Source organism: Drosophila kikkawai, chromosome 2R (assembly GCF_030179895.1).
Source record: "Drosophila kikkawai strain 14028-0561.14 chromosome 2R, DkikHiC1v2, whole genome shotgun sequence".
Lineage (NCBI taxonomy): Eukaryota > Metazoa > Arthropoda > Insecta > Diptera > Drosophilidae > Drosophila > Drosophila kikkawai.
The window spans coordinates 24,684,481-24,740,226 of NC_091729.1; the positions used below are offsets into that span (position 1 = coordinate 24,684,481).

A 55,746-nucleotide genomic window follows, 5' to 3' on the forward strand; every position below is an offset into this window, starting at 1 on the left:
TATTTAACAACCCATCTTCTTAGACCTTCAAGCTTTTTCTAGCTTTTCCCTAGTAATTTTACAAGTAGAAATCAAGCAACGAAAATACACTTGAAAAATATAAATCAAATTCAAATAACCCCTTTACATATATTTAAATTTCCTCTCGTTTTTGTTAGCCACCAAAATGAACCCATGTTAACCTTATAAATCTCCCATATTATTAGTATTATTATGAACCAAAATGGCTTACCATATATACGTATGCACTTACCCCATTTTCAGGTTAAATATGGTTCACAACTTAAGGCGCTTATCTGGAACCAGGACCTGCAGACACATAGAGAGAGAAGCCACCGAAAAAAAAAGAAACCAGAAAGGGCTTTAATACCTCAATTGACATGACACACAATAAACTTGGCAATCAGGTTACCGGATTATGGTTCCGAGGCGATACCAAAAACGACCAATTGAATTAAGCGCATTAAATCTGTGCCAGTCATGGAAAGTCAAGGGAAAGGAATCAACCAGTCATCGAGAGATTTTTTACCAAAAAAGAGAGACTTGACTTATCCTTTTAATTTGTCACATCAAGTTTATTGTTTATTGAAATACCGAATATGGCTTTATGCTTTAGTTGTATAACTACATATTATATATAATATATAATACATACAGTATATATAGTCTTGATAACATTAAGTTAAAACATTTAAAAACGTTTAATAGGTTCTGGCTTAAGTTATGGCCTGGCTAAAATATGTATCCATCTAAACACATATAAAACTTATACACTTATTATCATAGAATGCTTACATCAAAGATAGAATGAAGCTCAAGTCTTTATAGTTTTTTTTTTTTTTTTTAATTTTTTTGTTTTGTTATCGGGGAAGCAAATATACACATATCATGGTTCTATATACAAGCAGGATATTTTGGAAATTTACACAGTATATAGTTAATTATTTGTTTTTCCTTTTTTGGTAGCCAACTAACCGAAATCAAGCCCTCAACCAGACTGGTATTGAGCCAGTTTGCCTCTCGCTTGGAATCACAATTACTCTTAGCCGAAATGTCGCCAGGAGGGGTCTCACTTTAGAAGTGCCGCCCCTGTCGTCCATTCGTTATAATGTAGCACACGATTGTCGATTATCTTAGGTAGTAATTAGGATAATCTAGGTTTAATTCACACTGCCCACCGACTAGGTGGGGTGAACAGCTTAAAATTCTACAAATCTGTTGAATCCCCGTTTGAAATGTCCTAGAAATATCTAGATATATCAGGGCTGCCACTTAAATCTCTGGTAATAAGAAATCTCTTAAAAATCATATCCAGAAGTAGGCTAAGAAAATTCTTTCACCCATTAAACTTGGCCTACTTTAAGACGCCTTTGTATTACCTTACTTTCCAAGGCAACCCTAATTATTCAAGATATTTCCCTGATCAAATTTATATGGTTTCTATATCTCTTAAAAATTTCTGACTGATTCAACTTAACAAACATTTCACCATTACTTCAAAATGTGTCAATGATTTGCTGATATTTTTTGTTGCTGAGCAAGAAACACGCAATTATTTATATTGTAATCGGAGGTCTCTTAGCTTTGTACTGCCGCCTATGACACATGTTGTTGGCCGATCGATTAGGAAAATATATATTTATATAGTATGTATATGTATTTACTTTAATCTCATTACCGATTCCCGCTGCGGCTTACAAAAATAAATTTCTGTGTGCTTCGCCGGATATTCTCAGCGTCTCTGATATGCTTTTACAAATATGTATGCGTGTGATGTGTAGGTAGGAGAGGAATTCTCAGGATACATCTTGGGGATAACAGATGAACAACCGAACGTGTATGTATGTGTGTATCTTAGAGATATTAACTGTACAAGCGTCTTTGTGTTTCAGTATTAATTAGGGCATAAATCACGCACGGCGCTTCTCCTTTTACTTGCCGGAACTCGGATCCCGGAGTGAGCGCGTGGAGGGCAGACCCCTCAGACCCTTCTCAAGTTTGTCGGCATCGCCAGCCGAAAAGCGGAAATTCATAGCCTGTCCCTGGCCCTGTCCCTGGCTCACGCCCAGCAGGATGGGTCGCGAGTTCCGTCGCGGTCCCAGCAGCTCCACGCTCTCCTCCTCCTCGTCGGCGCCGTAGGTCACAGCCGTCAGTCCCGCCACCGGCACTGGGGTCTTGGCCGGCGGCGAATACTCGGCGGTGGCCTCTGACAATCTACGATATTCGCCACTCCGCGAATTCTGTAGCTTCCAGGAGGCCCTCCGGGTGGTGGCCACACTCTGGCTACTCTGGCTGCAGTGCACCGAGGCATTCGTCGTGGTCAGATTGCCAGTGCTCTGGGACACTAGGCAGCTGTTCGAGCTGGAACTGCTGCTGGACAGGCTGGAGTTGCTGCCGCTGGTGCTCTTTCGTATGCTTCTCTTTGAGGAGCGCTCCGGGACAGCCGCTGGGGGCGGAGTGACCTCCGCTGGAAGCACAGGAACTGAACTCTGCTCCTCTGTGGGACTCAGCAGGGCATCTGTGCTCTTGCAGCAACTGTGATGGCTGGCCGAGTGCTTCATTGTCCACCGAAAATCATTGGAATTCTCATCATCCAGAGGAGGGTAAACGCGACCTGCAGGCGGTGCCCCACTCGCCGAGGTTATCAAACGCTCCTTGGAGCTGGCCAAGTTGGTATCCGCCGGCGAGGCGCACTCGTCTATCGTGTTGAGTGGTGAGATTTGCAGGGTTTGCTTTTGCTGCAGGAGATCCATTTCGTTTTTGATGGCGGGTTCGATGCCCAGAAGACCCAGGACCAGGCGGGGATTGGCCAAGACAAAGCGTTCGAAGGTGGGAAAGTCAATGCGATAGAAATCTGTTTGACAACTCCGGCTGGTGGTGCTCTTGCTGGGCTCCACTGGCGAAGGAGAAGGAGCCTTGGAACTTGCCGTATTGCTGGTGGGCAGCTGCACATCTCGACCCCACACCTCAGGAGGATGCGATGAGCTCCTCTGCATGGCCGCCATTTCGGCAGCACCCAAAACACCCATGTGTCCCAGAAGGCCATGCTCTACGGCATCACCCACCCTGGTGGCCGGCATGGCACTAATATTGGGTATGGATCTGGCCGGCGGGAACTTCAAGCTGCTGTGCGAGGTCATGGCGTTCGAGGTGAAGGTCATCTCCTGCAGGGCACTAATGGCATTCCGCACCTCGGCACTCAGCTGGGCCACATCCTGATGCAACGTGGAGACTTGGGAGTCCAGGCGCTCCAAGGAAGGCCTCTTGCCCTGCGACTGCTGCTCCTCTTCGAGGGGTTCGGGTTCCTCAAAGGATCCTCTGTCCAGACTGCAGGCTGCATTAAGTGTCCGATGCCGCTTATTCGTTTCCCTCAGGGTTATCAGGGACCTGCCACGCTGATGTAACCTCTGATTCCTGGGACTTCCCATGCCCAGAAGAGGCGAACGAGCTGCATGAAGCGGGGAGTTGGTTAGATTGTGCAAAGGAGAGGCACCACTTCCTGCTCCTCCCAAGACATCCTTATCGCCCTTGCCATTCTCCTCGGCCTCCTCGCGATTCTCATCATCCTCCGAGATGCTTGGCAGGGGAAATGAGGGCCCAATGTCCGAGTCCTGGTTCTCGTAGCCCTCCCTCAGGTTGAAGGTGAGATCATGCTGGATGTCATTGGCGAACTGCTGCTGGTACTCCGGATACAGGCGTAGCACCTCCACCAGACCGCCCATGTGGATGCACTTTAGATCGCAGTAGGTGAGCGCCTGCGAGAGAGTGGGAGAAAGGAAAATGGAAAAACATGTGAGAATGGGAAATGAAAACTCGTGGCAAGTAAGTCAAAAGCCGTTTTCACGTTAAACGATTATGCACTTGGGTTGGAGGAGAGCGGAGGGGGCGTGGCAGCTGTTGTTTGTACGCCCATAAACAAGATGGAAAAAGCTTAAACAGCGTGTAAACGCGGCAGGGTAGCTCAAGGATAATGAGGCTAGGAGGGTGGTTTGTTCCTTAATTCTTTCTTAATTTTCACAATGAATAGATTTTTTAATTGGAAGTATTTTAAACTATTTTTAATAATCCTTGAACTTGGGAACAGCAATAATTCTTGTACTTTAATTTCCTGATAGATTTTCTCAGGATTAATTAAATAATATCCCAGTTAAACCATATTTTCCTAGATATACCTTATATAAACAAGGGAAATTCCTAAAAAAAAACTACCCTTAATGAAGTATTTCCTCGCTCGAAGGACCCTTAGGGTATTCCCTATTCGACTTTCCCCCTTATTATGTCCTTTTCTCTTGGTAATGTTGACGCCTTGGCGTCTTCTTTACAAAACTCGAGTGCGCCATCTTGGCGTTTACACACTCTCTCCACATACACACTTCCCGCACAGCCCCCCCTACACCCTTCGAGGCAAACAAACACCCTTGCTGGCGCCTCAAGTATCACTCATACGACCCGTTCGCCGTGTTGTTTGCACGAAGTGGCGGAAGATGGCAGATGCTGCTCGCCAGTGTCTGCACTTTATTCCGCCAAGGCAGACATGCAAATAAACACGAGATAAAAGCAAAAGGTAAATGAAGAAAATACAGAAAACAAAGGCAGTAACAAAGAGGGTATTTCCTAAGGAAGAAATAGATGGCGGGGGCAACTATGCATAAATTAAGCACATTCCTCAGCTAATTAAGCTACAATCAAGTTTTAAATTCTTCGCTTAATTATTGCCACCCCGCCAGAAACCTGCCAGACAATTAATTAGGCGTGAAGCTTTTGAAACCTGAACCGCCCCGAGATTATTGCCATAATTAGTAAGAGTAAACGAGTAATCGTAGACGAGAGAGAGAGAAAGGGAAACCAAACCCAAGCCTCAGACACTCAAGCCCCATTGACTTTGAGCCAAAAAAAAAAAGAATGTAACAAAAAAGAAAACAGCCAGGAATGCCAGGCGAAATTCAAACTGCTGTGCACTCATCTTGAAACCTCTCAGAACTTCTAACTCAGTCCCTCTGTTTGGGCCAAGATAAAGTTTACGACAAGCAACAACGGGCTTAAACTGCAGCTAGCCTAATCTTTAAAGAGCCTCGGAGACCTCGATAAAAATATAATTAAAGTTAAGAGAGAACTAGCAGACAGGACTCACATGTGTAGTCCATTTGCTGGCTTAAATGGTCAGTGTTCAGCGCATTCACTGGATAAAAATAAGGTACCTTTTGTATATTAAATTAAACAGGATATTTCTAGGAAGGACCTCCTTTAATTTCCCTCTTTTTTTTAATACCTTAAGCTTGTATATTAAACCAGGCCTTCCTTTCATAGAAAATATTAAAATAAACTCGTGTCTCTCATTGAAAATTAAAATCCTCTTTCCCACAATGAATTCCGGTTGCTGGATGTTCGACTATCATACGAATGCATTCCATTCACGTTCACATTCACGTTCACCCTTGAGCCAGGTATAAAAATAAATTCTATTTAATTACTGCACCCACAGCCCCACCCCGCCCTGGGAAGACCCAACTTCATCCTACCTTAATATCGCTGCTGCTGCGAACGACAACATCCTGGCCAGCACTGTTGGTGGTGGCGGTCATCTGGCCATTGCTGGTGGCCACCAGATGCACGTTGATGTCGGAGCCCACCAGGTCGCCCTTACCTGTTGAGAGAGTATAGAGAAAATGGTAAGCAGAAAGGTCAGTGGTCAAGAGACTGGGGGAGCGTGGGAATCAATGAGCATAAAAATAGAGCCTGGCATTTGTCTGGAGGGGAACCAAGTTGTAGTAGACCAACTTGATGGCGGTGCTCGAGTTGATGACACTGCCTGCCATGAATGAATAAACAAGCTGAGATGACTGCCTTACTGTAATGGCCAAAGTGTAAATGGAATTCTGGCAGCCGAAACCCAGAAGCGAATGAACTGACAGGGTTCAACAGACGGTGAAATATAAACAAAATGAAAATTTTCGTTGGCCACTACAAACAATCGATAATGGAAAATCAAAAGGAAAATAATGAGAAATGGGAATTATTTTTGTAATATTTAATTTTGTATTTTTTTTGGGAAATACAAAAAAATAATATGCAAATGGGAAATTAATAAATAATATTTGTTGAACGAAAAGCAAATATATTTTGTTTAATAAGAAAATATATTTCAAAGAAAAGAAGAAAGGGTAATTTTGTAGTATGTTTAAACCGAGGGTCTTATTTTTAATTAAAAAAACTTAAATAAAATAAATAAAAAATGAAATAATAAAAATTAAATACATTTAAAGCCAGAAAGCACAAATAAAACATTCTTAAAAAATCAAAGGATATATTTCTATTGTTTTAAAGGAACTTCTAAGAAAAATATATACTTAAAATCAAAAAATGTATATATATCTATTTTTTTAATATTTTTAAATATATTTCCCCCTAAAATCTTACCCAATATAGCCACCACCATATCGTCTTTGATCACCTCCATCGATCCATTACACAGATAGTAGATATAGTTGAGGGCATCGCCTTTGTGTATCAAATACTCGCCCGGCGCACAAAAGTTTGTCTTAATGTGCAGCGACAAGAGTTTCAGACAGCCCTGCAAGGAAATATATATATAAATATATATTATATATAGTTATAGATATATATAGAGTACAAATTCTGGTTTAGTCAGGAATTGTGTTGTGTTCGCGGTCAGAAGCATTTAGCATTTAGCTCAGCCTGCTCTGCCTGGGGTCGCTGAGTTTTATTTGCGCAATGAAACAAAACGGCAACAGCTGTGTGTCCTTGCCCCGGAATATGTCCTGTGGTTTCACAGCCACCCCTTTCACCCATCCCCCTTGTGAGCCACATCTCCACGAAAAGTGGCTTAAAGCGCGCTTATAACTGTTGAGTGGTTTTTGTTTGCGTTACTTTGCCTTTCTGAATAAGCTTTATTAATGTTTGCAGTCCGCCTTTGTCGTTGCTGCGTTTTTTTCTCTCTGTGCTTTTTTTTCATTCTGTGTTTTTTGTCCGGTCATTCGGTGGTTCAATTCGTTCCGTTTTGTTTGTTTTCTAACTTGGGCCAAGCTGCATTTCATTAGGTGGTAAACTGTCCTGCTCTTTGGCCCTTGATCCCTTTAACAAAGTTAACCGCAATCGCATTAGGGTCTCGTATAGAAATTACTGAAATAGAGGGTCTTCGAAGGAGAAGGAATTCAGGGAAATTTTGGGGAAAAAGGAAATAAAATTTCAGACAAGAAAAGTTTATCTTAAATCTATGAATATCTAAGAATAAAATATCACAAATCTTCCATTAAATAAGCAATTCAAAACCTTTGTTTTAAACTCCATTGAAATTCCCCAATATATTTCTTTATGGTTACCACAGAAACTCTGAAGAATTTAATGCTTTGATCTCACTGGCTAGCATTCCTATAGCATTCCCGCTTTGTATATTTCCTCCCCTTTATTTTTATTCAATCAAAATATTTGCAAGCCATAGAAATCAATTGAAGCCCATCTTAAGGGGCCATTGTCTATGGAAGATAGAATCAATTTTGAAATCATCGAACTCATCTGCAATTGTTTTCACTTTGGGTCACAGAACGAACCAAGGAACGAACTCTTGGCAGCAGTTGAACCGTGGATGAGAAATCAATTACTGTACAATCTCTAGCCTAAGCCTGGTCTGCTTTTACCCAAATGATTTCCATTCCCCCAACAAGCACACCATTAAAGCTTTTGGCGGTTGACAAGGGTATTGACATTGGGGCATTGGAAAACTACTCGACTCGACCACACTTTGTTGCCGCTGCACCCGGTGGATTTTTGCGTACAAACTGGCTTGGTTGCTGGGATGCTCGTGTGCTCTGAAACTGCTGCTGCTGCTGCTGGCCAAAAACCTTTTTCATGCTTCGCTTCAGTCAAACGAATATGGAAGGAACCCGAGGCCCACAAGAGGCCAAAGCCAGAGCACAAGCATCAATTCGATGGCTCGGAAACTTCACCTGTAACCAGAGGCGTAGCCAGAGGAAACCCAACGAAAAGGGGGGATGGAAAATTATATTTCCCGGTTACAGTTTTTTCTTTAATTTAAACATTTTTTGGGGTAGGAAAATATTTTTATATATTTTATAGGAATTTTTCCAGAACCCTTGATAATTATATTTTAAAAAGTACTAGTTTTGTATTAATAATTTAATATATTGAATAATATTCCTCTTCAAGCTCTCTTGACTCTCTTTAAAAATCTTTAAAAATCCCTTAATAAATCTATTTAAACTTTTTTGCACTTAAACCCTTTTAAGTAAGTCATCTACACCCCTGACCATCGACCATAAGACGCTCTAAGTGTTGGTTGTGTGTGTGTGTCTGTGCTCGTGTTTGCTTGTGGTTGTGTTTTGTGTGTTCTGATGTGTATGTGTGTGCGTTAGAGCTTGAGTGCGACAAAGGACCAAACCGTTGGAAGCCCAAAAACGTTTCAGTTAAGCCCGCAGTTAACTTTTGACTGCTCGCATGGCCTTCATCGCCTCCTTTTACCTGACCCCCACCTGTTGTTGGGGTGGCCCTTCTTTATGCTTTTTACCCCTCCCCCAACTGCTATTCCCTGTCCCATTGCTGCTGATTATTTTGCCATCGCTGCCATTTCGTTCCATTTGTCTGAAGGTGAATCGCTTTCAAAGCGACATATACTTCGACCTTTGGAAAAAGAGCAGTCACGGTGGTGCACTGAGGGAAATATGTGCTTAGAATAAGCTTAATATATATTTTTTAAATAATAAAAATAGTTTTTTGATAGTTTAAGTGTAATTATCGTTTATGTTTCGACTTGTAAAATATTTAAAATATACTTTTTACGGATAATTAAGAGGTACCAAAAGGTCTCTGTCCAAAACAATTGAGAAATTTTAAGCAAGCCTTTTAGAAAGGATTTAAGACAGTAAAATCTATTTTATAAATTTATAATTTGTAGATTTCTGAACTTTAAATTTATTTCAAAAGTATTTAAAGCATTTCAATAAGTTTTCTTCAAAATCCAGACATTTTTAAATCAATCTAACACCTCTATTTCTTAAATATAAATATAAATAAATTTTTGTATATCTTCCATTTATCAATATTCATGACCCCAAGTATTTTCTTTCAGTGTCGGCTCAAACTCACCTGGGAGGCCGCCTCGAATATCGGCAGCTGTAATATTTCACGATGTAGGTGCATGGAGACATCGCCACGCAGCTCCTCGGGAAACTCGCGTAGCGTCTGGAATGAGAAAGAAAAGCAAGGAAAAAATGTGAGTTAAAGGTGAGTGGAGAGGCAAACATAAGCAGCACAAGCACACACACTCGGCTCTAAAGCCCTCAAGAGTGACGGAGATAGACAGAGATGGAGAGATGGAGAGCGAGCGAAAATATACACGTGAAAATTGAATCGCATGAAAATTAGAAGGGAAATGCTTGGCATTATTTTACTCTGGCACAAGGGAAATGCTTCAGCTTATCTGGTTTTGCTTGTTATTCATCTGCAATATGTAATACAAGAGGAAAGTAATGACAAATATGTGGGAAACGAATAAGGGGATACCCTAAGTTATGTGTTTTATAAAAGAAAAAGATAAACTTTTGATGGATAAACGTTTAAAAATATTTATAAATTTAATTAATTAATATAAACTTTTAATTAGAATTTTCTTTCATTTTGTTTTTTGTTTTATAAGCTTACTTTTTGGCTTAGTGTGACCGTTTTTTCTTTTACAGAAAGAAAATAAAATCCCGTAACTATCCCTTATTTAAGCTATAATATAATAATTTTATTTAAGTACCAAAAAATATTTATCTTCTAAAAAAAAAAAAACTTTTTTGCAAATTCCCTGCTACCCTCTCTCAGGCAGGGTATAATTATATTTTTCCTTTTTCTGCGCTCGCACTACCATCTCTCGTTACTTCCTTTTTTCTTTGGCTCAGTCCAAGTGTATTGGATGGGAATTGTCGGTGTTTCGGGATTAACATGAAAATTGAGAGAGAATTTGCATCTTGCTTGTTTACATACCCGCTTTTCCATTTCCCCCTTTCAGTGTTCCCATTTGTTTTCTTCTTTTCCTTGCTAACTTTTGTCTCTGCTCTTATCCATATGTATAAACAGATATACATTGCTATGGAAACTCTACTCTGATTACTCTGGAATATTATGCATACGTATGAAAAATGCATAATTTGTGCCCACAAATCCATGCGGTTGCCCAATTTACTAGAATATGACTCTATATGTGTGGGGATTACCACAAAATATTTAGTAATAGCAAATCAGATTGCACTTAATTGCTTAAATAGTTCAGCAAACTAACGCGTGTGTTTGTGTGTGTGTTTGCACATTAATTAAGGCCAAAAATGAACTAAATCAATTTCGAAACTCTGGCTGGGTCATTTTCTGTTTTGTAATTAAAAATTCACAACGCAAGCCAAAACACTAGATGCAAATAAACATACATAGTTGTCATGGCATTTCGAATTCCCTTCGTATGGCAAATGTATATATTTTTTTAAGAGGGTTTGAGTGTCCTGAAATAAAAGGGAACTTTTGGCTAACCAAGCGTAGCTAAACATGGAAAATATGTTGAAAGTTTTCCCCGGACTTTTGTTGGTTTTATTGTGAGCTCTTGCCTTTCCCTTTTTTTTTTTTTTCTGACTCCCCAAAGGGCAATTTCCAAAGAATTGTTATTTATGCTCCATGCTGTTCTGTGTGCAGAGAAGTGTAAAATATTTTACATTAATTGCGCACACACAGACACACTCGTTCTTAAAGTGTGGCCGGCCCAAAATTCAACATCATTTGGCTCTTACTTTTGGCAACAAACGCCAACATTTTCGCCAGTTAATTTTCGTGCGCAATAAATTAACAATTTAATTTAGTGCCACATCCCCGTCAAACTCTCATCCCAACCATTTTCCACCAATTTTCGGGCCATTTTCATCCGTACTCTCCCCCCTTTTCGGCGCCATAATTTGTGTGGCATCGACAGGTCTGGGTCTCTGGCGTGTGTGTCTATGTGTTTTGAGCATATTTCATGTTTTGGCTTCGTAATTAAATTAAATTCCATTTAAGCGATGTCAGTCAGAATTCCTCAATGGCTTTACTCCGTCGAGAGGCGAAAATCTGTTTTTAATTGCTGCTCAAATGCTAAATGCCCGCTAAGACGAGTGTTTAGCATTTCTGCCATCATCATATCGCCGACTAACTGACATTTAGCCTTATGGACTGACAGCCGACAGCCGTCAGCCGACTTCAAAGGCTATATAGTGCGGGGAAAAAAGGAGAAGTTTGCCAGAGTGAAAACGCTAATTAATTTGCAGCCTCAAGCCCCCCAAAAAAAAAGGAAACAGAAAAACATAATTTCACTGCACGTGCTGGAATAATAAGGTAAATACATATACATATCAGAGAGGGAAAACCAGGAAGAGCAGGGAGTTGTATATATTTTGAAGGCTTACAAAATTAATACAATAAACCTTTACAAATCGTATAGAAGTTGAGTGAAAATATATCTACATTTAATAAATATTTTAAAAAGTAATATTATAATACCCTTTGCAAAAGTTGTAGATGAAAATAGGTTGAAAAACTTAATTTTCTCACAGCCTTAGCTTAAGCACAGAGCTTCGATTTTTTATGTATATTTTAAAAGAACTTCACTAAGATTTAATCTTTTGTATAAGCCTAAAATCAGCCTTAAAGGATTATCTATATTATATTTTAAGAGGACACCAGCTGCAAAAAACCTGACTTTATGGCCTGACCATAAACTAATATCAACAAGGCAGCTGGCTTCCCCCTAAGCAAGTAAGCAAGGTCGCAAAGATAAAAGTGGAAATTATTTGAAGAGGTTTTAATTAACACTATTAAAAGAGAGAAAGAGGGATAGAGACATAGAGAGAGAGAAAGTTTGGCATTGCTCTGTGCTAATAGCAATTAGCGGGTGAAAACTCAGCTCTTTCGCCTGAAACTGCACTTTTGCAGCTTCACAGTTGGCCTTTTATTGGAGCAAAGTTTGAGTTTTGGAGGGGAAAATGCAAGTTTTCCTCGTTCACCTGGCCGGTGGCAGTGGAAAAGTTTCAACGAGCTTAAGTTTACAACCAGTCCCGATGATTGATTCCGCTCTTGACCAAAGAATCAGCTATTTCCATGCAAAAGTTTAAGTTTTCTCCCCACCAAAGCCTTAAATATATAAACAAAACATAAACACAAACAGCTGTATGCGATCAAAATAACAAAAGACAACCGAGAACAACTAAATTAGTAAAAAAAGAAGCAGGAAAAACTAGGTTGGAGGCAGAAGCTTCTCGCTTAATGCTCTTGACAGCTTTCAGCCAGAAGATAAGGCCAGGCACAAAAACAAACAAACACAAATGACTTGTCTTCCCTTCTGCAAAAGTTAATGTAATTGTAAAAATTTTTAATTAAAATGTAGATACCGCCCCGAGGGCCACACACGATGAGGCAAAACAATGGGGAAAGCCACAGGAAATGCCACTCTCTCTCTCTCTCGTTCCCTTCCCGCATACAATTTCGATATTTAATTTGAACTTTTCTGCAGTGGCACTTCCACCTGGTCAACATGGATGACCAATCAAAGCCGGCATTTGACCCGCAGCCAATCAATAAGTCACACACATGTCCAGGCCGAAGCTCTATATGTTAACCCCACGGTCATTTGCTTAATTAAAGGCTCCGACATTTATCGGAGAGGAAAGCCAGCCGGCGGCAGTCCTCCAGAAACAAACCGAAGACACAACTGAAACTGAAACTGATTGTGAAGTTTGAGTGAAGTCAGTCAAGTCGAAGCCACCGATAGACTGCTGTGTTGGCAACTTTGCCAATCATTTTTTGGGGAAAAAAAAAACTAAACTGAGAAAATAGGATATATTCCTAAAGGGAAAAGTTTTGCTGAGAGGAAAATATATGGAAAATCAGCAAGGTAAGGTCTATATATTTTTACTTTTAGTTTCAGTTTTCCCTTATTATTATTAATTTTACATTAAGTGATTTCCCCCAGTGTATTTCTCTGCATGATTTATGACACACACACTCAATCGAAGCGAAATGGACGTGTCTCCTGAGGGCATAAGGATACAGGCTACAGGATACGCACTGCTTACCTCGTATATGTCAATGCCATGACTAAGGGACCAGGAGGTCTGAAAGTAGTCCTCGATGCGCTGCTTCAGCTCCTTGGGCATCTGTAATGAAGAGATCATAAATTATAATTGCATTCGCTTTCGTTTTGCCGTTTCCGTTCCCCGTTTCCCCCTTTTCCGTTTCCGTTTTCCTTTATTTTTTTTTTCTGAACATCTTAGCGTTTAATGAGCTGCTATGCGCGCTACTTTTCACTTCATTTGCATGCATTTCGCGGTTGAGAGACGCACAAATGCGCTTAATTGTGCAGCGCATACGCGGCGTATACGCGACGGCGTGTGCTGCTTGAACGGCGCATTGCGTATACGACGCGTGGGCTGCCTAATGGAGCGACATGCAAGTTTGCCCCCCAACAAGGACATCAACAGGTGGGTTGCTCCTCCTATACGATGATATTCCAATGGAATCAGCAATTCATGGCCTTGGGCGAACCCCTAAGCAACACCATTTCCATTTCCATTTCCTGCCCATCGTTGCATGGCATATGGAAAATGTGCACTGCATTCTAATAAAATCCATCGAGTGGCACTCCCGTGGGGTGTCCTTTTTCTGCCGCTACCCTCTCCTGCGGTCTCAATTGTAATACTCACATTGTGCAGGGCCACAAAGTCCTTTAGGTCGCGCCATTTGCTCTCGTAGAGCGAGCGGCGCGAATACATCCTTTGGATGATGGCAGTCACGTTACCGAAGACCACGGCGTGCATCAGGGCTGTTTAATGAAACGGATGGAGGGATATATATCATTAAATCTGAAGGAGTCGGCCCAAAAAAAAAAAGGAAAAGTAATGACTGTTATTAAGGCCGAACGTTCTGTGATTTCTGGGATCTCCAGGGTGGAGTATTTGGCTTTTATGAGGTAATTTGTATTATCTAGAACTCTGAAGTCATGGTATGTTATTATTTTGATAAAGAATATAGCCCAAAATTGAGCTTCAGACTTACAAAAAGGAGTTTTGTGTGTGTAGAATAACTCCAAATTACATAGAAGATATGGATATTTTGGATATATAATTATATCTATATTACTAAAGTTCAAATCATATAATTTCAAGGGTAATCAGTGCTTATAGTTTGTTATCATGTGGATTATCTCAAAACCATAATTATAATGTCTCACTCCCCAGCAAAACCTGACCTTTCCAAACGAAAACTTCCCCCTACTTAAGCCATGATTTACCTGAAACTGTCAAGCTTAAAAAGAAAACGATATCCTTAAATTTACCCTCAGCAAAAAGACCCTTTTCTCCGCTTAACTTTAAGCATTCCTTCACCAAAAATATTTGACAGTTTTGGGACCCTAAAAATTCATATTGATATGGAGTACCCACCGCCAATGAGCATCATGATGATGGTGAAGACCTTTTCGGCTGTGGTATTAGCCGAAACATTGCCAAATCCCACGGATGTCAGGCTGGTGAAGGTAAAGTACAGGGCCGTGGAGTAGGTTTCCGCTGTGGTCAAAATGGCCACAGAGGCGTTCTTCCGCTCCGCCAGAAGCTGCAGCCAACCTGTGAAGAATACTTGAGGCATTTAATACGACGAGAAGAAGGGAGGGGAAAAAAAAGAAAGGAAACAGAGAAGAAAACTTGTTTAGTACGGCGTTTAATTACAATTTGCGGCCCAAAACAAATTGGGCTTATCAAATTGACAATGACTGCGTGCGCATTGAGCCTTAACTTTTCGGCCCAAAGGCAGGGCCCACAACGTCTCTTAGACATCTCTTCCAGTTTGTCCATCAAAGTTGGCAAAACTCGTGCCAAAAATCCGGCAAGAAGCAGTTGTAGCTACGGACCGGAAACGTCAAACGGAACTAACTTTTCGTGTCTGTCGACTGACAAGTTGGCAAGATTTTTCCACCCACTGATTAAGTGTCAGAAATAAGTATATAAACGAGTACAGTTAAGGTTAAGATAATAGCAGTAAAGAGGGATATATTGTGAGGGGTTTTGAAATATTTTTTAAACTTGGAAAATGCTTAAATTAATTTTAAAAAGATAATGTAACTTTATAAAATATTTTTCCTTTTAAAAAGATAAATTTGGTACTTGGAAACATTTAATTCGGATTTTATATATTTTTAAATACCTAAAATATGATTAACATGATTAATGCTGATCAAGAATATATATGATTTATAGGGTCGGAAATGAGCCCTTCCCTGATTTTTGGGCTTCGGACTGAAATTATTACACTTCTTAAGGTGTATTAATTTTAAATATTTATTCATAATTTTATATGATCATTTTTGGGCTTAAAAATTCAATTACTAAGCCAAAAATGCATTAAATTCAATTTGGAAAGCTGTTCTGAGTTAGTTTTTTTATGGTTAATAAATCTGCATAAAAAGATTACAAATTTAACCAATTTAAAATTTTTCGATTTTTCTTTACCTCCTTAAACAATAAAATTAAACATAAAATTAAAAAAAAAAATTAAAATTTTTAATTTTCTTGCAAACATGTCTAGATCGATTCTGTTTTTAATGCTGATCAAGAATATATATGATTTATAGGGTCGGAAATGAGTCCTTCACTGATTTTTGGGCTTCGGACTGAAATTATTACACTTCTTAAGGTGTATTAATTTTAAATATTTATTCATAATTTTATATGATCATTTTTGGGCTTAAAAATTCAATAGCTAAGCCAAAAATGCATTAAATTCAATTTGGAAAGCTGTTCTGAGTTAGTTTTTTTATGGTTAATAAATCTGTATAAAAAGATTACAAATTTAACCAATTTAAAATTTTTCGATATTTCTTTACCTCCTTAAACAATAAAATTAAACATAAAATTAAAAAAAAAAAATTAAAATTTTTAATTTTCTTGCAAACATGTCTAGATCGATTCTGTTTTTAATGCTGATCAAGAATATATATGATTTATAGGGTCGGAAATGAGTCCTTCACTGATTTTTGGGCTTCGGACTGAAATTATTACACTTCTTAAGGTGTATTAATTTTAAATATTTATTCATAATTTTATATGATCATTTTTGGGCTTAAAAATTCAATAACTAAGCCAAAAATGTATTAAATTCAATTTGGAAAGCTGTTCTGAGTTAGTTTTTTTATGGTTAATAAATCTTCATAAAAAGATTACAAATTTAACCAATTTAAAATTTTTCGATTTTTCTTTACCTCCTTAAACAATAAAATTAAACATAAAATTAAAAAAAAAAATTAAAATTTTTAATTTTCTTGCAAACATGTTAGATCGATTCTGTTTTTAATGCTGATCAAGAATATGTATGATTTATAGGGTCGGAAATGAGCCCTTCCCTGATTTTTGGGCTTCGGACTGAAATTATTATACCCCTTAAGGTGTATTAATTTTAAATATTTATTCATAATTTTATATGATCATTTTTGGGCTTAAAAATTCAATAGCTAAGCCAAAAATGCATTAAATTCAATTTGGAAAGCTGTTCTGAGTTAGTTTTTTTATGGTTAATAAATCTGCATATAAAGATTACAAATTTAACCATAAAAAGGCTTGAAATATATGAAAATTTAACGTGTAGAAAAAGGTGTTTTTAAAAATATTTACTTTTATAAACACTAAACAATCCCTAAAATCATAGAAAAATATTTCTGTTTTTCTTTTATTTCCTAGGATATTTTCTCTTCCGTTTACTATTATTTTCACCTCAACTGTACATCATAAGTGCTCCCCATTTTCCACCAATTTGAGGCCCCCTGGTGATTTGATTCGATTTGAAGCGATGTGCGCTAATCCGTAACCAAACTTTAAACCCGGCTAACACAATATACATTAACCACTCGTGTGTAGTGGTGCCTGGTTGAGGTGTATTTACCACCCCAGGGAGGAGGAAAATTCAGTTAGGTTTCCACGATGTGCGGGGGTAGATAAAAGGGAGATGGGAGTCCTGCCCTTTACTGTTGACTAACCAACTAACCAAATTACCGTTGGCACAAACACACACACAGGTTACGCTTGTGGTTAAGATAATAGGAGAGCAATCAGGATTTTAAAGGCTCAATTTAAAGTAATTTCCGGTAGTTTAGTTAACTAATTTATTAAAAATTTATAAAGGTAAATATAACTACAAAAATATTTATATTAATTAATTTAAATTCAAAGAAATCCCTGAGCAGTCTCTTCCACTATTCTTTTGACCACATCTGTTGCAGGACCTGCACCTGCCGTAAACCTGTAACTGTATCCCAAGGACCCTCGCACACACACACTCATATGTTACTCACCGATGTTGCTCTCGGGGAACCACTCGTACTCCTTGACCGCTATCACATACCAGATGCAGGCCAGCCAATGGGCGGCCAGCGTGAAGGAGAACATCAGCAATGTCAGTATCATGGCCGTGTGCTGCGAGTATCGATCAATTTTTTGCAACAGGCGAGCGAGCCGCAGCAGACGCGTCAATTTCACAAGATGGATGTGCGATTCCTGCGGCGAAAAAAAATATGCAAAAATAAAATCAAGAAAGAAACGAAAAACTATGTATAGGCGGTAGCTGCATTTCAAGGTTGTTAAATTGTAAGCGAACAATGATGAACTGCGAATGGCACGCCCCTTTCGCGTTACGCGCCGACCATTTGTTTGGTTCGGTTTCAGTTTTTTTTCGGTACTATTTTTTACCATTATATCCAATATTTTCCCCAACTTTTCTTACACGTTCTTCCCCTCTTTTGTGCCTACTTGTGGGTGACCCCTTTTTTGTAGCCTACTTTCCCGGGCATCTCAATTTTTTGTTATGTGCATTTGACCTGCCAAAGGGTCCACTAAAAAACGCACAAAAATTTGACAACTTCCCCAAAAATAGAGCCCGCATGCCAAAGAGAAAAAGAAAAGGGACCAAAAGGATGTCATCAAAATATATATATAAAAAGATGAAGTGGAGCTAAGAAGGTGGAGGAGCCTTAAGAGTCTAATGCAAACATAAACAAGCTTATCGAAGAAGGAAGAGCCCTGACCCCGGCGCGGAACTTGAGTAAATTGAAGGCTAATGCCATCGTTTAACCTTAGATGGAAATTTTTATTTCTCTTTTGTGATTGCCGCTGACGAAGCGTTGGCTTTAAAAAAATACAGAGAAAAAACCTGGCTTAAATAATAGCAAATAATAAGAAAACTATATTTTTGAAGGCTTTTTGTATATATTAAAAGTCTTTGGTTTATTATTTTCTTATAAAAAATTTATTTTAAATATTAGTTTTTAATTTACACCTATTTTTATTATTCTTCCAGCTCATTAGGTCAATTTTATGATCTGGAAATGGGTTGTCTCATCCTTATCTTCCCCTCAAACTCAATAAGCTTGAGAAGCCCAAGAGGAAAAGTGATGAAAAGGTAACACAAAAGTGGTAGAAAACCCAAGGTGGGCGTCGTCTAACAAACAGTTTAAGCCTCGGCATTTAGCCAGAGCTTCAATAGAGAGACAGACAGCTAGCAATGGCCTCGCTTTTTCTCTTTCATTTGCAGTCCTTACGCACTATTGCACACACAGTGCGTTTCAAAAATATAAGACATCAAGTCTACAGTCGTAAAAAAGAAATGCTCGTAAAAATACATATAACAAAAGCTTGGCTTGGAAAATCCCATAAAATAAAAGCCTTTTCATGGAAATTATATTTTAAGAAAATTTTAAAGTTAAATTAAAAATTCCCAAAAATAAATAAAAGAATCTTTAAAATAAGCTACAAACTTCTGCAAATAAAAGTCAAGCTAAAACCCAAGTTTATGACGAAAATTAGTCTACAATTATTCAGCAGTCTCTGTATACGCTTAGCTTTTTATTTCTAAATTTTAAAAGCACTTTCAGCACTTAATAAATGATGTTTATAAATGATTAATTTCCCTTAAAGCTTCCCCAATGACAGTCTTTTCTAACAACTCACTGTACAAATTGCGTGGGGAAAAACAAAAACGAGAAAAGGAAAAACAACATCAAGGCGACTTGTAATTCACATTGCAATTTATGCTGCGCTTTCACTTTCTGTCTGAGTTTTCCGCGCGCCTGCTTTTCCATTTCTCTCCCCTCTAAACACCTCCCTCCCTCCCTCTCTGGCTAAAGTTTCCGCTGCCTCACGCTTTTCTTTGTTTACTTTTCACTTTGTAGCAGCAGCAACAGCAGCAACAGCTTGAATATCACCAAGGAAACTTCCTCCTCCAACTCGTCAGTCGAATATTTCCCAGTGACTTACTGCCTTTTTGAGATCCCAAGGATAATTAAAACTTCGGCATAAACTAAATATGCGCAAAAGTTTCAAGTGCATTAGCAAGCGAAAAATAAATATCAAGAGTGTATAAAAATGTAAAAGTTTAAGCCCCCAAAAACACATTCATAAATGACTTTTGGCTGAACTTTTTCTAGTCGTGCGGCAGCGGGACGTGTCACAAATTTTTACAATTAGAGAACATTAAAGTTTTATTGAAACTTTCTGTGTGTCAGCAGCTTAGCACACGCCCCTGATTTTGCCCCCAAAAACTTTTCTCTCTCTCTCTCTCTCTCTCTCTCTCTCTCTCTCTGTATATATGTATAAGAATTTATATATAATTCTTCAAGCGGAAGTCGCTGAAAGCAGACTGGGCAGGGGGTTAAGTCTCTTTTTATTTGATCAGTGTATCCATCGGAAGTTGGCAAAGAAACAGCAAAGAAAAAACCGCAGAAAATCAATGGAACATGAGTTCGAACGAAAATTTAGCGCAAAAGATAATCCCACAACAAGGATGATTTGGTACAGAGGAAAGTCCTTGAATGGAACAAGGAATAAGGTAAAAATTACTAATTGAAGAGTTCCCTGATACTATATACTTTTTGAAATAAAATAACTAAAGTTTATAAGGCGGAACAACCTTAAAAAACATCTTTAAAGCTAGGATTAATAGTTAAAAACTTTTGAAAATTTTAAAAATATTGTAAGTTTAGAATATCCTTGAAAAAATATTACTTACACAATTCTTAGATTAATATAATCCTTCTTAAACTTTCCTCCACTCAAGAAACCTTTCTTTTGTACCTCAAAAATATTATCTTCTTCGCCAACAAACTTAATAGAAAGCTCTACTGTAATGGCATTTGGCCAGGATATCCTTGGACTGTCAATGAAGGCGACGACAGCGTTCTTCACTTGCCGCAATCAGAGCGCTGACCACTTCACAGGAGGAGAACCAGCCAGCCCGGGATAACATAAGCCCGATTCAAGAACTGCGCCATTGTCCTGCAACGACCGCTCGAGGGTCTGGCCACTCGGAACTACCGGACTCTGTGGACATCGGCCAATGTCATTATAATTGCACTCTGGGCTTTAAGCTTCCGCCAGCTTCCTGACACACTTTTTCCAAGAGACTCTGATTTAAAAATATATATATATAAATTCGCGCTAACTTTGCTGCACATTTGGGTCACAACCTTGTTGTGACAACTTTGGCTTGTAATTAAAACGCGAACCAGCCGGAACAGCCGGAACAGCCAGTGGGGGGGGAGGCTTTGGCCAATGTAAGCGGCTTAATGAGCGTCAACTAGCGGCTCCAAAGTGGTCAAGTGCTGAGCTGAGCTCTGGCCCTTTTTGTGTCATCTAAAAGGGGGTTAAAGAGTTGGCTAAAAAAATGTTTGAAATAGGACTTAAATCAGTGGAAAATGGTAAGAAAATAAAAGGGTTTTAAAGGGTTAAGAAAATAATAACTAAGAAGCTGAAACTGTTTAAGGAAATAATATTCAAGTTTAATTATATATTGGAAAAAAATTTTGTAGGTGTATTCAAGTTCAACAATTCGTAGGAAATATTAAAGACAGAAAACTGTGTTGTATAAAAAAATAATAAAAGAGAATGAAATGCTTTAACAAATAACTTATTTGCTATCTAAAATTCAAGCAACATTTAAATTGTATTTAATTTATAAATATTTAAAAAGCCGTCTCTGTTCTCCCCATTTAAGCCATATTAAAAGAAACAGTTGAAATGCTTTATTTCTAAGCTCTTTACAAATGAATACTGGAATATTAGGGCCACAAAAGGCAACAATTAAATGTATAAATTTATAATTCCTTCACATTTATTTCCCCTTCAAAGACAAACTTTTCTATGAGAACTTTAACTTGTACTAACTTCTAACCTAATTGCCACAACAAAATCAAATAAATTGTAAAATTTTCTGCCCCAACTGCTTACTTTTTCGCATATAATCCGATTAAGTTACCCTCCAACCCAAAACTGTAAACTTTGGTAGTATATATGCATAATGCATGCCGAGGCCAAAAACAGTTTTATGCAAATCTCTTAAGGACATTTAGCACTTGAAATTTGTGGCATAAATGATTAATGTGAGTAGGAAAAAAGGAGGGGATTTCGTCAATTTGTTGGGGAGTAGTAAAACTATGTATCATACCAAAGTTTTTCTCATACATCGAAAAAAAAAAAACTATATACAGCCCATCAGGTAGGTGGAATGCAAATCTGGCATAAATAATTCAAAGCTTGTTTGGGGCGGCTTAAATTTATGCAACTCTCTGGTAACGACGATTACTCACCTCTCCATCGTACAGGTCGGAGGCGTACAGGTGGTCAAAGGGCAATGCCGCCAGCAGGTCCAGGGCAAACCAGCCTCGGAAGTAATTGATGGCAATCTGCTTCGAATTGGAGACCACCTCGCCCTTGCGCGACACGAAGGTGGTGCGGAAGTTGAGCAGAATATCTGCAATAAAATGGCAATAAACGTAAGCGGTGAAACAATGTTTACAATGTTCCTCCCCCAAACGAGACAGATTCAATTCCCATCCTAAGCCCCCAACCCATTCATTCCTCCCCCCCCCCCCCCCCCCCCCCCCCCCATTGATGATGATGATGATGATGATGATGATTGGAGCTCTGGGTTCCACAGGTGGCCCATAAAGGGGACACCAATTGATGTCCGATTTGCGGAGGCGAATGGGTTAAACTCACTCGCACGTTGGCTATTCTAGTTGGGGATTTACTGGGAATAGTTTTTAGATTACCAATGAAATTGAAATTTAAAGTGTAGTTTCATTGGCATTAAACTATAGTAGTTTTGAGATTTAAGACAATTGATTTTAAAAATAATTAAATATATTATTTGTATTATTTATTAAAGTTTAATATTATAAAATTATCTAGATCCTTTAGCTTCCAAGTAAAAATCTGAGGGTAAACTCTAATCCAGTTTTATTGGATTAAATTATAAACCTTACCTTCTTTTAAACACATTTTTAAGTGCTTTCAAATCTTCCGCTTAAAATACAAAACTTTTTCACAACAAAACCGTATAATACCCATTATGTTCCACAAAAAAATAAAAGAAAACGTTTCTCAAAAAGCAATCCACTCACCTACAATAAAGAGCGCCTCCACAATCACATCGGAGACCATCGTCTGGCGATCGGCCTTTGCAAAGGCCGCATTGTATGGAACCATCAGTGCCACATAGAAGGTGGCCACCAGTATGACCCAATCCCAGATGCCCTTGAACACCCCGTAGTGAGGCAGAATCAAGCGTGACTTTTTTATCGACTGCGTTTTGTATTCCGGAAACGGTGCTTCCGTTGAGTGCATAAAGTTCTGTGAAAAAAAGAAAGAAAAGAAATCAAATCAAATCAAAATCCGGTAAAAACATGAAAAGTGAATTAAATTAATTGAAACCTTTAGAGCGATTAGTGGCCAAAACGGTTTCATTCTTTTTTTCATTCGATCATACTAATTGAAATTGGTAAAAGTCACTTGAAGTTTCATCACTTCACCTGGAATTTCATTAAAAGTAAAGGTATAGAGAGGAAAATGTCACTGAATTGGGCTTAAATTGATAAAATAAAATGTAATATAGGATGGTTTTTAATATTAAGTATACGTAAATCAAGAATAAATCAAAAAAGTAAGTCAATATAATATTTAAAAATTATAACATGTTATAATTAATACCTTTAATAGTTGCCTTGTTTTATTATTTTTAAATATATTTAATTTTTAATGAAATATAAAACCCACACATTTTTCTCCGTGCATCCAAAGCACTTTAAAAAGAACACGTTTACATTTTAATTCATTTTGACGTGGGGCCAGTTCATTGTTGTGGTTGCCATCATGGCCACATACTTTCCTAGCTCATCTCACAACCAGCTGCCATCCCCACCTCCTTCTCTTCCTCCTCCCGCCCCGGATATACTCACATTTCCCAGCTTCAACTTGGTCTTGACACCGCCCTTCTCCGGCTTGTAGTGCCCGGACAGTTGATAGAGGACCGCTCTACTGCGTCGTCGGCCCATGTTGCAGCCAGCGGGTACATCCAGGTTATTGCCCTCGCCGGCCTCCGCATCACCATCGCTGGACGGCGGACCGCCCAGGCCGGGCAGGCCGCCGAGACCCAGCATGCCGGCATTGGAGCCAGCCCGGAACCGCGCGCCCAGCAGAGCAGCTGTAAGGGCAAAAACTTACAGAGTCGCAACAAAAAAAAAGCGCAAAACCAAATCGGGAAACAGGAACATTCGCAGAAGGATCGGATTTCGGGTTCGGTTTGGGTGGGTGGGGTTTTTATTATTAATAGAAAGAACAAAGAGCACAAAGAGAGAGAACACATAGAATTGTACACATAAGACATTAATTTTAAGGTTTTTCATACAATTTAAGCTGTTTTTAGTTAAGGTACCAACGAAATGCATATTTTAAAACTTTTATTTTAAAGCAAAGCCAAGTGTACTTGAGTGTGTGTGTGTGTGTGTGTATATGCATTCCCTCAGATGCTTGTCTCGACTTTTCGACAAGTTAAATAAAGCTTTTGGTCCTTAAATGCCTGGCCCTGACTCCTGGGCGCTTTTATGATTATTTTTGCTGACTTTTATTTGAGGAGCTTAGTTTTGGGGAAAACTCAGAGAAAATTTCAGCTTTTCAGGCAGATGGTGTTGGCTTTGGCACATTAGTTAATCAAAGTTTTCTTGATTATTTTTAGCTGAGATTTTAGTAATTTATGAGACACTGTTTTCTCTGATATCCTGCTCCTTGGGTGTTCGAACAATTAATAATTGCCTGACAAATATTTGGAGAGAGTGTCTACTAAATCAGGCGAATAAACATCATAAATTCACAGTGAAGAAAAGGCAAACAAAAATTCGATAAGATGTAACCGCAATAGCCCATTAAACAGTACCTAATTTTATATGTCCTCAAAAAGGACAGGTCCTGCTATAAATAACAATTAGCTAGATTGTGAAAAACTGACCCAAACTGAATTTGATACGTTTCCCAAAGCGGAGTATACTAATTACAAACGCAACAAAATATCTATAAAAAGGCAAGCAAAATTATGCAAATAAGCACCCAAAGGTACTCCCTCTTCTCTTTAGGCTTTTCTTGATTTTCTTTTATTTTCCTTTGGGTTGTTGACCAAAATATGATTTCAATTTTAAGACCCGCAAAAAGTCCAGTCAGACTTTGGTGCTGTCATATCAAAATGCCAATTAAGCTGGGCCCCGGCACCTCCCAAAACCGTAACCCAGCGACCAACCAATAGGACAAAAAAGGTCAAAGTGAAAATTTAAAAAATATATATATATATATGGTAAGGGTATGCATACAATTTTTTTATGTATGGCGGCACAACATAAAAAAGGTGGAATACGAAAATATGCACAGAACCAAAGGGGAAAAGCGTGTAAAATTCACTGACAGGCCTAATGATGTGTGAAACGATGGCTACCATCATCATCATCATCATCATCATACAACTGTCACGATTATGGCGATAATTTCATTTTGAAATCCGCTTCATCAAAACTCACTTTATTATCAACAAATATTTTTGGCCCGCCTAATTACCTTTCCTCTACCAATTTTCCTTTAGGCTGCCTTTTGTCAGGGCATTAATTTCCAACCCCGTCGTGGATTGGCACTTGAATTTTCCCCAAAGCTGTGGAAATTGGTTTTGCCAAGCCTGGTTGGTTGCCTCTCGGACTTAATTTCATTCGCATAAATTAACGAAAAATTGAATCAGGCTCGGCCGGTGCTTTGGTTTGGTTTCTCTATAGATTAATTCGATATAAACAGCATTTCACTTGGCAACTAAATGGACAATTTAATGGAATTTATTACCGAATGTTGCCCAAATGTCGTCATGTAAATGTAAATCTCTCGGTGTGTGTGTGTGTATCTAATACAATTACACAGGAGACAGGACATCAGGCAGGACTTTGGTGCTTTGAGCACGTGTTGCAAGTGCCATATCTACGTGCAACTTGCCACATCTGTCATTGCATTGAGTGTGAATGGGTGAGAACCTTTAATTTTGTGAAATTTTGGGGTATATTGAGCTGAGGTATTAGGAGTTGAAGCGTTAAAAATAATAGTTAATGACAAAAATGTGACTTTAAAAATTTAAAAACAACTATTTTACTTCTTAAAGTATTTTTTGGGAAGTTTAAAAGGTTTAAAGTTGTATAAAATTTTTACATAAAATGAATTCAAAGCTGTTTTAAAATTCTTTAAAATTTTTAAGCTAAGATAATACTAATAAAAATACTTCCTTTCTTAAAAACCCTTCTAAAAAATCTAAAACACACCAAATTCCTTTCCAAATCCTCGTTCCCTGCACTCCCAAAATTTCCATCCCATCAATGCCAAAGCGTTGACATCAGCTCTAAATAACTTAAAGCCTCAATGACAGGTAGTTCTTACAATACAGACAAGAAGGACATTGCCAGTGCAGCAAGCAAATCCTCTCAGGACTCTTCACTGACTCTATATCTCTCTTTCTCTCCCTTCAAGTGGCTTCTGCAGGGCCCGTAAATCTGCAGGCCAGACCAGGACACACGGACAGATGAATAACGATGGTAATAAAGCTGCAAATGAAAAGGTCAGAGGGGGTAGAAGCAAATGAGGTACTGTTTTTTACTCTGCATTGGCAGAATACCCAGAATCCCTTGACTGGCGACACACGCGATCCGAAAGTAAAGGCCAAGTGGAAGTGCCAGGATAAGTTGCGATGCTGTCAGAATTGTTCGAGTGCTGCATCAATATTTCAGGCGACTCCTCCTGGCATCCTTTGGGGGCACAAAGGGGCACCAACACACTTACGGTATGTCCAACTTTTTGTCTGATTAATCCAGTGAATTAGGCACAGAGCATATTTGATGTAGCTCAACTGGAAAAGAACTCCAAAACAACCGGCAACAAAAACCGAGACAGAGTCATTTCACACAGCTTAATTAAGGTAAATGCGGCTATTGAACTCTGGGGGATTCAAGTTGGTACAAGTAAATCGGAATTAACAAGTCTAATATAGTATTTTCTTATACAATAAAAATGGTTTTTCATAGGGGAAATATCGAAACAACTGCGGGAAGTGTGAATAAATAATGTAAAAAAAATCCCAAGTCAATTGTGCCCAAGCTAATTAGTTTCCTGGTTCATTTTAATTAAAAGAATGTCCTTGTTAAATATTAAAGAATAATAAACAATGACAATACTTAACATTTTTATCATGTAGCTACATTTCCTACTATTTCTAGAACGAAAATCCATATAAAATTACATAAAACACCATAAACCTTAGTTCGATAATGCCCAAAAAAATTATTATTATAATGAATTAAATGAATTGTATATATACATCTACCATCCCTAGATCATTTTCTGTTGTAAAACATTAATTTACCCCGCAAAAAGGCAAAAGCTCTCTGCAATTGAAATTGCCTCCAGCTTCGACTTAAAAGGCATTAACCGAAATTGCGAATACTTAATGCGATTCATTGCAATCATTATCATTATGAATTCATTCAGTTTCAGCCAGAATTCGCCATAACCGGCCGCTCTCCTGCCCATCGGCCGGGAATATATAGCCACAAATCAGAGCGAAAAAAACTGCGCGTGAGAGACGAGCTTTAAATTAACGTTGAAATATGGTTACGCATACATTCAGTTGTCAGGGACACGCGCCGGCAGGAAAAGGAGGAAGGAAACCGTGGGAAAGGAGTCAAAGGAGCAGCCACAGCCCGAACCGCTGAAGCTGCTCCTGCTGCTTCCATTTCCTCCCAGCTTGCCATTTTCCGAGTCAGAGGTAAAACTAACCGAAAACTCGCCTGGCGACCGCGTGAAAGGCAAGCAAAACTTCTGCAGAACTTTGTGGAAATGCCAGGAGTTGAGGTGACAAGCTGACAGAGCTCGAAAAAAAACAGGTAGCAATGATCAAGGGGGTTTTGATCAAAAATTCTATTTTGTGGAATTTTTTTTTAAAAGAAATACGATTTTTTTAAGTGTTATTAAGAGTTAATACTTAGTATTTAAGTTCTTGGCTAAAAAAATTAGCTTTAAAAAAATAATATACACATTTTCTATGGCCAATAGGTAATTATGTTTACTTAATATATTTTCAAAAGATAAAAAATATTTTTTAATATATTTAATACATTAAATATTAAATATTTTATATAAAAAAAAAGTATTTTAAAAATGTCTGAAACTTAATTTTCCCTTTAAAATAAATTCTGTAAAAAAACCTTGTTTTCCCTCACAAAATAAACCATAATTCCAGAACACCTTTCCACCTTTACAGGGTATTTCTTGGGCCAAATCAGCCGCAGAGCTGCCGCAGACACCTTTGGTTTATGTCACAACATTCCGGCAACCTGTCAGACTCTACCAATTCGCAATATTTGGCCATCTGGATGGGAAGGAAGGGAATGCAACCGTTTGTATGTGGGCTGTGTGCGTGCTTATTAATTAATTATTTAAGGGTTGAGTGGTCTGTGTTGGCGGATGGTGTTTGTGGCTTTATGTGCTCGCTTAGGTTTTCGGCGGTTTTTTGGTTATATTTCAATGTTGTTAGCCAGTGCATTATTTATACATGGGTGTCGCCGGTGTATACTTACCGCTATCACATTCCTCGTTCACATTCATCTCCAGCATTTTGGTGTGCGTGATGTCCTTGTGAGAGGCCAAAAACAGGACCACATCCCGTTTCTCGTTCTTGATGGGCACGATGTCGAACAAGCACCAGAATGGAGCACCTGCAAAGAGTTTTTTTTGTTTTTGTGTCGTTAATCAGCGGGCCAGAAAATGAATTTCGCTTGCACTGCACATCGCCTGGCATCGCGTATACGTATTGCGTATACGCCACGGGGTCTGCGGTCGCAAACCTAGCTCAATATTTGACCTTCCCCGGGTGTGTGTGTGTGTGTGTGTGTGCACTCTGACAGTGATTTTCATTTGCGGCTGCATAATTGAAACCCCATCGAAGGCCTGATTTTGATGGACTTGCGGTTAGAACAAGTATAAATAGAAAGTAACCTCTCTTTCCTATTTTTAATTAGTTATTAAATACTTTAAAAAATCGCCCACCATTTATGGAGGCGCAAAATTAATAAATAAATTGCAAGCCAACTCAATTAGACCGCAATTATTGTCCCGGCCTGCATTTTAATTATCTTCCAGTAATTATACACACAGCCCGAGGTCAACCAGATCGAGTTCACCCCTAGTCTGCCGCGGCCAATGCATAATTAATAAAACACACAGCCCCGGCGTACATACGAGAAAAGAAAACCCCCTGGGGGAGGGAAGAAGGCGGAGGGTTATACTGGAAAAAAAGGAATTTAAATATTGATATTGGTTTTATATTTAGAAAATGAAATTTCTTAAAGTTTTGCAAATTATCAAACATTTTTCGTTAGTTTTTATCATCTTTAATTGTAAAAACCCTCAAACTTTTATTAGTTTTTCCCAGTGTAGCATCCCTTTCTCTTCCCTGCTGTTGGTTAAAAGTTTTAAACGCTTCGCTAATTAGAAAACTTACACTCAAAGTTGATGGATCTATCCATCTTGGGCTTTATCTCGGCTCTGGGCTTTGTCTTGATTAATCGTGACCTCATTAGGACTACAAAATACCGCGGCCTGGACGTGCGAAAATGTTAAGAGCAAGCAATTTATTGTGCGTCGCCCAGCATGTCAACGAGGTGGGGGGAGGAAAGCATAAGGACTCGCTGGTCCTGTGAGACCCAAACCGCAGGAAACTATGTAGTTGGAGACTGCTGCGCTTAACTCAATCAGGAGCAGCAGCAGTGAGTGAGTGAGTGACTTTCCTTCTCGATGCCTCGAATTATAAGTCAATGGCAAACTGATCTGGCAGGTGGTTGGTTGGTTGGTTGACTGGATTTTCCCTGCGGTTCCAGTCACAATTGATGGCCAACTTTTCACTTTGAGCCCCGTGGTTGTCATGGCTTTTGTTATGCCTTTCGTAGAAGGACAATAATACTTCCTTTATTCTTGCAAAACATTTTCCTTGTACAGAAGGACAATGGCTGAAGGTGCAGCCCACATGACTTTGTGGGATTATCAAGAAATTAAAAGCTGAACAAAAGCTGAAAATAAGCAGAGCTTGGCTCTGTCAATTAGTGTCGTAAAGGGAGTTGGAATAAAAGGTTTGTCTTTCAAGTGACACAAAATGAAGGTGGAAAGGGGATTTTAGTAGCTTGAAATTTAATATTGCAGAGATTTTGAATGTTAAATGAAATTTTCTAAATTTTTCTATATATTTTATTTATTTAAGAAAGAAAATATAGAAAATACTTCACAAAAATGGTAGAGTTTTCGCTATTACAAGACCTCCTCAATAGATGATATTTTGGTTTAAAAACCCTGAAAATTCTTAATTTAATATCTTGATAATTTTTACACATAGAAATGCTTGCCTTGAGGCATATTTTCACTTATCTAAACCCTTGTTTATCCAGATCTTCTTAGTTAGCCACTTAAACTTTCACGCTTTCAACCGCAGAGACCCCAAGAAACCAAAAATAATTTCCTTTCTAGCTAGGCATTCGCCATTTGCCGCTTCATCTTCATTTGAAAATTTTTAATTAAAAAGAAAATACGGGCCAGAAACAATTTTCGCCGCATTCTCCGGCGAATCGTGCAGGCGGGGCGAGAGGTAATATTATTTTTTTTTTCGGCAGAGCTAACTCACCTTCCTTCTTGTAGAAAATAACCTCCAGCTTCAGTTCCATTTTGGTGGAGAGACTTTTCTCAATTTGCTGCTTGTGCTCGTCCTTCGTATCCGGTCCGTAGAGGAAATGACATGAGCAGCCTGGTTTGTAGAAGGAGGGGGTTTTCCCGTTTTCCCGTTGCCAGGCAGGACAATTGAATGAAATTGCACGATAAACACAATACATTGAAATGAGTATTCAAGTGTTAAATAAGTTGGGGGCGTCTGTCCGCCATTCCTTACCCTTTTGCATAATTTGCGCGCGTGAATATCCTGTCAAATCCACGAACCCATCCGAGCAATAAACAATTGGATTGCCATTTGCCTGCGCATTGCCGAGCACAAAGTTCGAGTCTGAAATTTCGAGAAGAAAAGAGCTGGATGAGAAAGGGGAGCGGGAAAAGCATTGGGCCGCTAAGAACAACAAAAGGTCGGTGGGGGGAGGGAAAACTCGAAATGGAAATGGTAGAACGGATGGGCGATGCTGAAGGATGATGTTCAGCTGCCTTTCATTTGCCATGAAATATTGTCCCGACAAACAACGGTAATAAGACAAGTCCTGCTGTGTGTCCTTTTCACGGGAAAACGAGATTGACGGCCCCAGCTGGGCTGTCGCCTTAAAATGCACATTCTCCAATATTTGCCAGAGAAATGTCTCACATTTTCCTAAGCACTTGGGAATTAAATATATATTATATATTTCCTTTGTGGACATTGGCTATGTGAATTAAATATTTAATTTTTGTATTTCTCAAAAATCTAATTCAATTACATTTGTCTCATATGAATAGAATTAACTTTATAATTTTATTGTATCCACTTTCCTCCCATTAAATATGTTTCAATGCCCCATGTTGTTATTATTTGTTGAACCTTCACTTTTTATGGCTTTGCCATTTGCACTTGACCTTCAAGTCTGGAACTTGCTGGCAAAAAAAATATATAAATTTTATTGTTTGTGCAAAAACGCTCAAATAAACCGAAAAAATCTGAACAGCATTTAATTAAATTTTCTGGAAGCGAACTCGCTGCAGGAAATGAAATTCCTTCTATGCCATTTGGCCAGTTTCACATAAGATTTCTTATTTTTTGTTGGCTTTGCTCCCTGGGAACGGAAATCCAGCTAAAGGGTAGTAGTAGCTCCCTGAATTTATTTATAACCTTTCAAAGAAGCACAATTCAATAAGACAGAACTGCTAACAGCACGTTTTTCCCTTTTTATTTACCTTGTGTGCAATTTCATAAATAGAAATTTACCCAGAACTCCCCGTTTGAATCCCTTTATAGCTAGAACCGCTGTGAATAGAGCCAGAAAGAGCTCGTAATTGCCGACACAATGGACAGATTAGGATGTACTATATGTTTATATATATATCTATATGGAAAGTGGAAAGCGAACCGGATGTGGATGCAACAAATTGAATTGAGAGACAAGCCTGGCTGAATGGCAGCTCGAAATGAAAACTCAAATGGGGCACACAATGAGAGGAGGAGCTGCTGTGTGTGCCTGAGTGTGTTCTGCAACAATAGCAACAAGTCACAGATATGTTCTAGAAAATGAAAAGTAACTGCAATAATAATCCCATTTATTAGCAATCAAGCAGCTTTGGAAAAGTGCCAGCAAATTGTTTACAATCATCCATCCGTTCAAAGCTAATTGACGTTGCCGTAAGCAACTGCAAATTGATTGTTAAATACTTTATTTTGCTGACACCGCAATAACCAAGGAATTAAAAGTAAATTTACTTAATGTATTGCATCAATAAAAACTTCGGGGGAAAAGTTCTCTGCGGTCGCATTAAGAGCTAAGTGCACGCGTGGGTGAAAAACTAATAAAGCTGTTGTTTGCTTTCCGATTTGTTTAAAACTTGTTTAAAAATCAAATGAATTAAAGCTTTTATGGAGTTAAGTTAGAGAAAATTGCTCAATTAAAGATTTAGATTTTTGTTTTAATTTGGAAAGGTATTTTCGCATATCGAATATTATAGATTTCCTGCATCCCTAGCGTATCCTTGTACCTATTCCAAAGCATATATATAATTTTACTAAACACTTTTTCTTTTCACTTATTAAACACCAAATTAAGTGTGAAATAGTGTAAAATGTAGCTTACATTTTCTGTTTTTATATTTGTAATACATCACCTGAACATTATACTTATTTACGGAACAATTTTGACAGCCGGCAGCTAAATCACTTGCAGGCTGCTCTTTGTTTGAGTTATTTGCCTGAATGCCGGCGACAAGGACATTCACATCCTCATCCTCAGCCACATCCTTACGCTCAGCTGACTGACTCCGGCTCATTTAATATGCTCCCTTTATTATTTATGCCTCGTAAAACCTTTTTAATCCCCCAACTGCTGAGCATTTCATGTTTCCGAGTTTTGTGACAACTCGTAAAGACAATTATCGCTCCCTATGTCTGACTGTGAGCGAAATAAAACAATTAATTTATATGATGGCGGGAGAAGGGCAAAGTCAGCACGTGTGTGTCGTCCTGTCAACGGAAGCGAGTCGAGTTGAGCACGATTTTTCCCCAAATCAATCGATTGGGGGTTCTAAAGATTATCTCACTAAACTGAAATATGAAATAAAACATGTAATTTTACTTTTCCATTTTCAATGCTTTCAGCATTTTCCCTTCATTACTTTTGGATGCGAGAAATAAAAAGCATAAGAAAAATACCTTCCTTGGCAGCCAAACAAGGCGCAGTTTAATTTACTGTAAAGCATTCTCTTCTTCATTTCTTTTCTTGTTCCTCCCAAAGGAATTTATACATACATATTTTTTTAAGGTTTCCACAAGTCTGAGTCTTGGGTTTTGGGTTTTCGCGTTGCCTGTACGCACATCAGCACATAGTTTTAATTTCCCAACGCGAAAAAAGCTGCTTTTTGCATGCTTTATGGCCAGATTTTCAATATGGATATAGAACAACAATTCGTGACCGACTGGCTGCTGTCCCCATGCGCGAGCACTTAAGAAACACGTTTCTCCCGGAGTCCCAGTCCCTGGTGTCCCAAATCTGAGAAAAAGGCACTGAGAAATATTATATTAAATATTAAAATTAAACCTAAGAAAATATTTTACTTTGGGAAGCCGTTTCCTTATACAGTTTTTATACAAAAACTTAGATAGAATGAATTCTAAGTATAGTAAATAATTTTTAAGAATTTAAAAATCAGAATCCTGGAGTCAAACAAAGTCCCAGGCACACAAAGACACCTTCAGAACTAATTAGAGTTGGTAAAAAAATATATTTCTTATAGAAAATTAATTTAAAATCTAATAAATCCTAATAATAAGGCTTTATAATGAACTCTATTAGCAATAAGGTACTAACAAAGTCAGGAATAAGCCATCTTAAGTACATTAACTTTCTCAGTGCACCTACAAAAAAAAAGGGACCCGGATGTGAATACCCGGAAATCTCTTATGCGTACTTTTTTACGAGTTGATGCCGGCATTTTGGCTTATGCAAGCTCCATTTCCCATCGACGATCGCAATAAAAAAAGTGCCATAAATATTACATTACAAAAAAATCATCATATAAAAAAACCCGTGGACTTGGACTTGGTCTGAGGTGGTAGTTGGGGAAATCGCTTAGCATTAGCATTGGGGACTTAGCATTAGCATTTCACTTACGCGTGCCATCGAACCGCGTGGCGATTGTGTCCAGGAATGTGTTCTGGGGCGCTAGCAGCCCCTTGCGGGCTGGCATGGGAATGGTGGGGCCGGTGCGCCGCTTTAAGCGCTCCTTGGGGCGTGGCAATCCTGCAAATACATATAAGAGACAAACACAGACGATAAAGACACACATATTATAGCCAAATATTATTTTTAAACCGTTTAGAACCCACAAATCGAAACGAAGGGTGAACATAAAATATGAGTTATGTGAAAAACAGCTTAAAGTAATTGCTAAAGTTTTTTAAAAATATAAATACATACTCAAATATATTTTATTAAACTTTTTTAAAAACTTCAGGGTCGAAAATGGAAGAGAAAAATGGGTTCTTTACTTTTTTTTTAGATATAAAAATGTTACCATTAAACAAAAATAATTTTTAAATTTTTTTAAGTACGTTTATAATAAATAATCATTTAAAATAAATACTGTATATATTATTTCCTTCTTTTTCATATATTTTTTTATATATACTCTCTTAAAACCACTCAAAACTTTCACTGTATTTATTTTAATTGACTTTTTCAACAATACCCCTGGCATTGTATGCTCTCCGTTGGGCTTCCATTTCTTTTTATATTTATTTTGTTTTGATATGAAAATATTTGTACACTTTTTTTCATTCAGCTAGTTGGAACAATGAGAGCCACGAACTTAAATGGAAAACATTTCGAAACCATTTAGCGCAGTAGCGAGACGACTAACAACTGTTTTTTCCATATTGGTATAATTTTTTTCCTGTTGGTTTTTTCTGCCACAGGTGCTGCTCGCGTTAATTTGCAGCCAAAAGGCAGGGGAAAATGGCAACAAAATAACCGCAAACCGCAACACGGTGACAGCTGTTGGGGTTTTTTTATGAGCCAAAAGCCGAATTCTGATAACAGCTCAACGTCAACGGGGGTGCTGCTGGGTGTTGACATTAGGAAAATGCTGAGATTAGTTAAGGGAAAGAAAAGCAGAGAGAGGGTGTTCGAGGTTCCATAATAAATGATTACATTTAATTAACAAAAATAAAGCTAAAAATATATTAAAAATATTTTTTTTAATATAATGACAGTTAGTAAATGAAAAGCATAGTTTTCATCATATTTTTTGAGCGATTTCAAAACCAAAAACATACTTGAAAAGGTGTTAAAGGTGTTTTAAATTCAAGGAAAACTTTTAAGTTTTCTGAATTATAAACCATAAGTATTTTCCATCCCAATTCTATTCCCTCCTCACCTGAGTCACCCTAACACGTGTGTTGGCTACTAATTCCATGCCTCCTGATAACGTGTCCGAAATGCCGATAAAATTAACCCACACATGGCAGCCCGCAGCCCCATAACCTGGCTGATGAGAATTCGGTTAGCTATGCGATGCAATTTTGATTAATATGCTATTACACAGGTCAGGCCTCCTATAAATGCGGAAAATGCAGGAAAACCACTTGGCTTTCCAATCCCAGAGACACAAGGGGTAAACGTGTGTGTGTGTGCGAGATTGTACCGCAAAATTTTCATTTCCAACATTTCCGGAGACCTGCAGGTGGCAGGTGGCATATATAGCATATGTATAGCAGATGATTTCTCGCATCTGGTGAGTCAGGCTTACACACACACACAGACATACGCACCCGCAAACATGCGGCTGCGATGGCATTTGCAACTGTTTGGGTGCGTACGTGTGTGCAATTTCCGTTTCCGCCTTATTCCACATGATTAGGCTGATGATACTTGGATTCCTTTTTTTTGCAAGTCAAGAGTTTTCCTCTTGCAAAATGGAAAATGTATGTGTTTTTTTGTACTGCCAAAGTTAGATTCTGGCAAAAGATATTTCTGTATGAGAGAACACTAAGCGACGAGGTTAAGAGGTTTAAACTATGAGTTCAGTATTTTATTTCAATGTTTCAAAAATTATAGTGACTGAAATTGAAGTGATTTAAATTTAGTTTAAGTTTTAAAATATGTGTATTATATTGAAATTTTAATAAAAAAATTTATTTTTAGTTTTTTTGAACTAAAAGATTTGTTACCCTACTTTTAGACACCCTATTTAATTCATTTACAATCAATATATATTGCCCTGATTATTTAAAAAGTTTCAAAACACTTGTCTACCATAAAAACATATTTAAAATTAATTTTCTTTTGTACAATATATATTTTTTAGAGTTTTTTATTTTTGTAGTCCAGTGTAATCAATGCTCATGTTGTTTGCATCGCCAAAATTGAACCTCAAAGCGAATTTCCAATTTCAGAAATGTGCAAAGCTTTTTCATTCAGCTAACAAGTATGCAGCAGAAATAGCAAAAACAACCTTGTACGTATTTTGAATTCAGTAGAAAAATACGTAAACAGCATTACACGCACACAAACAAACACAAAAAGCAAAAACAAGTTCTTTTTTTCTATAAAATTATAAAACTGATAGCAATTACAAGTGAATGGGTGTTGTTTTTAGCCTGGTTTTTGTTACGTATTTAGTTGGAATTTTGTTTTGGGAATGCAAATAAAAACATAAAAACAGGGGAAATGTAAACATCGCATTAAAATAATTGCAAGCTTTTAATTAATTCGGGTGAAACGTATGATATATCAAATCAGAGAGCAAAAGTTGTATTCTTTATAAATTAAGACTCTAATTCAATTTTATTTCAATTTTTCCCTTAAATTACCTGGAAATTTAATACAAAATCCCATCTCTTCATATATTTTCTGCCTAAAATTAAACAACAAATAAGCCTTCATGAAACCTTTCCCAATAAAAGCTTAATTCCTTTTCAAAGTAAGTCCTTGTTATCGCCTCTAAGCATTCATGTCCCAAAAGAAAAGGTTTGAGAAATGACCCTACATCCTGGTCGATATGTGATTGGGCATTTTTGGCTAAAAACGAAGAAAATTATCTTTAAAGAAGATTAACAAGAGAAAATAAATACAAACCGCTCCGCGGGGATGTGAGATATGACCAGCATCTGGGAAATTCTTGCACGCCAAAAGGTCCGGCATTCATTTAAGCAAATTTGGCTTATTCGGAAGCGCTGCTACCTAATAACCACGTTAAGGCAAAATCGCCTTGTAAGAGGTCGAAACGAGTTTGGAATTTTTAATTCCACCCGCCGCATGTGGCGTTTTTTTTTTCTCTCGTCTTCTCTGGGGTTTTGGAGTTGGCAGGCAACCGAAAAAGCGGCACGTGCCCCCATAAAAAACACAGGCGAGGACAGCCGAGGTTGTCGGGGCAACGGCGGGAAAACTCACAAAAACGAAAATATGCTGGACAAGAACACTAGGGCTGGGCTGCCTGGGTGCTGCTGACCAAAGGGAAGGCAAAGGGAAATGGAATACAGGGAGCAAACTCAATTGCCGCAATTTTATTCATCCCATTGGCCACCTGCACACATGATTTACACGGGAAAAAATGTATTATAAGAAAATGTATAAAATATAAAATGTAAAATATTGTTTATTTCAGCAATATTTCGTATATTTTTAATAAACTTTCTGACATAATTATTCATTTTTTAATCACTCATCACCCTGGCCCCTTTTCTGCATCCTCCGCTGCTGCACTTTGCCCTGGATGAACCCACGAATCACCTTCTGGTGGTTCACCACAAAGTCGAACCAAAGATTCATGTCCGACTCAAAGTTAAAGGCCGGCATGGCGGCCATATCCGAGCGGAAACCGCGCACATAATAAGGCACATCCTTGGGCCAGGGACAACGCTTGGGTACATTGCTGAAGCGATCCATGTGCTTGCGTCCCAGTTGAATAAAGGCTATCTGGTTTTTATTCGATAGCAGGCTGCACCCATCGATGCCAGAGAGATTGAACAGGGTGAAATCATCACCCATCCTCCGTGGCAAGACAATTCGCATATTTACAAAGAACTTGGTCACGGGCTTTTGAAACTGCAACTCAATGTTGAAGGAAGGCCTCTTGACACTCTTGCTCAGGCCACACTTTAGATGCGACAATATCTCCTCGGGATCTTCGCTGTAGCAAGTGCAGTTCGAGAAAACCATGTCAAAGTTGGACTACAATTCAAAACACTTTAATAGCACAACATTTTAATAATAAAAATATAATAAATATGTACCTTGGCTTGGACAAAATAAATACCAAAAATAATGAACATAATAATCACACAGCATTTGCGATACATTATGTTGAAAGCAGCTCGCGTGAATTGGGATTAAAATTATATTATTTGCCATGGTTAATTGCAAGCTGCTCACTTGTACAGAGCAGGTAATCCATTTGACTAATTACCCTCATTTATAATTAGTAATGTATATTTTTTTTGTTGTTGTGTTGAGAGCGTTAATTGTCAAAGTGATTATGGGGAATTATTAATGATCCGATTATAAAGAGTAGGTATACTTTAAGTGATTTCAACTGAATTTTAAGGAGACATTTTCTCCAAGATATGAATTATTTAAGCTTAATACAAACCACATTTGCTCTTTGCTTATGCATTTCCTGTCTCTTGTTTATTATTAAACAATCAAAAGAGCTTGTTTTTGATTATTTCAGCTTGTTTCAGCTCAATAAACGCATCAATTTGTCTGGGCTTTAGGTCGTTTGCCGCCTCTCTACTATAACAATAATAATGATAATTATAATGCCATCATTAGTCACGCATCGACTGATTACTATTCAAAATTTTCGATGCATTTGGGCATTATTAATTCCAGTTGTATTGCCTAATTGTGGCTGCCGGAATATATAACTGCCTTGCGGATGGATTTGAAACCCAAGATCTCGAAATTGTGCATAGTGGCAGCCATTGTCTGTATTTTCTCTAATTGGAAATTAAAGGCAGAGGCCAAGGTGCGTATACATAATATAAAGGTAAATATTCATATGTACTTAGCTCGCTTGAATAATTTCAGAATAATTTCGAACTGCAAACGGATAATTTTACCTGCAGCAGCGAGGATGCAGACTACAAGATTATAAGGGAATATCGCTGTGGCTTGAACAAGAACTCGAAACGACGTAGCTGGAATATGGAATTTAAGCTAGCTCAGCCTGTAGGCGAGCATGATTTCTTCATGAAAATTGTCCTACCCAGGGCGAGTCCCTTGAAGGACTTTGTCCTGCTTGATCTGACCACGGATGGTTGCCAGTTGCTGGCCAATCGCAATCAGGTTCCACTCATGCGTTTGGGCCGAAATATGATGGATCGTTTTAGTAACTTCCCCAAGCAGTGTCCTTTCAAGGCAAATATTTCTTACTATATCAGGGGTTTTCGTTTGGATCTGAATAGCCTGCCTGCCGTGGAAATGGAGACTCCTGTTCACATTGAGTTTAGGTATCTTAGCAAGCAGTTGAGGCTCAAGTGGATCACCGGTTACCTGGTGGCCAGGGTTCAAAGGTTAAGCGAGAAAAAGCGACCCAATTAGCTGAATTTATTCAAAAATATAATGAATTGTTTTGCAAGGAAATCATATAAATAATAATAGTTCCCAGCTTCCCTAACTGCATTATCCTTACAAATTATAATCATTACTCATTTTCCTCCAAAAAATAGAAGGACTACATTTCAAGGCATAAGACTCCTGTCTTAAATAATAGTACCCTCTTCAAGGGCTTAATAAATAAATGTGCGTTTGACAAATCAGCGGAGGTGAGCATATGGCCACCGAGTTAATATTGCAGAAAATCACCCGCCACCTGTATGTTCCTGTCTCTCAGTTGCCTCTCACGCCTGTCGCCTCGCGTCGTCGTCTCTGTCCCCTTTTTTGCCCGACAGTTCAACCAGCTGATGATGCTGCCTCCTGTGCGGAGGTTGGAATCCTGCAAATGTAACTGTTGCTACCGCCCCCTCCTTTCACAGCAATTCTTTCCATGTCATTCCACAAATGTTGTTCAATTACCTGCGCCCAGACAGAGACAGACAGGGACAAAGCGTTGGAAATGCACAGAGAAAAATTATGGGATTATATATTTAAGATATATTAGGGAAATTTAAAAAAATATTACTGATTTTCAATGGATTTAAAAGCAATTTTTTATATAAGATACTCGATTAATAAAAGTTAAAAATAATAATATCGTGTTTAAGATACTTTTTAAAATGAATTTTATTTATTTATATTTGTATATAGTTATTTTATTTAATTATAAAAACTTTTTGAATATTTTTCAATTAAATAAATATTTTTAAAACCCAAAAATTAACCCAAATTATTTCCCAAAAATCCCTCTTTGTGTTACATATTTTTAGAAAATTCGTTGAAGTATTTCCGTAAGAAAATAAATTTCAAAAAAAATTCATATTTTCTCTCAGTGTCGACATAGAAACATTGTGGCAGCAACTGGTTGAAAGCGTACGTCCGCCTGTGTTTTTGAGCTTGTTTCGACTGGCATTTGGCGCGACACAAGCTGAACCAGCTGCCACAATTTGGCATTTGACAGATGACGAGGCGGTGGGGCAACTAATAACCAAGACACACACACACACACCACAAGCACACACACCTTGGCAAAAAGAGCGAAATGAAGTGAGAAATGTGACAATGTCGTCAGTTTGATGATTTGTTACAGTTACCAACTGGAAGTGTAACTGTAACTGGAACTGAATGGACTTCCGACGGGGCCATGTGCAGTTTTCCAAGGGAAAGAAAGCCCACACTCTTTCTGTCTACTCTCTTTTTTTCCCTCTCTCTCTTTGTCTTTCTATCAAGATTTGTCAGAGGCAGAGAAGACTGTGTGACAACGTCTGATAACTAGAAAGAAATATAATTTTAAAGGTTGATAAAAGGGGAGATGAAATTATGGGAAAAATTTATTCCTTTCCATTTTTTTTCAAACCAACTTTCCCTTTCATTTTCACTTTCCTTTCCTGTACTTAATTTTTTTCTGTCTCCCTTTAGCCTCTCTTCCCCCCCTCTTCCCCCTCTCTTCCCTACAGAAATGAATTTTAATTAGATGTCAGGGATTTCCATGGCAGTGTGTACCAGGGAGTGTGAGAGTGAGTGAGTGTATGTGTCTCATTACAATGGAGTTTAGCAAAGTCGCCTGTCACTCGATTTGATGGCCAAAACTAGAGCTGTTTGCTGCCAACATCGATGCTGGTCAAGAGAACAGAACCCTTCTCTGCTGCTGCTGCTGCTGTTGTCTTTCTGGCTGTCCCCAAACCAATTAGGGCCAACTGTTAATTGGCCGAGTTGCCGCTGTCATCTGTCTTCAAGCCGGGCCCAAAGTTAATTTATGAAACTTCTATCGTCATCACACCATGCCCACAAAATGTCACACAATATGTGCAGTTTTCTGATTAGAAACATTTCTCACAAACACAAAACAAAAGCAGAGAAGTCAAGGAAATTGGAATCTTTAACAAATTAGTTAGTTTGTAAAGGTAATTCTACATTAGTTTTCGGATTAATTTGTAATAAATGTTGTACATTAGATTGTAGAATAAGTGCTAGCCATTTGTATTTGTAATTAATGAAGTTCAAAGAGCAGAAGAAAATGCCATGGTGTATACTTGAACAACAATTAAAAACAATGTTGTTAGAGTCCTTGGGAGAGGGAGAAAGAATAATTGTAGAGGAAGTTTTAATGGCTGCCAAAAAAGGAAAGGGGTTTACAAAATACAAGGTAGATATCGTAGAAGTTTGAAACATTAATCTCATTAATTTGTGCATGTGTAGAAATGTTTTATAAAAAAAAAGGTAATTAAAATTGTAAGACACAGATGTGAACAGGATGCTGTTAATTGGGAAAAAGTGGGAAAAATCTAGTAAAATGTAAAAAAATTAGCAAAGATTTAAAAGATATTTTAAAGCTATAATTCAACCCCCTTTCTTCACTATCCTCCGCTTAAATGAAGCTTCAATAATGACATAATAAACCCAGGAAATATATATATATCTATAAAGATCCTCAACTGACATAAAAGACATTAAATCCCACTTTTCACATAAAAAAAAGAACAATACCCCTGAACTTTCAAAGTGAAAAGGATAAGGGATACCCTTTCCCCCCTGAGATGTTTACACAAAAGAAAAACCCCAACCCATCTCCCTCCCCCAACTGAACGAGCTGATAAGTTGCCAACAGATTAGAGCCATGAAATTTTAATCAGTTTCGTGCCCAAGTGAGCAAACAATTGAAAAGCGAGAGGCGGTTACCTCAAAATTTTGATAAGAGCCCACAAATTCCTGCGGTTAAGCCGCAACTAATGAATAGTTTAGGGTTGGTGTTGCTCTTTTCTGTTTTATTTTTGTTTTTTCTTTGCCGCAAAGTGCTTAAGCTGAAATCTAAAATTTTAAGTTGGGATCGGCTGGGCGAATGTCGGCGGGTAATTAACACAGAAGCCTTTTTTATGACTCAGATGCCATACGGCAGAAGAGCTCAGTGCCTTTTACAAAGTTGCTTGGCTTTTAAGACTTGTTTGTAAAAGTTATTTTTTCGGGAGTTAAGCCAGTGTTTCTTTTTCCGCGGTTAAAGCAAACTTTTAACGTGTTTTTAAGGGGTAGAGAAACCTTGGCTTTAATTTGTTTAAATCGAATTAAAGCCTTGTGTGTGAGAGAGTTTACACATTTTACACTTTATAATTAATTAAGGCAAGTTTGTCTTTTTGGCCAAGAGGAATCTGGAGCACATTTACCATGGCTGCTGTGCCATGGCATATTCAATGAAAAATGACATTGCTGGGATAAATATTTTCCGAGAGCAAGCGTAAAGCCAAGTGATTACATTAGGGGAAGTCGAAGGGGAAATGCTCTCTCTAAAATAAATTAATTCAAGAAATATAATTCATAGTCCACCTGGAAATGCTCTTTATAATTTTAGTTTAATAAATTATTAATTCAATATAATAAATAGTCGACGGAAAAATAATCTCTATTAATTAATTTTCATAAAAAAGGGTATGAAAATTATTATATAAATTTCATGAATTTTAAATTAATTACGGTCAAAAAATTAATGCATTAAGCGTAATAATATTGATTTTATCAAACAACAAGAAAGAAAACTAACTTCGGGAAGCCGAAATTTGTATACCCTTGCAGTTTGCCATAGGATCTTTCATCCAATCAAAAACCGATCATAATTAAGCCAAAAAAGCATCAAATTCAATTCGGAAAGCTTTTCTGTGCTTGTTTTTTCTAAGGTAACAAAACTGCACACAAAATTTCTAATTTTAAGATATTAAAATTTTTGCTAATTTTTTCTGTGACAATTAACCCATTTTAAGACCCCAAAAATACAAAACAAAATTAGGAAAAACGTTTTTCTCCTAAACTTGGCTAGATCGACTCCGCTTTTTGTGCTGATCAAGAATATATATGATTTATAGGGTCGGAAACGACTCCTACACTGACTAAATTCATATAAACCCTTCTCGAAGGTCTAAAATATTCGCTTTCTTTAAATTAATATTTGTATATATTTTAAATGGTATTTTTTTTATAAAAAATAACCATAACTAAGCCAAAAAAGCATCAAATTCAATTCGGAAAGTTTTTCTGTGCTAGTTTTTGCCAGATAAACAAATCTGCTTACTTAATTTCAAACTTTAAGATATTACAATTTTTGCTAATTTTTTCTGTGACAATAAACCATTTTAAGACCCCAAAAATACAAAAAAAAAATTATGAAAAATGTTTTTCTTCTAAACATGGTTAGATCGACTCCGCTTTTTGTGCTGATCAAGAATATATATGATTTATAGGGTCGGAAACGACTCCTTCGCTGACTAAAATCATAAAACCACTCAAGAAGATCTAAAATATTCACACTCTTTAAATGAATATTTTTATATATTTTAAGTGGTATTTTTTTTTTTATAAAAAATAATCATAACTAAGCCAAAAAAGCATCAAATTTAATTCGGAAAGTTTTTCTGTGCTATTTTTTTCCAGATAAACAAATCTGCGTACTAAATTTTACATTTTAAGATATTAAAACTTTTGCTACTTTTTCTGTGACAATCGAACCATTTCAAGACCTCAAAAACACAAAAAAAAATTAGGAAAAATGTTTTTCTCCTAAACTTGGCTAGATCGACTCCGCTTTTTGTGCTGATCAAGAATATATATGATTTATAGGGTCGGAAATGACTCCTTCACTATGTAACACACTTTTGACTGAAATTATAATACCCTGCAAGGGTATAAAAAACCGGAAAATGATTTATAATTTATAATTTAATTTTAATTAATATTTAAGAATTTATTTAATATTTAAGCAGAATATAAATTTTTCAAATATATAAAGAAATATAAGCGAGTCTCTTCTAAGAGCAGAACTTCTTTTTTTCAGAGTATTATTTTTGCTTTTTGTGTTGCCCCAACTTGACTCTAAAAAGTCATTTTCATGTTGTTATGTCCAAAGTGCAGAAATTGTGAAAATTCATCTTTTCAATTTCTACCCCAACCCTCTCTCCACGCCACCCCCATTTCTATGCAAACTCTGCTCTTGCTCTTCGTACCAACTTTGCTGTCAATTTCACAGATTAATGCGCACACATTTCAACGCCAAAGTCGGCAGCCAAACATTTATTATTGACAATGGCCAAAAAAGTTTTCGTTTCCGCTTTCCCTATCTCTCCCTCTCTTGGAAAAACATCTCCCACTGGACTGGACGACAAAAATTGATTTACAGTATAGATATTTTAATCATCAAAGCTCTCGGCAGTTCTAAGTTCTTAGTTACATGCTTTTTGCCTTCCCGAAATCTAATTTATGGGCCAAGTCGACGGAGGGAGATGTACAATTTATGGGCCGATGAGGAGAAGCAGGTCCTGTGGCAGCCTGTTGAGTAACCAAAAGTTTTCGTTGTTAATTCTACAAGCATAAGAAGCTTTTCCTGTTGGATCGGCCTTGGGGTTGTTTACTTCTAAGAGTTGTATTTCGCGAAAAGGTTTTCCAAGTACTCTATGGCAAAGACTTGAAAATAGAATTCAAAGAAGGTAGTAATGACTTGGTGAAATTTTAAAATAATTAATTGGAAACTGGAAAGAATTGGTTAAGGGTGTTTAAAAGAGTTTACAATTGTTTTAAATTAATTAATCAAGGAATTTAATTAATTTACTGATTAATAAATGCATTCTGGGAATAACTGAAATTATTTGAAGACCACAAAAAACAAAACGAATATATTTTCTTTTAATAAAAACTCTCACTATTCTTATCACTTTGCGGTTTCAAATTTCTCTCTCCCTCTCACACATTTTACTATAAAAAACACAAAACCAATATTTTTCCAAGCCTTATCTTCACCATAACTTCAACCGCTTGTTTTATCTTAAAAAAAAAGGCTCGACTCTTGCAGTTTGCGGTTAAAATTAAATCTAAATATTATTTCCACTAATTTCTGGACTATAAAAACCCAACGTTTACCCACAGAAATCACACTTCTCAAACAACCTTTGAGTGGCCAAGTTCCTAGTATCATCACCCAGGAGAAACCATGACCAACACGGATCTGAAAGCCTTGGAGCTGCTGTTCCAGCGTCCCCTGGAGCCGGTCTTCACCACCCGTGACTCGGGCAAGACTGTACTAGAACTACCGGATAGCTTCTATACGGATCGGTATCGCAACGATACTGAAACGGTAGGCAATCGCTTCTCCAAGGATGTGGACCTAAAGATTCCAGTCCAGGAGCTGGCCACCATTCCCAACTTGGATTTCACCAAGAAGCTGGGACCTAAGCATCAGTTTTCGCTGTTTAATGATCGTCATCGGGAGATTGCCAGTCAGTTGATAACGCTCTTTATGGGAGCCCCCAATCTAAGGCAATTTGTGTCGCTTTCTGTTTATACCAAGTGAGTTTATTAGACTTTTTCTTTATGATTTCTTGATGGACTTTATGTGCTTACTTCTTGCAGGGATCGTGTAAACCCAGTGCTGTTCCAGTATGCCTATGCTGTGGCCATTGCCCATCGTCCGGATACGCGAGAGGTGCCCATCACCAATATCTCTCAGGTCTTTCCCAGCAACTTTGTGGAGCCCTCTGTCTTCAGGGTGAGTCTAGAGACTTTCTCAATTATTTAATATAAATTTAATATTATATAAACCTTCCCTAATCCCAGGATGCCCGCCAGGAAGCCTCGGTGATTGGAGACAGCGGCGAGCGTGTCCATGTGGACATTCCTCGCAACTACACAGCCTCAGATCGCGAAGATGAGCAGCGTTTGGCCTATTTCCGTGAGGATATTGGCGTCAATAGCCACCATTGGCACTGGCACTTGGTCTATCCCACCACTGGACCCATGGAGGTGGTGAACAAGGATCGTCGTGGCGAGCTCTTCTACTACATGCATCACCAGATCCTGGCCCGCTATAATGTGGAGCGTTTCTGCAATAACCTAAAGCGTGTCCAGCCGCTGAACAATCTTCGCGTGGAGATACCGGAGGGCTACTTCCCCAAGATCCTGTCCAGCGTTAACAATCGCACCTATCCCGCTCGTGTGTCAAATCAGCTGCTCCGGGATGTGGACCGTGAGGATGCCAACATTGAAATCTCCGAGGTGGAGCGCTGGCGCGATCGTGTGCTGGCGGCCATCGATCAGGGTTATGTTGAGGATGTAAGTTTTTAATATTTTCTAAATTTTCCTTAACTTTTTTATACTATTTCCCCTTTTTCCTTAGGCCTCTGGCAATCGCACTCAGTTGGACGATGTCCGTGGCATTGATATTCTGGGCAACATGATCGAGGCCTCGCCGGTTCTCTCCATCAACAACAACTTCTATGGCAATCTGCACAACCAGGGACACAATATCATCTCCTTTGCCCACGATCCCGATGCTAGGCACTTGGAGGAGTTTGGTGTGATGGGCGATGTAACCACGGCCATGAGGGATCCTGTCTTCTACAGGTGGCACGGATTCATTGATTCGGTGTTCAACAAGTTCAAGGCTCGCCTGGAACCGTACAATGCCTCTCACCTGAACTTTGATGGCGTGACTGTGGACTATATTGAGGCCAAGATTGGCAAGTCGAATACCAAGGCCAATACTTTGCTGACCTACTGGCAAAAGTCTAGCGCTGATTTGGCAGCAGGTCTAGACTTTGGTCCTTCGGCCGATGGCAATATCTTTGCTTCGTTTACACATTTGCAGAATGCTCCCTTTACTTATACCTTCAATGTGACCAATAATGGAGCCAAGAGGACGGGAACCTGCCGCATCTTCATCTGCCCCAAGGTGGATGAGCGCAATCAGCCTTTGAGGCTGGAGGATCAGCGATTGTTGGCCATTGAAATGGACAAATTTACAGTGGATTGTAAGCTTATTTTCTTATCTTCAATATTAAAAATAATTATTAATATTTGTGACTTAATTCACAGTGGTTCCTGGCGTAAACACCATTCGCCGTCAGTCCACGGAATCCTCGGTGGCCATTCCCTTCGAGCGCTCCTTCCGCCCGGTGGGCGCTGACTATCAACCCAAGGCCGCCGATGAGCTGGCTAGGTTCCGCTTCTGCGGCTGTGGCTGGCCTCAGCATCTCCTGCTGCCCAAGGGCAATGCCCAGGGCATGCTCTTCGATCTGTTTGTCATGATTTCCGATTACACCCAGGACTCTGTGCAGCAGCCCAACACGTAAGCTGTCCTGAAAACTAAGTTAGTTATCACTTTATGACCTTCTTGGCCTCCTTGCAGACCCAATGATGCCTGCAGCACTGCCTACTCGTTCTGCGGCCTGAAGGACAAGCTATATCCGGACAGACGCACCATGGGCTTCCCCTTCGACAGGCGGCTGCCCAATGCCAATCTGACGGAATTGGTTGGAGCCTTCGGCAATATGGCCAAGACTGACTTGAGGATTGTGTTCAACGATCGCGTGATTGACAAGGCTTAAATAACCAATTTGAATGGCGGAATGATGAATGAATGAAGAACCTGGCTGACTCTAAGGACTCTGAACTGGAAACTACTTATATTTTAGTGAATTTATTGTGTTGTCTCATCGTGGTTAATTATATTTTTATATTATTAAATATATATTATTGCAAGCTGAAACTGAAATATTTTTAATTACTCAGAAATTTCTACAAATTATAAGTAATTCTTTGGGTAAATTCTTAATTAATAAAAAAAGAGCAACAGCAAAAGAAAAGCCAGTTTAAATATTTATTTTCCCTGAATACTGCGAGTACTTGGATGTTATTTTCCCAATAAATTCTTGTTTTTCTGTCAACATATCAATTTAATTGAATAAAAATATTTCCATACCTTTCTGATTTTCAGAAATTTCACAGCCTGAGGCGTCACTACAGCAAATTTACAGCCCAACACTTCGTGTTAAATTTGTCTATTATTATTTATTAAATTAAATTCATGAAAATTAAATTAAATTGCCTTCAGGGCTTGTCTATTTTGAGCAAAACTTGGACAGATTGAAAATATTTCAGTGAATATATCAGAGAATTTCTAGGAAAAAACCTATACTAGGCAGCTTCTTATTTATAAAGGTATAAAAAGCTTAGCAGCGATTTCTCATTTCCCTCGCTTCTGACTTGGATAAATATTTACTGATATAAGAAATCCCCCCTAGTCTAGGCATATTTGCTTACTAAATATTTGCCTTACATTATTGAATATTATTTATACCGGCCAAGAGATATACATACACAGCCAGAGAGGCCTCTGAAAAAGGGCGTTTATTTGTCATAGACAGTCAGGGGGGTAGCCACACAATTGGTGGGCGAGCTAATCCTATTAGACTTCAAAGCGGTTTGCCCAACAAACTTTGGGATTGCCTGGTGTCCAGAAGACTTCCAGAAGACTTCATCTTCATCCCCCCCCCCTGCTGAGGGAGGGAAAATATCCAGGCAACAGCCGAAGACGGAAAATCGCAATCGAAAACCGCTGCACGTGTTGCGCTTATTAATTTTTCCACATTTACCCAGAGCTCGAGCACTTTAATTAGACACTGCTCTGCCAGGGGATAAAGTTCTTGACTTTGTCTTGGTCTATACAACAGCTGTGGCTAAACAAATTGATTTTTAATAGATTTTTATGGTGGTCACGATGGCTCAGGCACCACATGACGTATACGTGATGAAATTGTACTAGCTAATTGGCCAAGATGAGTATCTTTTTGATCAAAAAATTAAGCTGTTTAAATGCTTGTAAAAAGTATAATAAATAAGCTAAAGCCTACGTGTTTTCCCCTTATTAAAATTTAACAATTTTAAATGTAAACAAGCTTTTAAAGAGCCAAACTTTTACCATGTTTTCCCCGCAACATTTTATATTAACTGGCGCTGGCTTTAAGCGCCAGGTTCAATGAGCCCATACAGAAAAAGTTGTGGCCCATGTCGACAGCAATTTAATCTCCTTTTGTTGCCGTTCTTTTTATTTCTTTTCAAAGTTGCATATTTTATGACACTATTTTTGTGTGTGCGTGTGCTGCAACTGGGTGTAAACTTTCCCTGAATTCAAATTAAATTACAGCACAACGGTCAATTTGTAATACCCTAACCGAAGGCATCTTGGCACTGAGAGGATTTTGGGTAAATATCCCCAAGGAAAGCAAATAGACATCTTTGAAAAGGTAATAATAGTTGAAAGCCAGCAGACATACACACAGAAAGTGAGAGAAGAGAGAGAGTGGTCTTCCTTTTTATTACTGCTTCTTCCTTCCTTCCATCTTTTTTTTTCAATCATTAGAATCCTGGCCACAGGACATTCCCTCGCTTTGAATTTATTTATCTGGGCAAATTGTAGAAAATTAAAAAATAGACAAAAAAAAAATGCGCAGAGCAAGGCAGAAAGTTAACAAAGTGCGAAGGGGGGGGAATACTTTAATTTATTTTGGTAGCCGCAGGCAGGGAAATTTGTACGGTTTTCCGGTGGGGTTTTCCGAGATGGGGTTTGTTGGGAGAAAATGCCGCCACTTAGGCATAACTTTGGCTTTAGCTCTGGGTCGTTTTACCCATATGCTAGGCTTTCCCCAGTGCTGGCTTGTTTGCTGTTATTGTTGCCATTAATGTTGCTGACTTTGGCCCCGTTTTGGTTTTAGGGTTTTTGGAAAAATATTTGCTCTGGGTACTTGGCATATTAGCATACACGTGCGTGGTGTGCGTGTATGTCTCATAAGTGTAAATAATGGCTTTGGGAAAAAGTTTTCCCTTCGCTGATTAGGCTTACCCAATTGCTGGGTATATGCCCAATCTCAGCAGTCAATAATAAATAATTGTTTACTGCATTTCGATCTGCGCAATTGGACTGCCTAATTTCTGTGAAATTTCCATTCAATCAACTCGCCGTGAAGCCCATTAAAAAGTCAATCGGACGGAAATGCAGCACATGGCAGGTTCTCGCATCTGTAAACCGACCTTGCTCTAGTGCACTTTCTAGATGTGTCAGTATATAGAGGCATATGTCTGATCTAGAAAGAGTGAAATCTGCACTTTGTATAAACGTAATTAGACGTGGCTAAAAGTAGATCAAATTGGGGAAAAATTATTTGGGAATTGAGAGAGAAAGATAACATTTTTTGAGAATAAATAAATAAATAAATATTTAATTTGCTATGATAAACTATTAAGTATTATTTATAAGCTGTATAACAAAAAATTTATTTGAAAGTGCCACGGCCACACTGACCTAAATTGGATTTAGGATATTTGTCAAGACAAGGATACGGTCACTTTATACAAAGGAGTAAATGCGATCCGGATCGTACAGATTTATATATAAACAAAAAAAAAAACAGTTTTTAAATAGAAAAATAAATAATATCTAAAGAAAAATTAAATTTTCTTAATTTTGTAAAATGTTTTACTTATTTCTTAGAGCTTATTTTCTCAGTTTTATTATTATTTTCCCCCTCAACCACCACATGTAACCTGTTTGCTTTGTGCTATTTTTGTCGCCTGTACACATAAACATTTATCAGAGGACCAAAGTCTAATAATGTTCTGCCCCTGCCGTATGCCAATGAAATAATAAATGAAATAATCCATCTGGTGGCTGCACAAAGCCAAGAACAGTGACTGGATAAAAGCCATGGCCAGAATGATATGTGACTTTTACGGGAACAAAACTTTGGGATAAAAATATAAGAGAGATGTAAAAAATTAAAATTAAAATATATTTGTTCACATTTTTTAAATGAGAAAAAATATATATAAAAGAATAACTTGAAGTATAATTTAATTGTGTAAATTTTCTGAAACATCACCCACATTTTCATACATCTGCTGCTATTCTTCTAACCCCCACTGTGCATGCTGACATATGGATCCTGTTTGCCTGGGCTTTACATGTATGAAATCTGATATTGATTTAGAGCCGGGGGTTCCTTTCGTTTCCGCGAATAGCACAGCAGCACAATGCCAATGACAGAGCACTGTCAAGTGAGTACTTCTATTCCATCTATTACCATGCCAAACGTCATTACCGTACTTGCCAGCGAATCCGATTGCGATTCTGTCAGTCCTGAGTCTCCTGGCTTCCAGAGTCCTGGAGCTTGCTAATTGTTTGCAATTATGCTTTGAGCCGCAGCTTCACTTTGTAATGGAAACGGAACTTTGAATCAGTAGCTCTGGCACTTGAATGCATTAAAATGATGAAATATACAAACGGCCTGGGAAATGCGTTCGCTTTTCAATGGGAATTAGGTGAACCGCAGGAAATTCATGTTTAATTGAAATGCCATAAGACTTCCCGCCATATTTAGATAATTGGAAAACCGCAGAAGAGAGAGCGCGTCACAGAGAGCTCTTTAATTAATTGTAATTTGCGAATGGTGGAAATTCAGGAGGAAATTAAGTGTTAAGAGTACTGAATATTCCTGAATTTCCATTAATTATCTCATATAAGTCTTTAAGCTTTTGAATGCAGTGTCATAATGCCATAAATGTACATATATTTCATAAATTGTTTATTTTTAACATTTTCCTTTAAATTTTCCCCCTCAAAATGCAAATAAACATTTAATATTCTCCTATAAAAAACCTCATTGATCTTTTAATGCTCGAAATGACACAACCTAATGTGTTGATTTTTGCTTCTTAAATGCCAGCTAATAACAATTAAATTTAACAGCACGCGGGACTCTATTATTATGAGAACCCTTTGAAATGATTATGTTAAGTTGCTTTTGTTTATTTTCTATATTTTTTGTACCAAATGTTTATTTGCCACGCGCTGGGGCACAGGCTTATATATACCTTTACCCTGGCAATGGCAATATTTAAATTAATTGCTAATAAACCGTCATCGAATGTTTACACTTCCGTCCGACAGTCCGTCAGCGAACTGTGTGTGTGTGTTAATTTTATAATTTCAGTTTCCTTTGTTTATAGCCCCATTGCCATTGACTCGAACAAATCACTTTTACTCAGGTGGCTTCCAGAATGGAAAGGCAGAAGCAGCAGCAGCTGTGTTATTTTAGCGTCCAATGCGATGCGGGGGAATTTATGTTTTATGCACAAATATACACACCACACACACTGCCACTGGGAGTAAATAAACAAGAGGCTAGCTTGCAGCTTCGTTTGTTTTGCCAAAAAAAAAAAAAATAGCACAAATAACAACTTAAGCGATAAAGTGCTGCTAAAAGCTATTAACTATGATGTCAGAGAGCCAGATGTACTACCGATCTCATCTGTTTTAAGGTACTGAGAGAAAATTTTGGGGAATTTCATATAGTTTTAGTTGAATTTGGGGAATAAGGTATTTACATTTTATTAAATTTTATTCAGGAAGAGAGATTGAAACAAAATAATGCTAGCCGGCAACAGTCACTTCATGTCAGGAATGTTAGAACCAGTTGGGAATCTTATGTGCACACTTTTGACGTTAGGTCAAATTCGCTATGGTTTTCATGACCTTATATTAAAAAAAGAACTAAACAAAGTGAATGAAGTTATACGCTCAAAATTTGAGAAAAATAAAAAAAAAACGAACCCCAAAAAAAATTATATTTATAATTAAATCTATTAATTTACCGATATTTTAATTGTAGAAAATTTTTCTTTGTTTTAGGTAGATATTCCATAAATAAAAAAAATTTGTTTATCATTTAATTTAAAATATATTTCATTGTAATTTCTCGCAGTGTCCTGTTGCCAAGAGAATTTTCTCCACCCTTTCCATATAATCTTTAAGGATCGTAATTGGGTCGGAACTTGAACTTGGCAAGGGTATTTCGTATTTTTGGATATTCAATCATAAAATTAATTTATACATGTTGTGATTGAGTGTAAGTTTATGGCCATTGATATTTAAACAATGGGATAATTACAATATGCGAGAAGGTAGCTTCAGGTGCCTAATGGGGCAATAACCTTTAAAAGTTTCAATGAGGAATAATAATGGATATAATAGGGAATTATAAAGAATTAATTAAGAAGCAAAATTAGCTAAAGGAATTTTGATTTCTATTATTTAAATGAATAAATAATGAAAGAGCTCAAATTTAAATTCTAAATATTTTATATAAATTGTAGAGCTTTTAGTACTTTCCAGTACATTACCTAAGCATTTTCTAGATCTCAACTAAATTAAATTCCACAGCCACCTCATAATTACTAACTGCAAATATTCAAATTCTCACACCTTGATATTTTGCCACAGTTGGCCAAAGGAATGCGGTTAGAACCGTGGCATCCCTGAGGCATTTTGAGGCTTTGTGCCATACACAATGTGCATAGAAATGCAATTCAAGGCAGGCACACACAGGACAGACAACAATTATTCTTATTCTCATGGCAAATGTGGGCGGTGCTCATGGGAAGCGCTCTTGGGAAATGGAAATGGAAATGGGGGAAAACAAAGCGGAAGGCTGCCTTGCCGGGCATTATAAGGTTTTACCGGATATGAATATTTTAATTTAAAGAGTGCAGGAAGAAAAATAAAGAATATACTCGTGGGAATTGTTTTTAATTAATAAACTCTTCTTGTAATATTCTTATTTTTTTCCCAGTCATCAAAAATCAATCATAAGCTTTAAAAGTCTTACAATCTTGGTTACCTTTGCTTCACCATAAAACTCAAAGAAATATTCTTATAAATAAAGTTTCTACCAGTTTTGAGTCAACCAGAAAATCCACAAAAACCTCCAAGATATTGACGCCCGCGGTTAGGCCAAAGATTCATTTCAAGTCGAGTCAAGTAAGTTTTCAAAATTATTTCGTAAAGTGTGAACCAAATCTCATAAAATTTGTGAGTAACTTTTACTTTTCCGCTCAGAAATGAATGCTTTAAAGAAGAATTCAGTGTTAAATCAGCAATGCCTACGAAACAAGATCGAGGAGCTATCGCCTCTACTTCTCAAGCAGTTCAACTTGGGGGTTTCCAACAAGGATAAATTGTTCCAGGCCACATGGAGCTACTATGCCAGCGGCTGCCAAGAGCGACTGACGAGCATTCGCAGGCGCATTGAGCAGAACGCCAGGATAGTGGCGCCCACGGTTGGGCCAAGGACTCAACTTCACAAGAATTTGAACATATCCCTTTATGAGAGTTCCCTGCCGCCGGGCGTGAATTTGGAAGATCACATCTACAACGAGCTAGTGTCCTGTTTCCGCTGCTCAGACGAAGATCCTGCAAAGGCAAAGGTCCGAAAAGAACCCAATTCTGTTCAGCCGGAACAATGGAATTCATGGAAATGCGAGGAGCTAGAGGTGCGTCAGATGCTTAAGCAAACCAAGAACCCCTATCTCCAGGAAGAGTTGAAGAAGAAACTGCAAAAACTCATAAAACTAACCAATCGTCATCTTACAATTAAGCTACAAAGTCAGTGTGAAGAAACCAAGAAAACAGCTTTGAAAAAAACAAAAGGAAGACGTCCAGCCAAGCACACATCCTCACAGGGCAGCAAAAGCTCCTTGGTTAACCCGGAACGGGAGCATTCTAATATAGAAAGTATATTCAATAACCCCAAGTATCCTTATATTTCCAAGAGATACACCAATCCAAAATTATCCAACAATGAAAAGCCAAAGAAATTAAAGTCTTCCTTCACAAATAAATTACCAAAAATGTCAGAAGAATCTAAATTCAAGGGAGACAAGACCTCGGCTCAAGTAAAAAATAAAAAAGACTCCAACAAAAATCGCAAATCGATTCTCAAAAGTAAATCCCAAAAATCTCTTGAATCTGAGGTAAGAGAAAATAAGACCGATGGAATAGTTAAGATAAAAGATAGGAGAAATGAGGAACAAAATATAGATAAGATAACTGACCGTTTAAAGGATTCTATTAAGCTAAATAGGAAAAATGCTAATGTAGAAAACATAAGTAAACCCTCCTTGCAGACCTCATCGTCTGAGGCGAACGCCTGGCAATTATTAACTCCAGCTCTATCCTCTTTTTCATTTAAGGATAAAAGTGACAGTACCAAGTCCATCACTAGAGGTACCTTTATCAAGGATAAATATCAATTTAAACGAAAATCGTCGATATCAGGTAGAAATCGAATGGGTTCTATAAGAAAATCGAACTCCTGGCACTTTCATTATCCATCAAAGCCCAATAGGGAGGGTGTTAAACCCCCTACTCGAGATACCAATATCACAGCCTCGTTGTCGGAAAATAGTCGAAGGGGATCTATCAGGAAGTCTTACTCCTGGCACTCGCTAGATTCGGCTGATAGAGATAGGAGAAACTCCTCTACTCGGAGGAGTTATCAAAAGAGAGCCATTACGAAATCGCACTCCCGACACTCTGAAACCTATATTCCATTTAAGGCCCATAAACCCAAGAGTAAACCCTCTACTAAAGGTAAAAATATTAGATCGTCTTTAACCGAAAGTAGTCCAATGGCATCCATAAAGAAGGCCAAGAGTAAATCCATTGAAAACTACGACTGGCCACCTCCCATGGGCGTGTCACACATGGAATACTTTAAATCCTTTGGTCATACCAAGACCAAAGACCACAAGGAAAAGGAAATGTCTGTATTTCCTAAAATTGCCTTCCGGGAGGAGCCAAAACCTATCATAACAGAACCTCTTGACGAAGAGAACCCTTCGGGTGTAGGAACTCCTTCTTTGGAATCAGC

General features: G+C 38.0%; 5 protein-coding genes across 5 annotated transcripts in view; 3 read left to right on the forward strand and 2 right to left on the reverse strand.

Annotated features, from left to right (window-relative positions):
• Positions 1–576: 576 nt before the first annotated feature.
• Elk (Eag-like K[+] channel) lies at positions 577–34,474 on the reverse strand. The gene is made up of 16 exons (XM_017164207.3): positions 34,326–34,474; positions 33,749–33,877; positions 30,346–30,456; positions 30,085–30,204; positions 27,992–28,129; positions 23,303–23,547; positions 22,469–22,697; positions 21,653–21,816; positions 17,369–17,570; positions 14,472–14,651; positions 13,734–13,852; positions 13,107–13,187; positions 9,121–9,216; positions 6,418–6,571; positions 5,520–5,644; positions 577–3,755 (listed from the first exon to the last, which is right to left on the reverse strand). Exons 1-16 carry the CDS (start codon positions 34,357–34,359, stop codon positions 1,932–1,934), a joined length of 3,951 nt encoding a protein of 1,316 aa, XP_017019696.1. The 5' UTR covers positions 34,360–34,474; the 3' UTR covers positions 577–1,931.
• A 2,820-nt stretch (positions 34,475–37,294) lies between these two features.
• On the reverse strand, positions 37,295–37,795 carry LOC108072874 (uncharacterized). Its single transcript, XM_017164192.1, has one exon. It carries the CDS (start codon positions 37,793–37,795, stop codon positions 37,295–37,297), a length of 501 nt encoding a protein of 166 aa, XP_017019681.1.
• A 718-nt stretch (positions 37,796–38,513) lies between these two features.
• On the forward strand, positions 38,514–39,178 carry LOC108072872 (uncharacterized). Its single transcript, XM_017164191.1, has 2 exons — positions 38,514–38,603; positions 38,666–39,178. Exons 1-2 carry the CDS (start codon positions 38,514–38,516, stop codon positions 39,176–39,178), a joined length of 603 nt encoding a protein of 200 aa, XP_017019680.1.
• A 5,975-nt stretch (positions 39,179–45,153) lies between these two features.
• Positions 45,154–47,750, forward strand: PPO1 (Prophenoloxidase 1). The gene is made up of 6 exons (XM_017164463.1): positions 45,154–45,553; positions 45,617–45,752; positions 45,821–46,315; positions 46,380–47,013; positions 47,078–47,330; positions 47,391–47,750. The coding sequence occupies exons 1-6, from the start codon at positions 45,198–45,200 to the stop codon at positions 47,587–47,589; spliced, it is 2,073 nt and encodes a 690-aa protein (XP_017019952.1). The 5' UTR covers positions 45,154–45,197; the 3' UTR covers positions 47,590–47,750.
• Positions 47,751–53,712: 5,962 nt separating this feature from the next.
• LOC108072871 (micronuclear linker histone polyprotein) overlaps positions 53,713–55,746 on the forward strand; it is a 2,805-nt gene continuing 771 nt past the window's right edge. The window contains exons 1-2 of the mRNA XM_041776823.2: positions 53,713–53,855; positions 53,934–55,746. The exon at positions 53,934–55,746 is cut by the window's right edge and continues 771 nt beyond it. Of these exons, the coding sequence (XP_041632757.1) occupies positions 53,936–55,746 (1,811 nt within the window). The 5' untranslated portion in view covers positions 53,713–53,855; positions 53,934–53,935. The remainder of the gene's footprint in view (positions 53,856–53,933) is intronic.

Excerpts from the sequence above, each read along its gene's own strand:
- Elk (XM_017164207.3), bottom strand. The coding sequence starts at position 34,359 with ATGGAAGCCCAACGGAGAGCATACAATGCCAGGG. Across the intron at positions 13,853-14,471 it reads CATCATGATGCTCATTGGCG|CCCTGATGCACGCCGTGGTC; the intron begins GTGGGTACTCCA and ends TTCATTAAACAG. Across the intron at positions 5,645-6,417 it reads TATGGTGGTGGCTATATTGG|GTAAGGGCGACCTGGTGGGC; the intron begins GTAAGATTTTAG and ends CTCTCTCAACAG.
- LOC108072874 (XM_017164192.1), bottom strand. The coding sequence starts at position 37,795 with ATGGTTTTCTCGAACTGCACTTGCTACAGCGAAGATCCCGAGGAGATA.
- LOC108072872 (XM_017164191.1), top strand. The coding sequence starts at position 38,514 with ATGGATTTGAAACCCAAGATCTCGAAATTGTGCATAGTGGCAGCCATT. Across the intron at positions 38,604-38,665 it reads AATTAAAGGCAGAGGCCAAG|AATAATTTCGAACTGCAAAC; the intron begins GTGCGTATACAT and ends GAATAATTTCAG.
- PPO1 (XM_017164463.1), top strand. The coding sequence starts at position 45,198 with ATGACCAACACGGATCTGAAAGCCTTGGAGCTGCTGTTCCAGCGTCCC. Across the intron at positions 46,316-46,379 it reads ATCAGGGTTATGTTGAGGAT|GCCTCTGGCAATCGCACTCA; the intron begins GTAAGTTTTTAA and ends CTTTTTCCTTAG. Across the intron at positions 47,331-47,390 it reads TCTGTGCAGCAGCCCAACAC|ACCCAATGATGCCTGCAGCA; the intron begins GTAAGCTGTCCT and ends GCCTCCTTGCAG.